This window comes from Hordeum vulgare, chromosome 2H, assembly GCF_904849725.1.
Source record: "Hordeum vulgare subsp. vulgare chromosome 2H, MorexV3_pseudomolecules_assembly, whole genome shotgun sequence".
Lineage (NCBI taxonomy): Eukaryota > Viridiplantae > Streptophyta > Magnoliopsida > Poales > Poaceae > Hordeum > Hordeum vulgare.
In genome coordinates this window covers 366,145,309-366,217,397 of record NC_058519.1, presented here as the reverse complement: position 1 = coordinate 366,217,397, position 72,089 = coordinate 366,145,309, and the positions used below count along the sequence as shown (strand labels likewise).

At 46.8% G+C, this 72,089-nt stretch overlaps 1 protein-coding gene across 2 annotated transcripts; it reads right to left on the bottom strand.

Annotated features, from left to right (window-relative positions):
• Positions 1 to 26,565: 26,565 nt before the first annotated feature.
• LOC123426306 (dnaJ homolog subfamily C member 7-like) lies at positions 26,566 to 52,402 on the bottom strand. 2 transcript variants are annotated; one of them, XM_045110116.1, is made up of 7 exons: positions 51,954 to 52,395; positions 51,680 to 51,721; positions 51,457 to 51,579; positions 50,860 to 51,089; positions 50,439 to 50,475; positions 27,020 to 27,077; positions 26,566 to 26,932 (listed from the first exon to the last, which is right to left on the bottom strand). In XM_045110116.1, exons 1-7 carry the CDS (start codon positions 52,095 to 52,097, stop codon positions 26,853 to 26,855), a joined length of 714 nt encoding a protein of 237 aa, XP_044966051.1. In that variant the 5' UTR covers positions 52,098 to 52,395; the 3' UTR covers positions 26,566 to 26,852. The 2 variants fall into 2 exon arrangements, with proteins under 2 accessions (XP_044966051.1, XP_044966052.1); XM_045110117.1 differs by lacking the exon at positions 26,566 to 26,932 and having other exon boundaries at positions 27,063 to 27,144; positions 51,954 to 52,402.
• Positions 52,403 to 72,089: the final 19,687 nt, after the last annotated feature.

Genomic DNA, 72,089 nt, shown 5'->3' with positions numbered 1-72,089 from the left:
TAGGTCCGAAGCAGGGTTGGATCCGTGTTCAGGATCCGGAATAGTGATCGGCTTTGCGCTCGAAGGGGAATTGGATGTAAGCCCCCTGTTTAGAGCCGGTTCCGGAGAAAGGTCACACTCAAGGTTGCGATCCGTGATGGAGATGGATAGATCGTGTTCAAGGCCAGATCGTTGGAGGTGTTGGCTTTGGGATCGGGGTTGGAGATCGGTTCCTAGGTAAAAGTCGTGGTATACGAAGAATGCTCCTATCAACCCGGGGTCCAACCAGAGAGGGTGAGATCGACACGGGCGTCGGTGGTGTATCCAAGCTCTCAAACATGAGTACTTGATCGGGGGTGAAGTTCTCAACCTGACCGAGATGGACAATGGAGCCTACATGGAGGACCATGCTTGTGAACGTGAAAAGTTGGCTCGGGGCAAAGATGTCGCATGACCCAATGTATGTGTTGATCTCAAGACGAGCCATTGATCTAGATCGACCACACAGCAGGACCTATATGGGCTACCAATGTCGGTGCTAAAACCGATGGATCTTGGGTAGGGGGTCCCGAGATGTGGATTTAAGATCAATGGAAACAGGAAGAGTAGGGAGACAATATTTACATAGGTTCGGGCCCTCTCGAAGAGGTAAAACCTTACATCCTTACTTGGTTATATTCATGATGAGGTATCGAGGACATGTTGATGATCTACCTCGAGATCGTTGTGTAAGCTCTAAACCCTAAGGTGCATAAGTGGTGCCCCCTATGTACTAAACCCTTGGACTTATATATACACCCAAAGGGAGCTAGGTTACATTATTAGGTCGGTTGTAGATATGCCAGGTCTTCGGAGGTTTCCCTTCTTCATACTGGCATGTCTTGATGCTCCTACCGTCCTTCAGGTAGTGGCTTAACGAGCCCTTGGTTCGTCCCACACAGACCGGCCAGCTTGGACTTGTACCCCTAGTCTAGGACACCCTCACCGAGTATCTATCAACTTATCTTATTTACATTGAGCAGGATCCACTATGATGCGGCTTTCCCAACCCAGGTTTATCTTTTTCATGAACATGCCCAACCCATCTTTTGTTTTTTTGGGGATAAATAACCACCAGCCTAGATTTAATTATTTCGTAGAGAATACCTAGCCCGACCCAACATTTTTTTTCTTCACCCAACCAGCTCCAAATCTTTCAAGAAGAGGAGGGGTGGATTTGGACCTTAAAGGAACTTTTAGTCTTATTTTTAACCTACCGAGCAAATGGGTTGTAAACTTAGATGAAAGTTTGCATGTCTGCCACATATTTGGAGGTTTACATTTGGGACATACAAGGTTCAATATCCTACAGAAGACATTTCCAACTTATTCAACAAACTATTATCCATTGGATTGACATCCAACGACGTCCATGCTTCTTCAATCTTTTGTCTTCTTCCTCCAGCCGCTCAAACCAAACCAATGTCAGCTCCTGCCTCTCACAAATGGTTATGTTGTCGTGTACACGCCTTGTCGCCTCATTACCAACAGACAGAGGGGATCAATCTTAGTCCTTTCAATAAGTAAGAGTGTGGAACCCAACGAGGATCAAAAGGAAATGACAAGTTGTTTTCTGCAAGGTAGTCTCTGCAAACACTGAAAGTAGCAGCAATAGATAGTTTTGTAGTAAGGAAATTCATAGAAACTAACAAGTAAAAATTGTAACAAAGGTGAAGCAAGGTGGCTCAATCCTTTTTACAGCAAAGGACAAGCCGGATAGTCCTCTTATAGGAAATAAAGTGCTCTCGAGGGCACATGGGAATTTTTGTCTAGTCACGTTCATCATGTTTAGTTGATTCGTTTTTGGTACTTGGATAATTCTATATGTGGGTGGACCGATGCTAGGGTGATTTTCCTACTTGAATAATCAATCCTCTTATGATTACCCCCTCTCTCAAGAATCCTCAACTATAAAAGAAGAATTAAGATAAACCTATCCATAGCATGAAACATATGGATCCAAATCATCCCCTTACATAATAACGCATAAACTAGGGTTTAAGCTTTTGTCACTCTCGCAATCCATCGTCTACATATTACTCTCAATTTTTTTCTTAGGACCAAATATGGTGAAGTTTCATGTAGTCGACGTTCACATCACACCACTAAAGTAACAGCAACATACACATGATCAAAATATGGAACGAATAGAAATTTCACATGATTGCTTATAACAAGACTTCTTCCATGTCATAAAGAATGAAAGTAACTACTCAAAAATCATTATCATGTTCAACATTATAGGTGTAATGAATATTGTTAAGTATTTGAACATATAATCTTCCACCAATTAATCCAACTAGCATCAACTACAAGATGTAATCAACACTACTAGCAACCCATAGGTACCAATCTAAGGTTTGGAGACAAAGAATGAATACAAGAGATGCACTAGGGTTTGGGATGATATGGTGCTAGTGAATATGTTGATGAAGATTGGTCTACCCACGATGGAGGAAGTGATGACGATGGCTTCAATTTTCCCATCACGGAGGAAAATTTCCTAGGCGGAATCACTCTACCAGAGACCAAAAGTATTCATGCCCACGTTCCAGCTCGATACGGCGGCACTTCATCCCAAAATTAATATCCTAAATTTTTTCTAGGTTAAATGACTTTATATTGGAGAAGATGGTCATCGGAGACATGCTGGGGGGCCCATGAGCTCAGAGGGCGCACCTTGTGGGTAGGGAATGCCCCCATACTTGTGGCCTGCTCATGGGTATCCTTTTGGTATTTATTTATCCAATATTTTTTATATATTCCAAAAAAGTTCTCCATAAATTTTTCACGTCATTTGGAGTTCTAAAGAATGTCCAACTCTTGAGTGGCCTTTTCCGGTCCAGAATTCCAGCTCTCGGAAACTCCCTCTTTGTATGGATCTTGTAAAATAAGAGAGAAAGGGCATTACGATTGCATCATATAGTGAAATAATGACTCAAAATATAATAAATATCAATAGGAAAACATGATGCAAAATGGACGTTTCTACTCCCCGAAACTTAGATATTGCTTGTCCTCAAGGGAAAGATGACCACGATAACCATGACCACATGCTTAGAGATAGAGGTGTCGACAAAATAAAATATGGACATGCAAGCATCATGATTAGTATCATAGCAGCAAATATCATCATAAAACTTCTAATGAACAAGTGGTAATCCATTCACAAGTTGAAGTATGAACCATAAACCTTACTGAAAACTAACAAACTATGTTCTTAGTCATTGAAAGAATTGCGATCCATCATCTTTTCAGAAAGAGTCTATGTTGGAGCTTTGTTTAGCAAGTTCACATACTCAACTATCATTTACTCTTCTATGATACTGAAACTCACGACATATTTGTGAAGCAAAAAAGTTCCACTCAGACACATAGGAAGGTAGGGGTTTATAGTTTTCACCATTGGACTATTATCTCGAGGATAGTGTCAACAATAATAGCTCATGATCACCTACATCCAACTGGAAATATGCCTGGATCTTTCCTTGCCAAATGATGCTTGCCAGGTAGAGAATAAATAAGGATGGAATAGGGATGAACATTAATGACTCTAGCATAAAAGTAAATACAGGAAAGTAAAAATAGGCCCTTCGTAGAGGGAAGCAGAGTTTTTAATGCGCTTTTTATTTGGATGTGTAAGATCCTAATGGAAAGGAATGTCACTTTATATTGCCCCTTATGATAGCAACTTTTACTATGCAGTTTGTCGCTTTTATTTCTTTGCTACCACAAGTTTTTACAAAGCTTATTTTCCCTTACAATTAAAAGGATATGTATTTAGAAGCAATTTTTATTGCTTTTGCATCGATGATAACTTACTTGAAAGAACTTATTCAATCCATAGGTAGATATGGTTGACACTCATGGCAAAAAACTGGGTTCAACGGTTTTGGATGAGCAAGTAGTATCTCTACTTGGTGCAGGGTTTTGGCTAGCAAAAGATTATGAGCAAGCACAACAGGTTAGAGGATCCATGACCATATAACTTTTATGTGAATATAAGCAAACGTAACCCATTATGATGTCTTCCTTGTCCAACATCAACTAGTTGATCATGAATAGATTATTTAATGGGGGCTCAGCATAATAAAAGATGTTCAAGATAGTGTATTCATATGTGAGACCTTTCATAAATTGAATAAATGACTAATGTTATGTTTGTCAACTTCCAACATTTTATTTCAATTATATTATTTTTATGTGAAGTCATCAGTCCCCACGGGATTAGAAAACACTTAGAACTAAATCATACTAAAACTTTATTCTTATAGATCAGCAAATAACCAAGGATCAAACTAGAATAGGTAATGATGGTAAAAGTGATGGTGATACGATACCGGGGAACCTCCCCCAAGCTTGGAGCAAACCAAGGGTGGTTCCCATACCCGTGTACTCAAGTTTCCTTGTTGGGTGATGATGGTGATTAAGTGATAGGCTTCTCCATCTTCCAAGTCATAGGTTCTCCGTTAAAAAGGAAGAATCAGTCTCCGGGATCCTAAAATCTGCAGCTATGCTCATCCTTTTGAACCGGGATTCATACTCTAAGTTTTGGTTTTGTATATCATAGATTTGGGCTTGAAGATCTTGCATGTGGGTGTGGATATTAAAGATCTACCCCACAATCTCCTTAATGTCCATCTTATGCTCACGGATAAAATTCAAGATCATTAAGTGATTAGCACTTAGCCCACGCTCAACCATCCCTTGGCACTTGAAGATGTCCTGCTCCATAGCTCCAAGCCTGGCCTTCTCGCTCCCCTCGTTCTTCGGTCCTTGAACATCATGGATGTTAAGATCCTCATCATGCATATCTATGGTTCTAGGGTGGTTCATCACCTCTGGAGGGTAAGGATTGATGACATTCTTGGAGAATGTGTAATTGGACGACCCTGAGAAGGTGTAGGATCCGAAGTATGTCTAGAGGGGGGTTATTAGACTACTTCAACAAATAAAAACTTACTCTTTTCCCTTTAGTTGTGGGCAAGTTTTAGCAAGTCAAGCACACCCTACACATGCAAGTCTAAGAGTATAGCAGCAGAAAGTAAAGACATGCACAAGTAAGTAGAGGGTAGGGATAGGAAGATCAAACGCAAAGATGACATGTAGATTTTTGGCATGGTTCCGATAGCTGGTGCTATCGTACATTCACGTTGATGGAGACTTCAACCCAAGGAGGGTAACGGCCGTGAGAGTCCACAGAGGGATCCACCCACGAAGGGTCCACGGAGAAGTAACCTTGTCTATTCGATCATGCCTAACGTCCACGAAGGACTAGACTCACTCGGGGTAGATCTTCACTAAGTAGGCAATCTCCTTTCCCTTACAAACTTCTTAGTTCAACTCCACATGAAGTCGGAGGCTCCCAAGCGACTCCTAACCAATCTAGAAGACACCACTCTCCAAAAGGTAATAGATGTGGTAGTATAATGAACGCCTTGCTCTTCTGCTTAAAAAGGATAGTCTCCTCAACACTCAATCACACTCTCATAGATTTGGCTTGGGTAGAAGAGACTGACTAGGTGGAAAGCAACTTGGGGAGGCTAAAATCAAGATTCAATGGTAGGAATGAAATATCTTGATCTCAACACATGAATAGGTGGTTGTGTCTCAGGAAATGGATAGGGAAAGTGTTTGTTCGTTCCAAGTGCTTCCTCTATGAATGAGAGGCTGGTGGAGGGGTATATATAGGCATCTCCAAAATTCCAACCGTTACAACATTATTGCCCAACTTGATGGAACAGGAGTAAAAACTCGGTTGCTCCGACTAATGCTAAATGTGGAAACTTTTGGCATTTCAGTGAGACTGTCGGTGTACTAAAGTTTGGGTCTTTAGTACCCCATACTTATGCATGGGCAGTTGTAGCCATGCCAGCGGCAAGGCGTGTCGGGGGACAGCTGAAGGCAAATACGAAGATGTCAAGAAAACATTCGAGTCAACAACCAGAAGACAGTAGACCAAAGGCTGGGATCCCGGCAAGATCCTTGTCGGGGTAGCTAGCGGAGCCCCGGCAAGACGTGCACCCGGCAAGATCCCACCAACCTGCCACCGCTCCAGGGCAGCAACCAGCTGTCATTCCTCCTAGATGCGTGTCAAGGCACTAGCAATAGAGGGGGTTAAGAGGTGCAGATGGGACGGATTCTTGCCCCGCAGAAATTCAAGGATGCCTGAGGAAGCATTTAATGTGTTTGTCTTGAGACATTAGTAAACACTGTAAACTGTGCATCCCGTGTGTGCCCTGTTCGCCATTGTTGGGGACCCCTTCGAAGTATAAAAGAAGGCCCAAGGCATAGCTATGGGGAGGCGGAGGATCCGGGGGTTAGACTCTCAAAAGGGGGATAGACTCTCAGAAGGAGGGGCTTCTGGATCAGTTAGTGTACGTAGTTGTTGTGTACCACATAACGCTCTTTCAGCCGGAGCCCAAGAACACTCAATACACCTAAAGCAGGAGTAGGGTTTTACGCATCTCATCGGCTCGAACCTGGGTAAAATCCCCTCGCGTTGATTGTTGGTTCTGCTCTTGGTTCACCCCTCTCTCCCTGCCAAACCGTAAAGGGATGCACGTGATCCCATAGGTGTCGTACCCCGACATATTTGGCATGCCAGGTAGGGGGGAAGAGGTTACGCCAACCTGATCTAGCAATCAACGCGTCAGTTTCTTCATCATCTTCATCGCCATGGCTCCCAAGAAGAGGGGTGCCATGGCGGCTGATCCATCCGTGTACGGTATGCCTGTGACTACACAAACGGACGATGGTATGGACGCGGGCAGAGGAGGCAGAGGTCTTGAGCCTCCACGACGTTTTGGTGATCAAGGCCAAGCGAGCGACGTCGTTCTTCATCATCGAGGCAGAGGTTTTGAGCCTCCACGACGTTTGTCACATTCAGTCGGCCAAGAATTGCAACAAGTTGATGCCGAAGTGGGAAGGCCCTTATCGGGTAGTACAAGTCACCGGGCTTGGAGCAGTCCACCTAGAGAACGCAGATGGTGTTTCGGTGAGCAACTCCTGTAATATCGAGCATCCTCGTAAGTTCTATCCATAAGGCACGGTTGTCGGGTCTCTAGGCAACCACCTTTTGCACAAGTCTTGCCGGTAAGGCATGTAATCCTTTGTACAAAGCCAGGCGCAGACCTTGTGCGTAGTTGAATAAACTTAAGTGTTTCACAATTCTTTTCAATTTTCATGTTTATTTATATGCATGTTTGTTTGAGATATTGTATTACGCTTATTTCCAGCAAGTACTAACAAACCTCCAAGGTTCCATATCCCTATTTTCTCTTCTTTCTTTTTCTCAAAGGATAGAAGGTTCCCTCGCGTACGAGTTTGCCGGGGGGTGATGGTATGGACACCAACAGGTAATGATCAAGTGATGTCCAACAAAAAGGAGTACAACAACAAAAGGCTAAGTTGCAAAAACTCTAAGTAAATTTTGAACTATAAAGTTATTTTCCTTGGACGATTTCGACTTATGTATGGAAAACCCACGCGCAAAGGAACCTTGTCATGATCGGTTGGGCCCTTACTTTGTTTCGAGCCCGCTCAACAACTTAAGTGGCTGCACTGATTGCGCCAATGTATCTTGCCGGTAGCGACACCTCCAGCAGGCTGCTAAGGATCCGTTCCTCAAAGCGCTCGTGGCAGGGTTGTGCGCACCAGCAAGACTTTGTTTTGAGCCCGCTCAACAACTTAAGTGGCTGCACTGATTGCGCCAAGATATCTTGCCGGTAGTGACACCTCCAGCAGGCTGCTAAGGATCCGTTCCTCAAAGCGCTCGCGGCAGGGCTATGCGCACCGACAAGTTTCTAGTAAAGTGAAGGGCATGTACCATACAGGAAGAAATCAGAAAAGAAGGATAGCGTGCATTCATTCAAAACACAGCCAATTATATTACATTAATAGTTGTCGTGATTCTAGCTTAAGGTAAAATTGTCTTTGCCATGGAATGGCGGCAGCAAAAATAAGTGAAGAGGGTTTCTCCTTCAGTTGGAACCTCAGCACTTGTCGTTCCTCGTATGCTAATGAACAGGATCTCGCCAACTTCGAGGCATCTTCTTGAAGAGGGGGCTTCGAATGTTGTCGGTTGATCCTCAGCATCCGCCCCACCGGCAACTGAGGGCTCTATGGCCGGCGTAGTGCCTGGTGCTCCTGCGGTAGGAATGCCGTCAGTATGGTCACTGGAATCCTTGTCGGCCCTCTCTGTGGACTCCTTGGCGATTTCTTCCTCTACATCCTTGGCGGCCTCATCAACGGCAACGTTGTCGGCCTCGGTGGCAGCATCCATGGCGGTCTCCTCGATGACGGCATCGACATCCATGTGTTCCATCGGGGGGAGATCTAAAAATCAAAAGAAGGGAAACAAGATGAGAACAAAATAGAAGTTCAAGAAGATAGAATGACGAGTACTCTTGGGCAAACGGTTTACCTGCGCCAAGCTATTGAGAGGTGGTTGCTCCTATCCCGGCAACATCGGTTGCCGATGTAGGACTGTCGGCCCCTGCACTTGCCAGATCATCCTCGACAAGAATGGGTTCGCTGGCGGGAGCCCTTGCCAAAGATCCATCTCTGGTCGGCGTGGTTGCTGGAGGTGGCGCGCAGTAACTGAAATGGTTACAACCGCAGACTCCTGCCACGCGTTCCCGTGCACTGTTTGGGCCTAGCCCAATAAAGCCTCGCACCCGTGTATGGACTAGGCCCGGGGGCTCCTGTCGGTGTACTAAAGTTTGGGTCTTTAGTACCCCATACTTGTGCACGGGAAGTTGTAGCCACGTCAGCGGCAAGGCGTGCCGGGAGACAGTTGAAGGCAAATACGAAGATGTCAAGAAAACGTTCAAGTAAAAAACCAGAAGACAGAGGACCAAAGGCTGGGATCCTGGCAAGATCCTTGTCATGGTAGCTAGCGGAGCCCCGGCAAGACATGTACCCGGCAAGATCCCAGCAACCTACCACCGCTCCAGCGCACGAACCAGCTGTCATTCCTCCTGGATACGTGTCAAGGCACTAGCAATGCAGGGGGTTAAGCGGTGCCGATGGGACAGATTCCTGCCCTGCAGAAGGTCAAGGACGCCTGAGGAACATTTAATGTGTTTGTCTTGAGATGTAAGTAAACAATGTAAACTGTGCATCTCGTGTGTGCCCTCTTCGCCACAATTGGGGACCCCTTCGACGTATAAAAGGAGGCCCAAGGCATAGCTACAGGGAGGCGGAGGATCCGGGGGTTAGACTCTCAGAAGGGGGCAAGACTCTCAGAAGGAGGGGCTTGTGGATCAGTTAGTGTACGTAGCTGTTGTGTACCACATAGCGCTCTTGTAGCCAGAGCCCAAGAACACTCAATACACCTAAAGCAGGAGTAGGGTTTTACGCTTCTCAGCGGCCCGAACCTGGGTAAAATCCCCTCGCGTTGATCGTTGGTTTTGCTCTTGGTGCACCCATCTCTCCCTGCTGAACCGCAAAGGGATCCATGCGATCCCATAGGTGTCGTACCCCGACAGAGAACGATATATAAATCTCGGCTGGTCCAATTTTGGCTGGCCTAGGCAGTTACCCAAACTCGATGGCACCAATTTGCAAAACTCGAAGATTCTGCTTTTAGGAAATGGATAACCAGGGAGTTGGTCGGTGCTTTTTGATCAGGACGAAATCAAATTTGGTGGCATCGAGATGGCTTGAGTTGGTTGTGGATTGTGTCTAGGGTAATACTCGGTAGGGCCAATCTGGAAGTATTGGTGACACCAAATTTGAGTGTTTATCCTTTGCATAGAATATTTGTGGGAGAATTCATGAGTATTTTTGGTGGCTAATCTCTAATCACTTGAGCAACTAGATCATCATAAATACCTCATCCCCTTTTAATAGTATTGTCTTTCCTATGGACTCCATTGTGATTTCTCACATAAAAGAAAAATGTAGAGTCTTGAAGCTTGTTGCAAATAGATGTTCCTTGCATCTAGGGGATCTCCTCACAATCCTTAGGAAACCCATTCATTGAAATTTTTCTAAAATATACTTGGTAGAATCATTAGTCCTATGAAACATATATTGTTATTAATTACCAAAACCACCTAGAGAGAACTTGTGCTTTCAATCTCCCCCTTTGGGGTAATTGAAGACAACATATAGATCAAAGCTTAGACATAAAATATAATCAATGAATAGCATGTCACTTTGAGAAGTATGTGATAGGAAAGAGGTCCCCCTAAATTTTTGCATTATTTTAAATTTGTGTTTGAATGCAAATACATAATCCATCAGGATCATGGGTCACTGTACCATGTCACAAACATCTTGGTGGTGCGCATAAATGATATGAATGGATTACAATGCACATAACACCTATAATGAGTGAATGATCATCACATAGACATCTCAAAGATAGGAAATAGTAGCATCAAACATAAAGTGTATGATCAATCACAACAAGGTTTAAGACATCCGTACGGTAAAGCAAATGTTTTAAAAATGACAAGAGCAACAAAAAGCAACACACACTCTCTCGAAGCCCTATGATCTATAACACTTCTCCCCCCTTTGTCAAAAAGTTACCAAAAAGCTCGAAGGTATAGAGATAAGCGTCGCTCTGGGCATGGTCTCGTCCTATAGCTGTGGAAGGAGTCAAAAGAACAATGTCCGTGAAAACCTCAGCTGATGTACTCTGAGGTGGTGGTGTAGACAGTAGATGTGTAGGAGCTGATGCTGGAGCTGATGAAGATGGTTTCATCTCTGCAACTGGCATGGAAAAATATCTAACCTGTGTCCTGAACTGAGTGTCAGTGTGGAGAGGAGGACTATAATCATCATCACTGGAGCTAGGTAGGGGCACTGCATCCACTTCCCGCTTCAACTGGTTAACCGTGGTGGTCAACTCAGTTACCTTGATAACCATGTCATGAAATTTTGTTTCCACTATCCTCTCAAGGCTCTTCTGGTTCAGTAGAATGTCACCGATGTTATTCTCCATCCTTTGGATAGTGATGATGAGAAAGGCCATTTGATCTCCTTTGGTCTTGAGCACTGGAGCACTAATGGCTCTCGCTGCCTGTGCTTGGGCCTCAGACTCAACCTCGACATGTGTTGTAGCGGAAGTGGGATGACTTGGTTCCATCACCACAACATTATCCTCGAATTCTGGCTTGAGTGGAAGGTGTTAACGATCAAGTAGATAAATTCTCTTTCCGTCCTTGGAGTTGACTAGTATCTGAATATATGGATCATATCTGCATGACCTCTTTTGGTCAGTTTAAGTCCTCTTGATTGTCTCTACATTCAGATACATCACCGTTATCCTGGTGTGAGTGTCTAGATGATGCAACATGTTAATAGAATACCCCCTGATCATCTTGTCATCACCTGATTTGGTCATCAAGGTGTACCTCATAATGGTGTTGGTGGTGGGTAGTCCTGCTTGCAAGAAGTGGACAGATCCAAGCTTGTGGGATATTCCTTGGGAACTGGGTTATACATGTTGGCCATGGAGTTGTGGTTCATCTGGGCCTCGGCATAAACATCCAGATCTCCATCCTGTACCTCTGGGGATCCTAAGATTGTAGCGCACTCATCAACAGAAGATTGGTATCTCGTGCCTTTAGTCATCCATACATTTTTTCCATCTGGATAGAAATGAGCTATAGAGTAAAACTGCATGATCATCTCATCATTCCAAGTTGTCATCTCTGTGCCAACAAAGTTCTCAATGTCTATGGCCCTGAAGTTCTCTTGTACATGTGGAAATCAATCTTCATTCTCCTTAATGTAGTTCCAGTCAACAAATCTCATGTCACTGAGTGTTGGACTCTTGTCTAACAAGACGGTCTCATAGAAATATTGTCGCTCCTTAGTGTGGAAGAGAGCATCAACAACAGTCCTTCTTCTGATAACATAGGTATCAAGAGCTCTCCACTTTTTGAGCCCTTCATGCTTTCTCTCCTTGAGGTTCTCAGCTATAGGATGATCATAATTGTGCTCTCGCAAATGAGGTCTCAGCTTCCTCAAAACAGCAATATCTTCTTCTACGGCAACAGCTTCCCTGGAGGTTGATCCTTTGTTCTTCTTAGCTGCTGGGATATCTTTGGTGGTCTTCTTGGGCTTGGTTGCAGCTGGCTTCTTGAACTTGGGAGCTGAAGGTTTAGCCTTAGATGCAGGCTTGCTTGGCATAGCGTCTTTCATAAGTTTCAGTTGCTTGGAAGGAGGTGGGTTTGCGGCAGGGGCCTCCTCTTCCTCTTCCTCCTCATCAAGATACTCTCGAGTGGAGGGGTGCACAACAACTTTTACAAATCTTGTGCTCTGCCTCTTCTTTCGAGACTTCTTAGCCAAAGGTTGCTTGAAAGAAGTGGGGTTCTCAATACTCTTGGCTGCGTGTGGAGCTTTCATTGCATCTGAACTAGCATACTCCTTTCCGACAGTCTTCCTCTTGGAAGAAACATCATCTGGGATGAAATCTTCATCTTCTTCATCAGAGTTCAACTTCCTCCTGGCCCTGGTGGCTGCCTAGGGCAAGCCATGTGAACTAGGGGTGCGTGGGTCTAAAAAACTAGCTTCTGTACCAGTGCTAGTATCAAGTCAACACTTGGTTCTCTAAAAGCATTCTGACTGTGATCTGATCCTAACATTGCTGAAAACAGACCATGTGAATAGATATAGAAGAGTGGAAAAGATAAGCATCACAAAACATAGTTGTTTTTGCAAATTTTGAACTTACAATCTTAGTTTTAGACTTCTGTTGTATGGGTTTCGGTTACACCGAATGCCAATTTTCAGAGGCTCCGGGACTTACATTCTCCTTAACAAAGACTTGGTCACCACTTTCGGTTTCACCAAAAATAGTGACTCGGTCTCACCGAGAATTTGTCAGAACCCTAAAACCCGAATTGGTGACACTAATTCATTTGGACTCGATGACACCGAGACGCATATAGCGAAACCCTAAACTTAAAATTTATTGTTCGTCTATTCTAATGGAATTTTCTTGTGCATATAAGCATTGCAATTAGTGGAAAGAAGAAGAACATGACCTAATGCGCAAGAATCAGAGTTGGAAGGACAAAAGGGGTCGAGTTCTTACCCTAATGCGGTGAAGAACTCGCTACAGCGGCGACGGTAGGGCGGATTACCATCGACGGCGGCACACTCCGAGGGCGAGATCACACAACAGGTGAGGTTGACGTCCGTAGACACGAGCGACGGCAGTAGAGGGTTGCGGGACGCCGACAGATTAAAGTAATTTTCAATTTCAGGTCTGCATATATATATATATATATATATATATATATATATATATATATATATATATATATATATATATATATATATATATATATATATATATATATATATATGTACACTCTATTTATCACCCGGGGTGCAGAATAGTTTATTCTTCACCCGAGATAATCTTACGATCAATTTACAAATAAATTATATTTGAAATACAAGTAGTTATATTTATATTGAATCACTACGTAAAATTTGACAAAATAAAAACAATAATATAGGTCACAAGGTCAGAAAAAATTAAATTTATTGTATTTTTGCACTATTTTTGTATCTTCATAATTTTACGTGACATAAAATATTTTTATGTTGATTATATTTTTTTACGGTCTCTTTTTATATATAAAATAAGGAAAAATTTACGGAACGTAAAATTACGATGCATTGATGTTAAAATATAGGGGGGTGAAGAATAACTATTCCTCACCTAGGGTGACGAATAGCGCGACCCTATATATATATACACACACTTGTGCTATCAGTAGCACCGATTTCACAATTTTGGTGCCACCGAGTTTATTAACTGCGAGAGGATAGAGAAACTCGATGAGGCCGAGATTTTCATTTCGGTGGTACAGAGGTGCACAAACTAGATAAACCCTAGTGCTTCGGTGAAACCGATTGTTTGGAGTTGGTTACAACGAGTGGGCACATGGGAGGTTTCGGAAGTCACCCCTTGTCGAAACAGAACACTGAGATCTCCTCAAACAGAGGTCCGAAAAGTGCTTGCTCAAATTTTGTGATGAACCCTATATAGAATATGAGACAAGAAAGCATAGATAGATAGAGGGGGGTACTTAGGCACTCTTGTACATCCAATTGGCCAAGGAAAATGAAAGCCAAATAACAACAATTGGATGTCCTCGAATGAGTAAAAATATGCATACCAACATGCTCACACAATAAGATGTCAAATAAAACCTGGCAAACATGCACAACCACTCTAGTATCTACCAAGCACTTTGGCAATGACGAAGTAATCTATATATGAGTATGTTGACTTAGGAGCCAAGTAAGAATACCTGATCATAGGTCATACTCATCGTTTAAGAACAAGTTGGGTTACCACTTTTACATAAAGCTTTTAACGTGTTCACAACTTGTGAGCTGCTTTGAGTCAAGTCTTAGAGTAAACCTCCCCCTTGACATGACATCCCTCCTAAGAGAGACAAACTAACCTTGGGTTTTGTTGTAGAAGGCTTCATGTATGTGTTGTAGCGGTGGATTCTCATAGTTGATGAAAATCATCTTTAGTTGGGAGGTATCCTTGTTGTTTCGTACTCTTCTCACTTACATGGGTTAGTCCCACACAAGGAACAAATACAAGGAATATGGACATGGAGTGAAGAACATATAAGATGATGTTCATTGATACATTAATTACCTTGTCCCTATCTTATGTTTGAGGGAATATATGACTCCTTCAACTAATGCATAAGTGTGACATCCCCAGCTTTTGCTACACTAATGTATGTAATTAAGCTACAGTGATCCCATGCTAATGATGCCACGTCACTGTGATTTCTATAGTTGATCTCGTGTTAGTCGAAATCGAGTCAAATTCAAATTTCAAAAATAAGTCGAACGAGAAAAGTTTTCGAATGTTAAAATAAAAATGTCGGATAAGTTACAAATATTTTATAATAATTTGTAGAATGGAATCGGGCATTTTTGAAGTTATTGAAACCCCATATATATTTAAAACATAAACTATATAAAAAAAATAGAAAGTAAAAAAATAAGCAAACAAATAAAAAAATGGCCTGGCCCAACTGGGCCAAAGTGGCCCAGCCGGCCACCCCACAGCCCACTCCACCCACGGGGTATAAAGGCCCCCCTAGAACCCTAACCTGGCGCCTCTCCTCCCACTCCCACGTGCCCCGCCGCCAGGAACCGAGGGAGACCCCCTCGCTCCCCACCAACCGCGAGCCCCACTCCACCCCACGTCGCTCCACCCACCTGTTCCCATCACCACGTACCCCCACGCTCCCATATCCCATCGAGCGAACCCCTCTTCTCCCATCAACTCCCTCTCTCTCGCTCACCCTCCCCTGACCCCGATCTCCCAGGCCTGTGCTCACCTCGCTCGCCCCGCTCCCTGCTCCACCTCGCCAGGGGCCAGGCTCGCCCGTCCCTCTCCCCCTTCGAGCTCCCCTCTCCCTGGCCTCGCGCTCCCCACACAGCGCCTCCCTCTGCGCCCCACCACCGGCGCTCCCACCACCCCTCACCACCATTGCCACCCACGGCGTCGGCTCCCGCCGTGCCTCGCCAGCCCTCCCTCACCCCGCAGCGCTCGAGCCACTGTCGCCCCCTCCACTCCCCCGCTCGAAGTCGCCCCGCATTGGAACCGTGTCATCTCGCGCCGACAGTGCCGGATCCGCCCCGCTGCCGGCCACCTCGACGCCGACACCGCCCCACGCCACCGGAACCGGTCCCTCGTCGCCCCCTCCACCGGATCCCCCCTCCCGCACCACCTCGTCGGTCGCCTGCTCCACCTCGCCGGATCCACTTCGGCTCTGCACCAACGACCGACGCCCCACACCGAGCCTCGGCATCCCCGGCAACGCCGGTGAGCCTCTGGGCTCCGGCCTCCTCACGTTTTGCCCCTCCGGCTGCGTTTGCATACCCCTGCATGCGGGAAGAACACCCATGATGTTTTGGCAAAATTATATGCATGTGTAAATATGTGTTTATGCACATATATATGTATGTCAAAATGCATGTGTATAAAAGCATATGACAATACGTATGCATGTATAAAAGACTTGTATGTATGTATGTATGCATAGGTGTATATGTGTGTTGTATATGTGTGTGTGTGGCCGGTGGGTCACTACCATGTGGAGCCAACCCCCACTCCCACTGACAAGGGGGCCCCATACCCTCAGTTAAAATAATAATATTATTAATAATATAAAAATAATATTTAATTAATAGTTTAATTAATTAATTAGGTTATTGTAATGATTATGAGTAATTACAATAATTAAGTAAATCTATTGATATAGATAAATAATTATCCTATTAGAATATGACATGTGGGTCCCCCACTAAATTAATCTGATTAATTAATAATTAACTCTAATAAATAAATTGTGTCTATGACACATGGGACCCACCGGTCTGTTTGACCAGTCAACTTCTGATGTGAGCATGACATCAAGTTGATGTCATAATAGCATTTAATAATTAATTGAATCTGTTTTTAATTCCTAAATACTAATAAAACTTTAAAAATTAATATAAAATAAACCGTAAGTCAGATCAAAATAATTTCAACATGAAAGTTGATCACCACAACGAGACAAACCCGGATACATGGTCCATTCGTCTGTCACGCGACCCTAGCATAGCAAACGTGAAACTTTTCCATCGTTTTCAGTCTCACTGGTAGTAGCCACACACCCGGGAAATATCATCTGATATTTTCCCGGCCCGTCTATGACGGATGTTAGTGCGTTAGCTCATGCCTAGCCTGCATATTGCCATGTCATGCTTAGTATTGCACCTGTTCCTATTATTTAGTGTTCCCCCCTCTTCTTACCGGTAGACCCCGAGACTGACGCTGTTGCCGGGTACATCTACCCTCCTAACGACCAGCCTTTTGCCACAGAGCAACAAGGCAAGCAAACCCCCTTGATCATCCCTATGTCCCCTATTCTTTCTCCCTCATGCTTGCATTAGAATTTTGCTATTGTTGTAGTTAGCTCCTATATCTCATGCATAGCCTATTTTTGATGAACTGCTAGTTTCAGTACCGCACTTTAAACCGTTTAGTATAGGTGGAGCAGTCATCCCCTCTGACCTCGTAGTCCAGTTGCCCCGCTTTGGTTTCAAGTCTCAATACCTGATCGACGAGCCAGACCCGGCACAACACTTACACCCCCCTTAGTTGTGCGACGCTACAGAGATACTATCGGGTACCGAGGGTGACACCTCGCGAAGTACTCGTGATGATATCTTTGTAGTACAGCTAGTCGGTCGTGGTTATCGAGGGTGATTCCTCTTTCACCATTCCCGCCAATGCCTCTGTCATGCAACCCCTCAAGTGTGCGACCCTCGAGGGTGATTCCTCTAGGTCCACCCTGACGGATACAACGTTCGGAATCCAACGAGGGTGATACCTCGGATTCCCCCTGATGTTTCAACCACACAGTTACTTGACCATGTTACTGGGATCTTTGATGAATAGATGTTAGGCGCGTGGATTCCCACGTGGATGTGTTGTTGGCTTAATTAAAATGATAATGGATTGGGGTATTTGATCTAGGTTGGTCGGAGACCTTTTTGCACTAACCGGCTACGCGGGAAGAATTATGGGTACTCGACGTCGCGGTATCAGCCGAAGCTCTTCAAACATCAGCAATGGAGCGGTGCGCGCCCAAGTGGTCCTGAGATGCATCGCGCTTGTGATTAAGGGGTGCTAGGACTGACATCGGTCGCCCTTGCATCATGCAGGAGCGCAGAGGGAAAGTGGGCCCATGACCCCTTTATGCTTAGGATTTAGACCGGTGGGCTGGCCTCTCTCTTGAGTTTAGGTGGGGTTGCGACGTGTCGATATTCCGAGGCCGGGCATGACCTAGAAAAGTGTGTCCGGCCAGAGTGTTATCGAGCGTGACGGGAAACTTGGTGCACCCGTGCAGGGATGAAAATTAACTATTCGGATAGTTGTGTCCACGGTTATAGGACGACTTGGAGTTGTGCCCTGATCATATACAACTACAATTGTTACTTAACTGGAATAGTTGCTCCTGGATTGCTTCCTCGCAGGGAGTCTAGGGAGGATCTCTCGGCGTGACCTCATATTATTTTTGCTGCAACAATATGACTATTATTTGTGTTATCTTGTTCTACTCTCGTCTATTGCTGCAAGACCCTTGAAGATGCTAGTCTTCGATAGGACTAGGCCTTCTCCCTCTTTCTCGCATTGCTGCAGTCAGTCCACATATTAAACCCCTCCTTTGATATTGATGCATGCTTAGCATAGTTCTGATGTAAGTCTTGCGAGTACTTTGGATGAGTACTCATCGTTGCTTTGCTCCCCCTTTGTCCCCTTGATCCGTTGATGCGACCAGATGATGGAGCCTAGGAGATTGAGTTTCCTGTCGCCGCCAGCCACCCCGATGGTGACTTCTTCGTGGAGGCCGCTGAAGACCAGGAGTAGTATAGGAGGTTCCCAGGCAGGAGGCCTCGCCTCGTTCGATCATGTTTCTTTTGTGCTAGCCTTCTCTAAGGCACCCCATGTTTAATGTCTGTACTTAGATATTGTTGCTTCCGCTGACCCCGTGTGTTTATCAAGCTTCCGTATTCTAGCCCTCGAGGCCCCTGGCTTGTAATATGAAGCTTGTATGTTTTATTTGTGTCTAGAGTTGTGTTTGTGATATCTTCCCGTGAGTCCTTGAGTTTGATCGTACGCATTTGCGTGTATGTTTATCATACAATTAAATCAAGGGCGCCACAATAAAGTTGGAGTTGATTACAAATACTTCTTGCAAAACTGAATGAGAGTGAATTTTGTTGGCGGAGTCACCCCTCAAGAACTTCTCTAGTTATTCTTCTTGGGGACCCACATCAACATGATGGGGATCCTCACAGTTAAGTTTGCACTAGATGAAGTAGAGATACTGGTGTCCTTGGGAACCAACTTTACCATGGCTTGGGATTCTTCTTCAAATGAGTCAATTTCCTCTTGAAGCTTGTCCTTGTCCTTGAGCTTGTGGTCTTGTGGTGGAGGGTCATCTTGAGCATTTGTTCCCTTGGAAAGAGTAGGATCATACTTCTCCTTTTGGGGAACAAAATTTGTCTTGGGGTATTTTCCCATTCAACTCCATTGGCATTGAAGTAGCCAATGCCTTGTTTCTTCCGCTGCCATCCTTGCTTGCGTACAATCTCCTCAAATTTCTCGCTTCTGGCAAGACTCTTGTAGACACCTTTCTCTATAATTCCTTTCAATAAATTGTTTAATTTCTCAAGTGTAACTTGGCTAATAGAATCATTAGTGGAATCAATAGAGCTACTAGAAACAACATCATTGGATTTAGCATTAGTGTTGTTGTTACTATATGAAGAACCTTTCTTGCCTTTGTTACTAGTTTGCTTAGGTTTAACTTGTGGAACAAAATTAGACAAGAGTAAATGTTTGGCTAGATAAGAAGAACTCTTCTTTCAAATATCGTCATTGATAGCTTTAAGAAACTCACGCTCTTGCTCAAAATTTAGCTTCTCGAAAAACTTCTCACGAGTTCTTACAAGCTCTCTATGATCTTCTAGAGTTGATTCATGAGCTAACTTAAGAGTGTTTAATTCTTTAGTTAGACGCTCAATCTCCTTTTTATCATCATCACACGACTTATCCTGACTAGCCTGATTATTATCAAGTTCATTTTGACTAACATTACTAGTTTTATCAAAGAGAAATTCATTATCTCCAAGTCATCATCATCACTATTAAAGTCAATGTATTTGGGGTGTGATACCTTGGGGCCTTTAGCCATGAAGCAACTTCCACTTCCTTCATTTTGTGAATCAAGTGTGTCATAAGAATTGAAGGATAAGAGTGCTAGTCCGGCAACACCTTCATCTTGACCATAGTCGGAGTTGGAGTGATAGCTCCTCTAGGATTTGTTGTTGGATAAGGAGTCGGATACCCGTTCACCAACATGAGCTTGATGTCTTCTTCTTGTGTATCTCTTGGTGTACTTGTCCTTCTTCTCCGAGTCCTTGCTTCTCCCGGAGGGTCTTCATTCATAGCGATCTTTTCTACTCATTCTCTCTCTACGAGGTGACTCATCTCTTGAGCTTCTTCTTCTAGGTGACTCTTCTCTTATTTTGAGGTGAGTCGTGCACTCATTGGAGTAGTGTACGGGCCTTCCACAATTATAACAATTCTGCTCATGACTAGATGAACGCTTCTCTTCATACCTTGAGTTGGAGCTTCTCTCTTTGGCTCTACTCTTGTAGAACTTGTTGAATTTCTTGACCATGGGGCTTATCTCTTCATTGGTAACAAGGTTGTCACTTGAGGTAGTAATACTATCAATTGAAGCTTTGTACGCACCGCTTGACTTGTTATGAAGCTCTTCTTTGTCTTTGAGTGACATCCCATGAGCAACAATCCTTCCAATGACTTCGGTGGGCTTGAGATATTTGTAGTTTGACATCATTTGGATCAGTGTGCACACGGTGTCGTACTTTCCATCCAAGGCTCTAAGGATCTTTCTGATGATGAATTTGCTGGTAATCTCTTTGCTTCCTAAGTCGGCAAGCTCATTTGTGATGAGAGAGAGCCTAGAGTACATTTCAACGACTCCTTCACCATCCTTCATCTTGAACTTGTCAAGTTGACTTTGTAGCACATCCAACTTAGATTCCCTCATGGATTCGGTACCTTCGTGCATATCAACCAAAGTATCCCAAATTTCATTAGCATTCTCAAGAGGGTTAATCTTGTTGAACTCTTCGGGGCATAGGCATTTGAATAGAATGTCGCATGCTTGAGCATGTATTGCAATAGCTTCAATTCTTACACGGTCGCTTCACAATCCGGTTCCTTTCCATAACCAAAGTATTCACCTTTCCATCCAACATGAGCAACATCCCAAACGACGGGGTTATGACCAAGAATATGCATTTTCATTTTAATGCTTCCAACTAGCAAAGTATGTACCATAAAAATATGGACCTCTACGGTGAAAATTTCCCTCACTAGACGCCATACTCTCCTAGGTTGTGAAAACAATGAAATGAAGACCAAAGATCTAATACCACTTGCAAGATTTGAAGTATGTCTAGAGGGGGTGATTAGACTACTTGACCAAATAAAAACTTAGCATTTTCCCAATTTTAGTTGTGGCAAGTTTTAGCAATTATAGCAAGTCAACCACGCCCTACACATGCAAGTATAAGAGTATAGCAGCACAAAGTAAAGACATGCACATGTAAGTAGAGGGTAGGGATAGGAAGATCAAACGCAAAGATCACACGGAGATTTTTGGCGTTGTTCCATAGGTGGTGCTATCGTACGTCCACGTTGATGGAGACTTCAACCCACGGAGGGTAACGGCCGCGAGAGTCCACAAAGGGTCCACGAAAAAGCAACCTTGTCTAATCCATCATGGCTTACATCAACTAAGGACTAGCCTCACTCGGGGTAGATCTTCACGGAGTAGGCGATCTCCTTGCTCTTACAAACTTCTTTGTTCAACTCCACACGAAGTCGGAGGCTCCCAAGGGACACCTGACCAATCTAGGAGACACCACTCTCCAAAAGGTAATAGATGTGGTAGTATGATGAACTCCTTGCTCTTGTGCTTCAAAAGATAGTCTCCTCAACACTCAATCACTCTCTCACAGATTTGGCTTGGGTAGAAGAGATTGATTGGGTGTAAACTAACTTGGGGAGGCTAGAAATCGAGATTCATATGGTAGGAATGGAATATAGTGATCCCAACACATGAGTAGGTGGCTCTCTCTCAGAAAATGGATGGGGCAATTGTTAGTTCATTCTGAGTGCTTCCTCTATGAATGAGAGCGGGTGGAGGGGTATATATAGGCATCTCCAAAAATCCAAAAGTTACAACATTATTACCCAACTCGGTGGAACCGAAATAAAAACTCGGTTGCACCGACTAGTGCAAAATGTGGCAACTTTTGGAGTTCCGGTGAGACCGATATATAAATCTGTGTGGGTCCGATTTCGGCTGGCTTAGGCGGTAACCCAAACTCGGTGGCACCATTTGCAAAACTCAGAGATTCCGACTTTAGCAAATGTCTAACCCATGGAGTTGGCCACTGTTTTTTGGTCAGGCCGAAATCAAACTTGGTGGTACCGAGATGGTTTGGGTTGGCTCTAGATTCTGTCTAGGTTAAAACTCGGTAGGGCCAATGTGGAAATACTGGTGGCACCAATTTGAGTGTTTAGGATTTTGACAGAATATTTCTAGGAGAATTTTATGAGTATTTTTGGTGCCTAATCTCTAAGCACTCGAGCAATCAGATCATCATAGATACCTCATCCCCCTTAATAATATTGGCTTTCTTATGCACTCAGTTGTGATTTCTCACATAAATTAAAACATAGTCTTGAAGCTTGTTGCCAATAAATGTCACTTGCATCTAGGGGATCTCCTCATAATCCTTAGTCAATCCATTCATTGAAATTTTCGTGAAATATACTTGGTAGAATCATTAGTCCAATGAAATATATGTTCTCATGAATTACCAAAACCACCTAGGGAGAAGTTGTGCTTTCACAGAGCCATGACGATCTAGATCTGCCAGGAAAATACCCTGAAACAAGAACACAGGGAAAACTTGTGATACAATGGTCAAAACACCAACGAACTCGAGGCGCAACCCCCCCCCCCCCCGGCTCGTCGCTTCCTAGTGGGTCCCCTTCTCGTATTTCTTTCGCCAATATTTTTATATATTCCAAAACAATTCACCATAGATTTTTCAGGTCGTTTGGAGTTCCAGAGAATATCCAACTCTTTTGTGGCCTTTTCTGGTCCAGAATTCCAGTTGTCGACAATCTCCCTCTTCGTATGAATCTTGTAAAATAATAGAGAAAAGGCATTAGGATTGCACCATAAAGTGAAATAATGACTCAAAAACATAATAAATACCAATAGGAAAACATGATGAAAAATGGACGTATCACCTCCCCACCCTCGTATTGCCTTCCACCTTTGACTCTATTGACGCGTTTTCCACAGCTCTAATGTGCTCTCTTATGAGGCCTCGTAGTCATCCAACACCTTGGTGCGCTCGTCGTAGTGCCGACATCCGTGGTTGTCAATGTAGTCAACAAATGAGAGCCATCGAAAGGGGATTGTACATGGATAGGGTAACAACAAGGACCCGTTGGGTTCATGTCCGTATGCAAGAAACTGGGTCCTAATTGCTGGCAAAAATAACACAATTGTCCGACTTGGGTGTGAGCTTGTCCGACTAAAGTAATTTTGCATATTCTTTGCAGCCCCAAATCTTTAGAAAAGATATTTTGTGACTCTTCCAATCCATATCTCCTATATTAGCTTATCTATGAACTTCGATTGTACCGTGTTTAGTGTGAAAGTTATAGTTTCTAAAGCATAACCCTAAATGACAAAGGTAAATCTGAGTGACTCATCATTGATCACACCATGTCTTACAGAGTTCGATTCCTTCGCTCCGACACATCATTTCTCGATGGTGTACTTGGAATAGTGAATTGTGGAACTACTCCACGTCTATTTAGATGATCATCAAACTCCTGGCTTATATACTCACTCCTCACAAGGTCGTTAGTACCAAGTATAGATACCCGGAAGTATCGGGGCTAGGAGAAACAAAGGAAGTGCATGGAACGAGCCGGAACATTTGGGGATTTTGGTTAAGGATCTTATCTTCTAGTTAAACCATAGATTTGTGTTTGTTCCCTCTTCATAGTATGGTTGTCTTTAAACTCAATGTGAATCTTAGAATCGTCAAAAACTTATAAATTAAATGCAAGAGCTTGAAGGAATTAACCACTTAAAAGAGATAAAGTAGGGGTCACCTTTGATATTTCCACTCACACATGGCGACTAACCTTGATAAAAATGTTAGTCGTCTCAATTGTCTTGTCATTAATCACAAAATTCAATAGGGGCATATAAGATGCACTTTCGCATCCACATACAACATCAAAAAATACGACTGAGCTCCTGCTAAGCTTCATGTAAACAAAATGGTCTTCTGCGTTCTTGATGAAGCCTCATTCTTTGACTACATAAGGGAGAATATTCCAACTCCGGGATATCTTGTCTTGGTCCATAATAAACTCGGAAGTTTGAGCATCTTATTAGCATTCTTCGTATTAACAAAACTCTCAGATTGTATCATGTGCATGTCCTCATATAATTTTTAATTTACAAAAGTTATTTTGGCATTCATCTACCATATCCTGTAACCGAACGTCGTTGCAATTGCTCGAATGATTTGTACCAATTTAAGAAAACTTGTTAGAAACCCTTTGCAGCATGTGCTTCATAGATGTGCACATTTTCATCCTTATTAATTTCTTCATAAATATTCGCGTGCATTCGTAGTTTTGACAACATCAAACAGACCGACCAAGCTCCAAACCTGGTTGTCATCCATGAACTTTATCTCGCATTTGATGACTTCAAACCATTCCACAAAGTTCGAGCCTTACATTGCTTCCACATAAGTCACATGCTTATTTGTCTAACAATAATATATCTCTGAACCTCTTCAACCTTTGTGGTGTTAAGGGCATCTTCAACGCTAACCCTCAAACCTTTTGAATTCGTCCGAGACATGTTATACGCATGTGTTTTGCCATCCAATGCAGTACCCCATCCGTCTACCGACCTGTCTGGGCGTCCGTTTTTTCCGTCAACTGGAAGTAAACTAGGGGGCTTTGAGGGAGTCTGGACATCGCTACGTAGGACTCCTACACCTCCGGTCCACTTTTCTTCCACTCCCCCATGCTTTGCATCAGCATCCTCCTCGTCCGCCGCCGCTGATGTACCACTCCGATCGCCGCCAAGGCATCGTAGGACGTCTGCAGTCTCCACTAACACGTCTGACCTCCTTGGACTACGACATCGTCTATCCAGGATCCCTCCACACAAGTACCATCCGCCCCTTGCCGATGACATCCATGGTGGACACCACACCCAACACGTGATCGTCAAGTTCGATTGAACTTTTTGTTGTTTTCTAGAGTAAACATAATGGCGGGGTACTCGATGAAGGAGGATGAGTTGTTGTACGGGGCGTGGTTGGTTGTATCTGTGAACTTTGTAAGCAGGAACTCAAGGCGCTCGGCCTTTTGGCGACGCATGCATGGTTCTTTTCGTGCGCAAAAGCACTTTATGCTCTACGACATGCACATCATTCATGAACGCAATGTGAGTTCGATAACACATTGATGGTACACCATTTGCAACTCTATCATGACATTTTGTGACACGGTTGAATGAGTGAAGATAATGTTGACATTGAGTGCGTCAATCATGGAGTTTGCTTCTTCTTGCTCTACATGTTGGTTATTTCGTTTATTCACTCAATGTTGCTCGACACTTCGTATGGGATGCACGCTCTACCGGGATGCACTACATGACCGAGGGCAGGTCATTCACACACATACATTGTTGGATGAACCACAAGGGACAGCTTGTGTGGGACGACATGTGTTGGTCCTAATTATAGTATCATTGCATTTGGAAGCGATGAATTCGAACAAGTTGTTGAACATCCAGTTATCTCTTTTAATCTATTTTAATCTAAACTATTGTAGTACTAGAGATATTTGCATCCTATGTCTGAATGAATTATGACATCTTCTATAATTACTTTGAGGTTGCGGGCTTGGCTTAGTTGAACGACGAAATTTCATCAATTTTATGTAAATTATATCCGAACTTATTTGTATTCCGTCGTGTCTGGTTTTTGGATGACCGGCTTCTGCATCAGTCCATCAACTGGTCCCCACCAATCCGTAGATGGATACCGTGTTGAATTTGAGAGTCAAAGTTAGAAATGCCATGATGCTTCTTCGATCATAGGCTTCCCAACTTGCTCCGCATAAGCATCAATTGTCGAGTCGTCCCGAGGTGGCTTCTCTTGAATTTCTTCGGGTCGCACCGCCTTTCGAGTGAGAGTTGAGAAATTCATTCTCTTTAAGACATTGTTCCAAGCAACAAACACGCACAAGGATAATATAGCTAGTTCCCATCCCAGATATCCATTTCTGAGTCCGAACTAAACTACATTCTATGAACAATAAAAGAAAATACTAAACAAAATTTAAAATTCCAAAAAAAAAATCACAAGGAAGATGTGTCGGTGCGTGCACGCACCGTGCAAAATTTGAGAGCATTTCAACATTTGAGTAGCCCTCACCAAAAAATACAAAATCGGCTCGAACAGTATACTGTTTCATAGTCCTCGCTGTGAGCTACCCAAATGTCAAAATAAGCTGAAATATCTACCATGCAAAAAAATCAGAATTTTTAATTTTTCCAGTATTTTATTTGATTTTACTATTCATGGTGGGTGCAGATGAGCTCAGGAGCCAAATTGCCCCTCTCGCTCCCACCTCCTTAAAAATATTAAACTCGCACTTGGGTTCGTTTTCTCAATAACTTTGGCAAATATGCATATGGAACTATCGATAGGATTGCTTCGTTTTTTGGAGAATTATACAATGCTTGCTCACTTACATGATATGCATAGAGAACAGGAGGCACAAAGGTTGACTAAACTAGTATAAAAACGGATAACTCGAATAGCTGACAAGCCAGTAAACTCCTCGTTTTGTATATCATCAGAATTCGTTATCCTGTCAGCGAGAGCAAAACTCTTCTACGTACTAAACACATTGTCTCCATCAGCTTGTTTTGACCATTACTCAATTAAAAAAACATAGTCAACCGGCAGCTAGAGGATCAGAACCAATAACAAAAAGAGCCATTTGATGCTACATACTAAATCAATAAGGTATAAAATAGGAGGAATTTTTGGACACATTTTATCTTTGTGTCAAACGCCAAGATGCAAGTCCTACATCATGAGTTTGCTCAGCAACTTCCATTTTGCCTTTCTAATTTTATTGCTTCGTAAGAATCCATGACCTCTTTGAATTTTTCCTCAGCAACCGCTGCCACAAACAAAAGGGACAGATCATGGCATTAACACACATACAGTGGACATATTCTAGCTTTATTGAAAAGGGAACTGCATTCACCTTTGTTGTTTTGGTTTTGGTCTGGATGGTATTCCATTGCTTTTCTCCTAAACGCATTCTGGAACGAATGCATATCATTACGGAAGTAAGCAAGACATATATGGCTCCCTAAAAGCTTTACCCATCTTATAGGAAAGGAGACAAAAAATGTAAAACACACATTCAGAGTTACACAGCAGAGAAAATGTGTGATGAAGTTTACATGAAATCATATTGTTTTGCAGCCTGGCTCATTTATCTAGCTTGGTTATCAACCACTTAGGGTGTGCTTGGTAGAGTGGCCCACTCTTCCGCTGTTTGCTAGTGTGTGAGGTCCCTCAGCCATGCCCACCTCACCCCTCAAACCCCTAGCTGACTCTGTACATAGAAGATGTATATTTCTCTGAGATTTTTGTACAGAGAAAATGATTTCTTGTACAAAGAAGATGATGTATATTTTCTTGAGATTTTTGTACAATGTCTTACTTTCAGATGATTTTTCTGAGAAGATGTACATATTTTGTACACTTCCGTATGTTCAGATGATTTTGCTGCACGTTCATATGTTCATTGATTTTGCTACAATTTCACATGATCAGACTTCTGCCTCATAGCAAAATACATAAAAGGTGTGTCCTTGTGTTATTTACAGTGGCAGCTAGTACAAAATAATAAACTAATTTGTGCTAAGCTGGCACGCATGCATAAATTGTTTGTTGTTGTGTAGTTTGGGCAATTAACGTTCCCCTTCAGCACACGTCTATGCGTCCAGTGCCATGCCGTGTGCCACCGATTCACACATGCCCGTGTAAATGGTTGGTTCTGATACCATTTTGTAACACCCCGGCCTCTCATCCAGACCGACAAACTGGCCCCATAGACCAACACTGGTCTTTTCTGCACATTTTGTCCTCACTCATGCGCACCGGAAAAGAACTTCCCGGTTGATTACCCATCCTCAAATTACCTGGCCAAGCACGCTTAACCGGGTACTTCTTTGTAGATTTGCTTCGAGAAAGACGATGCACTGTTGATATGAATAGTCTATCATTCCTTTTAAGCTAGGATGTCAGAAGGGTCTCCTTGAAGATTTGGCTGGGGCTGACGGCCAATGTGTAGGCGGCATAGCACTCATCCCATGCCTCCTTGACAGCTGGGGCTGACGGCCAATGTGTAGGCAGCATAGCACTCATCCCATGCCTCCTTGACAGTGAAGCGGCAAGGAACTGGACATGGGGGCTAGCGTTTCAGCAACATCGGTGATGAGGGCGGGGTCCTAACGTAGCTGTGCTGATCCCAATCCAGCCCGTACCGGGGATCCAACTGATCCACTCCTCATCAGCAAGGAAGGCAGAATCCTCCAGCGCGTCACGGTGATCCCACTCCTCTGCAATGAGGGCAACCGCCTCCTCATCCAGCATCCAGCATCCATTCCTCCTCCAACAGCGGCACCTAGTCTGGCTGCAGGGGAAGCAACATGGTAAAGCGAGGAAGGTGGAGTGGAGCTGTGGGCGGTGTGGAGATGAGCTAGGATGGGAAAGCGCCGGCCTTTTAATAGCCCTGGCCGACCGCGAGAAATAGTGTGCGCGGTGGTAAACGTGGTGGGCGACTAGAAAAGGAGGCAGGAAATAGCACGAGGAGTTGGCCAAGCAGCGGCCTCCATTAGTTGTCCTGTTTCTTGCTGAGATGAGTGGCAGGATTGGTACGGCTATCTGTGCCATTGGCAGGGAGAGAAGAGAGGCTGCATGGGAGGATGAGGAGAGAAGTAGAACTTCCCTCCGGTACGGCCTGTTGGCAATGGAGCACACTCCAAAACAACCCCCCTCCCTCCAAAGCCTCCAAATATGGAGGCTCACGTGTGCGGTCGTGTGTTACGTGCCAGCGTAACAAGACGGAGACATTGCGCCCGGCTGGGCTACTACAGCCCCTGGAGGTGCCCTCTCAGGTCTGGGCCGATATCTGCATGGACTTCATTGAGGGCCTCCCAAAGGTGGGCGGCAAGTCCGTCATCCTCATGGTGGTCGACTGCTTCTCCAAGTACGCTCACTTCATCGCGCTCGGCCATCCCTACACGGCCGCCTCCGTGGCTCGTGCCTTCTTCGATGGCATTGTCCGCCTCCACGGGTTTCCGTCTTCGACCGTCAGCGACCGGGATCCGGTGTTCACGGGGCATGTCTGGCGTGATCTCTTCCGTCTGGCGGGGGTGAAGCTCCGCCTGAGTACGACCTTCCATCCTCAGACGGACGGCCAATCCGAGGTGGTCAACCAAGGTGATCGCCATGTATTTGCGTTGTGTTACAGGTGATCGTCCCCGTGCTTGGGTGGATTGGCTCGCATGGGCGGAGTACTGCTACAACACCTCTTATCACTCCGCCATGCGTGCCACGCCGTTCGAGGTGGTCTATGGCCGACCGCCACCGCCCATCCTGCCGGTTGACCCTGAGACGGCTAGGACCGAGGCGGCGGGCGATCTTCTTTGGAGCAGGGACGAGATGCTTGCGGAGGTGCGCCAATGCCTTCTCCAGGCCCAACAGCTGTCCAAGCGGTACTATGACGACCATCACCGCGAGGCAGAGTTTGCGGTGGGTGATTGGGTGTGGTTGCGCCTCCTTCACCGCTCCACGCAGTCCCTGGACCCGCGCGCTAAGCGCAAGCTGGGCCCTCGCTATGCGGGGCGATTTTCTGTGGTAGAGCGCATCGGCAAGGTGGCCTACCGCCTGCAGCTTCCGGCCGGTGCCCGCATCCATGACGTATTTCATGTGGGATTGCTGAAGCCCTTCCACGGAGCCCCGCCAGCGGCCACACCGGCGCTACCTCCGACGGTTGACTTCTTCCCAGACCGGCCAAGGTGTTGCAGGTCCAGCAGCGTCGCGGAGTGTGGCATTTATTGATCCAGTGGCAAAGCCTTCAGGAGGAGGATGCCACTTGGGAGCAGTGCGAGGAGTTCCGCCGACACTTTCCAGACTTCCAGCTCGAGGACGAGCTGTGTTTGCGCAGGCGGGGAGAGATGTTATGACCGACACCACTTATAGCCGAAGGAGGCCCAATGGGCCCGTTTAGTTAGGGGCTTAGCCCAAGTTATCTTATTTTTATTTAGCAGCAAGGTCATATAAACAGTTGTAAGACACCCTTTTGCAATTAAGCAATAAGACATATTCTATTGCCCGGCTCTGGGAGCCGGAATCAACCCTAGCCGCCGCCTCTCCCATCGCCGCCGCCTCTCCACGGCGCGAGACGGCGCCCTCGCCAGCCTTCCTCCTACCCCTACAGCCTCCGGCCAAGACCCGGTAGGATCCTAGCTCCTACCACCCGAGCCCGGCCCGAACTGCTGCCCGAGCTTGAAAACCACGCCCGAACCGGGACCAAACTGCAAGCCCAGCCCGGCCCGGCCCGGGTCACCGGGCCAGGCTGCCCATGCCCAGATTTAGGTGGCACTAGGACACACTCATCAACCTAACAAGAATGCACTCCAATTTTATTCAAGCTTGCTAAGATATGGATGACAAAATATCTTCTATCTATTAAATTTTTAAGTCTTGAGAAGGTAATGATGCTTCTCTCATTTGTAGTTTTTATAATATTTGTTGCTAGCCCACTATCTTTACATGCTCTACCCAGTTATATTTCTGTAATCATTGGCCATCTATCTCATCCAATCAACCAGATCAGGTAGTAGTTCGAATAGATTAAATAAAATAGCTCTTTTAACCGGTACTAACTTGACTATGATACCTATTGTAGCAGTGTTATTATATATTAGAAGCAGAAATAAACAAAAATTAGAAGATACGCGCCTCTTTCAAAGGCTAGAAGATACAAGTAGGCAAAGGAAGTTTCGGTCTTAGGTGTCGATCCCCTTTTCCCATACTTGCTGGTAGCATTTTTCCTTTTTTTCTCGTATGGCATCTACCTAATATTTCTAACAGCAGTTAGATTGAACTGAAGGTGGAGAACAAACTTGATACAGTATTTTTGGTGATTAGAGAGCTTCGAGACCGTGTCTATCATTCAAGCTTGCAAGCTGCCGACTATACTTCAGGAAGAACTTTTAGTGATTGCCAAAATGTACATATGCATCTGCAGAATATCAACTAATGGAACATGCTCATTTTATTGTTTTGTATTGCGAGAACTATGTAAGTGTCGTGTACATAAATGTGCTCTAGATTGTAACTCACGGTTTTCTTATGACATTGAAAATTTATTCTCATGTGTCTGAATCACCATTTGATTCACTAATAATGCATACATGACACTTCGACGTCAGTACATTATTTGATATCACATGTATACAATACATGTTGGTGTTTACTCACGACATCAGCCATGGGTAGGCTAAACATGAGTGGTGGGAACCGAAATGACACCGGCGGGCTCCAGGAACGGGATTGGTACAAGCGAGAGAGACGCACGATGTACCCAGGTTTAGGGCTCTCCGTAGAGATAACACCCTTAGTCCTGCCGGAATGGTTGATGCACCAAAGGGATTACAGTGTGCTCCTTGAGCTGTTCGACGGAGGAGGAGGAAGGAGCTGCCGGCTCGCGTCTACCTCTCATGTATGGGTGTGTGTGAGCAGTTCACCGACCCTCTGCATGGAGGGGGATCGGGGGGTTTTATAGATGAACCCACTGACCTACAATATGGATAAAAGTACAAAGGAGGGGTCCGCCTGGAAGCCTCGCCGGCTGGCCAGGGGACCCACAGTAGTCTGGTCTTGTCGTTGGAGGGGCCCGCCGGCTGCAAGGTCCCATCTGGCCATGGGACCCGCCGGCCAGCCAATGGAGTTCTCGCGTAAGGCCGACGCAAGACACGTGGTACGTCCGGCGTCGTCTTGCGAGATTCGTCATGGGTCGTTAGTACAGTCGTCTCCACTGTTACCACGCCAAGCTTGGTAATGGAGTGGGTGCTGATGCACCTATACTGTGTTGGTTTGACGGATCGGAGTCGGCCTAGGTCGGCGGCCATGCCGCTGACACTATATCAGCCATGTGCTCCAATCTTGTACTTGTGCTGACGTGTATCCACCTTTATTCGTAGAGCCTAGTCCCAGCCTAGGGTTGGATGTGACTAGGGCTGCCTAGCCGGCTAGCGGCCTCGCTAGCCGGCCTTGAAGTTGCCGTCTCGCTCCTAGACGGCAGGCGCCTCCCAGCCGGCCAGGAGGGATTGTCGTCTCGCTCCTAGACGGCAGGCGCCTCCCAGCCGGCCAGGACGGATTGCCGTCTCGTCCCTAGTCGGCGGGAGCTCTCCAGCCGGCCAGGTAGGATTGCCATCTCACTCCTAGCCGGCAGGAGCTTTCTAGACGGACAAGAAGAGTTGAGCATCTAGAAGAAGTTGATGCTTCCCTTCACTCTTGGATGCAAAGGAGTAGGCTCGATGAGCCTACCCCGGGGTTACCCCCCCGTCAGTAGTCCTCGAAGCAGGGGAGGTCCGCCGCCTCAAAGCGGGAGGCCTCGCCGGCTTGAGTTCCTTGCTGATGCTCTTCATAGATCGCCTGTCCTAGGAGGCGCCGGGTCGGAAGCCGGCTGGCTTCCAACAGACGCCTCGGCTTCGGCGCAAGCAGCGTTGTTACGCCACGTGCCAGGCCCCGGGCCCGACGCTATGATTAACTGTACAGGTGACGGGACGGGGCCTTCGCCCTGGGTCCCGCCACGACGCCTCCTCGGCCCTCGCGCGCGCGGATCCTCTGTGGATTGCTTCTGCGACGGTTAGGCTCCGTGAGGCGTAAATGCCCCCGTAATAATCGGAGGAGGTGGGAGTCATGCGCACCGAATCCCCACCCCACGATCTCTCGTGGGGGTTTAAATGGGATGCGGGGGCGTCGAGGAGGCCATTCGCCCCCTTCTTGCCCCGCATCAACGCACCTTCCTTCCCTGAGCCAGAGAAAGAAGAGCACTGCTTCGCCTTCGCCGCCGCTCGAGCCATCCCCGCCGGCCGCCGCCAGGACCGTCTCAGCCCTCGCCGCCACCCACCATGTCCAGCGGCGCCTACAGGAAGGGGCAGTTCCGAGGCGCTTGGGTGGGCAGCGATGTCAGCATTGAGCACATCGAGGCGCTTCGCCACCGCCGCGTGCCGCCTCCAGCGAACCTTGTGGCGGCGCGGGTGCCCTGCGCCGAAGCAGCCCCGACCCCCGAAAAGGGCGAGGTGGTAGTGTTCTTTGAACACTTCTACCGTGGCTTCGGTCTTCCGGCGAGCGACTTCTTCGCCCGCTTCCTTACTTTCTTCGGCTTGCAGCCGCATCACCTGGCGCCCAACGCCATCCTCCAGCTTGCCGCCTTCGTCGTCCTGTGCGAGGGGTTCATAGGGATTGAACCCTGCTTGGACCTCTGGCGGAAGCTGTTCTTCTTCAAGCAGCAGTCCATGACGACGGACAAGTCCGCTGCAGCAGAGCAGTCGGGCCTTCGGGCCCCAAGCCGATGACCCCTTGCGGCGCCGCGCTGGTGCATCACCGTACAACGTCCGGTTTCCCACAGCTACCGCTGCAGGATTCCGTCAAGATGTGGCAGAAGGGGTTTTTCTATGTGAAGAACGTCGAGCCCTCCCGCGACTACATCAACCTGCCCCCGTTTGCCATCGCTCCGCCGACGGCGAAGCTGAACTGGAAGGCGACGCTTCCAAAGCCAATCAACGAGGTGGCGCAAATATGCGCACACCTCGATAACTTGAAGATTCGGAGCCTTTTGGCCCGCGACCTGCTCGCCACCATGGTATCACGCCAGGTCCTGCCTCTGCAGCGGCGGCCGCATCTGATATGCCAGATGGGCGGACGGCACGACCCTTGCCGGCTCTCCACCAAAAACTTTTGAGCCGGCGCGGTGGCCCGGAACGTGAACCTGATCTCCTCCGCCAACATGGACGAGGGCGGAGAGTGGGAATGGGGCATGGCCCCCTAGAATCAAAGCCATCCGGCTCCGGTGGTAAGCGTCTCCCCCGATCCTCTTTTTATATCTTGAATGCTCCTTTTATTTTCTGAGCCGGATGCCGACTCCGTCCTCCAGCTATTCGAGCGTCTGCAAAACTATCAGCAGCCGGCTGCAGACGTGGAGGCGTCGGACCCGGCTGAGATTGAGGATGAAGGGGTGGTGGAGCCGAGGGTCTCTGCCTCTACGGATGTGGAGGACACAATGGAGTCGGAGGGCTCCCAGCCACCTGGTGAGCATCTTAAGTCTACTCTTCTTGATTGGATGGATGATGACGAAACGCCACCTCCCCTGCACGATGCAGCCTTCGGAGAGGATCAAGAAGACCTGGAGGAGGTCTCCAGCCCCTCCCTTGACTCGAGCTCGTCGAAATGCCGGCGAGATGGTAGCGCAGGGCGAGGCGGCACGGCAGAAGGGCAAGGGAGTCGTCGCTGCCAAGCCGGCCCCCAAGCGTGCTGCAACAGGACCTCCAGCCGGAGGCCGAGGCGGCGGCGGCCGGCAGGAGGCCAGTGCCCGTCGTCACCGGGTAAGGGATCGTCATTCCCCCCTTTTTGGATTCTTGCATGAAGGTCATTTCCTTATTGGTTTGCATTCGGTAGGGATGCCGAAGAAGTGGAGGAAGATACTGCCTCCGCCGCCGAGCTAGCCGCCTGGGCCGCTGCTGACGCTACCAAGAAGGCGTTGGACGAGGAGTCGAACAACCGATGGGAGGAGGCGGCTCGGAAGATGGCCGAAACTCAACCTCAGCCCAGCCGGGCCGAGAAGCCCGCCAAGGAGAAGCGGTCAAAGACGAAGCACGATCCCGCCTCGCGGACGCGCGTGGAGAAGCCGGCTAGCGAGCCGGCTCCGAACCGCACCAAGGGGGCCGGGACAGCCAAGACCGCCGAGCCGGCACCCTCCACGCCAGCGGATCTCGATGTGATCCCCGACGCGCCCGAAGCTGATGTAGACGGCGCGCCGGAGATGACAATGGAGGCGCCGGAGGCGACGATGGAGGAGCCGGAGATGGCAAATCCACCTCCGGCTACGGAGACGGCGCGGCTGAAGCGTCAAGGGAGCCGGCCGCAAGCCCACCGCCTGGAGACGGCATCATAGTCGTGGCCAATCGCGGCCCGTCCGCTCCTGGAGCCGGCCCCAACTTCGAGAGCCGGCCCATGAAGACCTGGCGTGTGGCCAACGCCGAACGTGCGGCCCTGCCCCCAGGCACCGAGCTCAGCGGCATTCCGGTGCTGGTGGCGGAATTCTCCCGCAGCCGTGAGAAGGTGTCGCATGCGGCCCTGATGGCCAAATGCGACTTGGATCGCCTCGAGGGACGAACCGCAATAAGCTTTCAAGCCTTTGCCTTTTATTTGCTTCGACTGGGTTTTTTCTCCTTGTTCTTGCGTCAGTGGGGGCGCGCCAGCGCACCCGCTGGGTGTAGCCCCCGAGAATTGGGCCGGCTGAGAATTAGCCGGGCCGAATCTGACGCACCCACTGGGTGTAGCCCCCGAGAATCGGGCCGGCTGAGAGTTAGCCGGGCCGAATCGCATTCTTTGCTTTGTTTGCATTGTTCGTAGGAACTCCACGACGCCCAGGTGCAGGCGTACAACGCACTGCTGGCCCGGGTCCAGGGGGTCGAAGGCCGAACCGGCGATCTTCAAAGCGGCTGGACGCGACCGTCTCGGAGCGAGATGCCCTGCGCGAGGCGGACAAGCAGCTCCACCTGCAGCTGGATCTTCTTCAGACGGAGAAGAAGGACCGCGAGGCGGCTCACCAAGCAGAGTTGGAGCAGCTGCGCGCCGCAATGCAGGAGAAGGACTCCTCCCACACCGCATATCTGGAGCGCCTGGAGAAGGTCCATCTCGAGGAGGCGAAGCGTAAGGACGCCGCCCTGAAGGAGAAGGACGCCATCTTGACCCAGGTGCAGGCTCATCTGGCGAAGGAGACCGAGGCGGCCCAGGCCCTCCAGGGCGAGCTCACCCGCCTGGCTCAAGAGAGCGCGACACGGGATCGCGAGGCCCTAGAGGAGGCCCGTGAAACCGACATCCACTTCAACCATGAGTCTTCTTCGTCTTGATTTGATATTCATTTTTGCTGGCATTCCCCTCCTTCCCCTTCATATCACACCCCCATCCCCGGGGTTCTTCCCCGGGACACGGGAGGCAGCAGAAGCGGCTGTGGAGACCAGCCGTGAAGAGCGTCGCGCTGCTGGCGAAGAAGTGGACACCGACGCCGGCTGGTCCGTGGAGAAGATAGCTACTGGCGCCAAGGCCCGTCTGCGCGAGTTGGCGCGTTCTCTGGAGTGGCTCCAGAGCGCAGGGTTGGAGATGGTGAGGGCGCTGTGACCTGATGCGGTGGAGCCGGCGTCCATGAGCCGGCTATCCCGCTGGCTTGAGGCCGGCAGCTCTCGCCTCGACGCCTGGCGCGCATCAGCCGCACGCGTTGGAGGATACATGGCACTCCGCCTGGCCAAGTCCTGGTACCGAAACCTGGACTTGGGCAAGCTCGCAGCACAGCGCGCCGGCTCGGAGGGGGAGCTTGTGGCCCTGGAGGACCAGCTACGAGTGAGAGCCAGCAGCATCGCCGCCTTCGCCGCCTGGGACGAGTTTGGCTTGGAGCGCGACGCAAACGGCAACGTGGTCCCTGAGGACCTGTTCCATCTGCAGCCCTACGACGCCGAAGGCAGCTCTGCCGAGGCAGCCTTTGAGGAGGAAGCCGCCGACTCCAGCAGCAAGGCCTACGCGGACTTGACCATGAAGGACGGTGCCGGAGGTGCTTGAGGCAGAGACGGCGCTTCTACCTCCGGCGCAGCCGGCGATGGTGAAGCCACCACTTCAGGAGCTGCTGCTGGGGCCACAGACGGAGCCGCCACCCACTAGCTTGCCCTTTTCGTTTTTTCTCTGCATTTTGTTATCAGTCCAACAGTTCCACCCACTGGGGATGTTTTTATTGTAATGAACTTCGGCCGTGGGCCTTTGAATTCTTTGAATGTGATATATGCTATCTTATTCTGCATTCTATTTGTAAGCGTTGTGCTTGCTGACTCGCATTTTTATCTTTTGATTCCCTTTTGGCTCCTTTTCATCCAGCTCCTTTGTTTTTTCTAGCATCTGCCCCGCCATCCCGACAGCCGGGAGCCGGTCTGTGGCTGGGACGAGGCTTCTGCCTTTAAAAACATTGGACCTAGATTTTTCGAAGCCATCAAGACTCTTAGACTCAAAAGCGAGCCAGCAGAGGCCGGCTAGGAAGTAAGATCAAAAGCGATCAAACCGACCCGAGGCGGCAACCTTCTTTGTAGTCGAACTTTTCGTGTAGCATGCCTTCCCTACCACGGTCTCGTTAGCCGGACTGTAGCTTGTGCGAGGCGGCAAGGGTTCGACCTGGCATACACTATACGTTCGCCTACAACTAAGGAAGTTGTTCGGGCCGGCTAGCGAGCCCCCGAGCCCGTGGAGCCAGACCGGGGAACTCACAAATGAGTAACTAACTCCTGCCATGAATCTGAAAGAGGTGTGCCTCAAGCACCGGCTTGAAACAATTGCATTCATTAAAAGTCCCGAAAAGGGAAGAAGATACATACGTACATACTTTTTTCTCTTGCATTCTAGCAATAGAACGAGCGAAGCAAAGCCGCGTTCCATGGACGCTCCGTTTCCTGGCCGGAGTCATCTCTCTTGCGCTTCCTTGGCTTCTGGGCGTCTATCAGATAGTATGCATTATTATGCAACGCCCTGCTGATGATGAAAGGTCCTTCCCACGGGGAGGAGAGCTTGTGCTGGCCGGTTGTTCGCTGGATTCTTCTGAGCACCAAGTCCCCCTCTCTGAAAGAGAGGGGTTTGATCTTCTTGTTGTGGTAGGACCTTAGCTTCTGTTGATATATAGTCGTCCGGCTCAAAGCTAGCTCCCGTGCCTCTTCGAGTAGATCGACGCCGTCTTCTCTTGCCTACTTCGCTTCCGTCTCCGTGTATAGGGTGACCCGAGGAGAGTCGAACTCAACATCCGTGGGGATGATTGCCTCGGGCCCATAAACCAGAAAGAATGGTGTGAAGCCAGTTGACCGGTTCGGCGTGGTGCGGAGGCTCCACAACACAGCCGGCAGCTCTTCGATCCAGCAGCCGGCTGACCTGACAAGTGGCGCCACCAGTCTTGACTTGATACCGGCCAGGATCAGGCCATTTGCCCTTTCCACCTGGCCGTTGGATTGCGGGTGCGCCACCGACGCCAAGTCGAGCCGGATGCCCTCATTGGCACAGAAGAGCGCCAATGCACCCTTGGCAAAATTGATGTCGTTGTCGGTGATGATGTTGTGGGGGACGCGTCTGTTAGAGTTATAATATAAGTCATGTACCCCTTTGTATTTATCCCGTTGTATAAGGGGTTTCCTGCATATGTTCCACACCTGTACATGTATATATATCGGCATATGGCCTCATGGGAATACAAGTTGCATATTCCTAACATGGTATTAGAGCTAGGTCAATTTTTTGCACGTTGCAATTCGTGCGATTGATCCGTCTCCTCTCCCCGATCGAAGCATGTTCTCGATCTCCTCCTCCTGCCCCGTTCCGCTCACAGCCTCTCCTCTCCCGCTCGAAGTTGCTCGTCCCGTCCGATCTGCTCGTCGGCCTGGTGTGTCTCGCGCGATCTGCTCGACCCGCTCCCGATCTGCTCGACCCGCTCAGCCTACAGATCGAGCCACTCGGGATCCAACGTCCCTGCTCGTCCCGATCTGCTCGCCCGCTCAGCCTCCAGATCGAGCTGCTCGTGGAATCCTGCTGCCGTTCGTGGATCTGCTTCAGACCAAGCCACTTGTCCCTGCTCCTGAAGCTGCTCGTGGGATCCAGCGTCCCTGCTCGTGGGATCCAGCTGCCGCTCGTGGATCTGCTTCAGATCGAGCCACTCATCCCTGCTCGTCCTGATCTGCTCGCCGGCTCAGCTTCTAGATCGATCCACGAGGGATCCAGCGCCCTGCTCGTGGGATCCGGCTCGCGGCGGCTCCAGGTCAACGCGGCTCCTGATCCAGGTCGAGGCGCCGCCCCATCCCACCCCATCTCGCCAGATCGAGGCGCCTCCAATCCCGCTGTCGACGCAGACGCGGTTTCAGACGCGGACGCTATTCATTGACTACGATTCCAACAAAAAAATGGTCTATACCAGCACGCAACGTTGCAGTCCCTTGCTTCCCGTGACTCCTGACGGCTGTGCTGGTAGTTCTTCTGTTGCTCCTGCGAGCTCTACATATGGTGATTGTCGCTCTACACCGACTCCTCTCGCGACTTTCATCGGTGCATGACGCTCTTTCCCGACACCTCTCGCGACTTTCACTGGTTGTCCTGGTGCCTATGCCTCCATGGACTGCTCTTCGTCCACGCGTCTTCCCTTGGTGCTTGGTGCTTGCCTGCACACGGCCTCGTCTTCTACACCGGTCTTTGCAGACGATACTGGACATGCTACACCGCCATATTTAGCGGCTTCCACAGGTGGTGGTGGTCGCTTCTCTCCTTGTGCCATTACGCCGCCTACTTCAGCTGTGTACTTCACCGAGGACGAGATTGCGCGACTTCGCGCCCTGCTGCTTGCCTTCGACTCTCTGTTGTCGGGTGTGTCTACATCGACATCTTCAGTTGCGCCCCTGACTGAGCAGGAGATTGGACGATTTCGATGTCTGCTAGCTCCATCTTTTGTTTCTTCATCGACAGGTTCTGTTGGTTCTGCTACGGACTCTTCTGGCATTGAGAGACCACCTTCTACACACGTAGGTACATCTACGTGGGTTCTTGATACTGGAGCATCTTTTCATATGACCCATGATTCATCCACTCTGTCATCTACTCGACCTCTTGATTCTCCTGTTCATGTTCTTACTGCTGATGGTACTTCTCTCCCGGTTACTGGCCAAGGCACTCTTAGCACTTCATCTTTTCATGTTCCCGATGTTGCTCATGTTCCTCGGCTTACCATGCAGCTCCTTTCTGGTGGCCAGATTGTTGACTCTGCTTGTCGGGTCATTCTTGACTTTGACTCGTGTTCGGTTCTGGACCATCACACTGGTGCTCTTCTTGGTGCTGGCCCCTGGCGCCCTGACAGTCTAAAGACACACCTTATCCTCATAGCGAGACTGTGTCTCAGCGTCCTTTTGACCTTGTTCACTCGGATGTTTGGGGTCCAGCTCCCTTTTCCTCGAAGGGAGGCCATCGCTACTATATTATCTTTATAGATGATTTCTCTCGATACACGTGGATCTATTTTATGTCTTCTCGTAGTGAGGTATTATCTATATATAAGAGTTTTGCTGCCATGGTTCACACTCAGTTCTCTACACCTATTCGTGTGTTCCGTGCTGACTCTGCTGGAGAGTATATCTCCAAGATGTTGCGTGGATTTCTCGCTGAGCAGGGTACACTTGCTCAGTTCTCTTGTCCTGGTGCTCATGCTCAGAATGGTGTGGCTGAGCGCAAGCATCGTCATCTTCTTGAGACGGCTCGTGCGATGATGATTGCTGCCTCTCTCCCGCCTCATTTCTGGGCTAAGGCCGTCTCCACCTCCACCTATCTCATCAATCTACAATCTTCTGCTGCTCTACAGGGTGGTGTTCCTTTTGAGTGTCTTTTTGATCGTTCTCCTGATTATTCGATGCTTCGCCTGTTTGGTTGTGTTTGCTATGTTCTTCTTGCCCCTCGCGAACGCACCAAACTGACCGCTCAGTCTGTTGAGTGTGTCTTCTTAGGCTATAGTGATGAGCATAAGGGCTATCGTTGTTGGGATCCTATCGGTCGTCGGATGCGTATCTCTCGGGATGTGACTTTTGACGAGTCTCGTCCCTTCTACCCACGCCCATCTTCCTCGACCTTTTCAGTGAAGGATATCTCTTTCCTCACTTTTCCTGATACACCTCTCACCCCCATCGAACCTTTGCCTATTCGTTCCGCTCCCTCTGCTTCTCCACCTCTTGTCGATTTGCTACCACCATCTCCCACGGTTTCCTCTCCTGGCATGTCACGTGATTCTGCACCTTCATCTCCGGTGACTTCTACGTCTTCACCCCCCGATTCAACCTTGGCGATCCCCCCTTGCATTGTTCCATCTTTTCCTCAGTGTTACACTCGTCGTTCACGTCATGTGGATGCCTCTGCGGATGTGTCGTCATCCTCATCTGAGCCTCCCTATGCATTGCGTTCTCGCCCTCGTCCGCATATTGATCGCCTTGGATTTCCCACCGTTGGTGCTGCTGTTCTTGAGCCGACTTCCTATCGTCAGGCTGTTGTTCATCCTGAATGGCAGTTTGCGATGGCAGAGGAGATTGCTGCTCTTGAACGCACTAGTACGTGGGATCTTGTTTCCCTTCCTCCCGGAGTCCGTCCCATCACTTGTAAGTGGATTTACAAGGTTAAGACTCGCTCCGATGGTTCTCTTGAGCGTCACAAAGCTCGTCTTGTGGCTCGTGGTTTTCAGCAGGAGCATGGTCGTGATTATGACGAGACTTTTGCTCATGTGGCCCATATGACCACTGTTCGTACACTTCTTGCCGTGGCCTCTGCACGCCACTGGTCTATATCTCAGCTAGATGTTAAGAATGCCTTTCTTAATGGTGAGCTGTGTGAGGAGGTGTACATGCAGCCACCACCTGGGTATTCTGTTCCTGATGGCATGGTATGTCGTCTTCGTCGCTCTCTCTATGGCCTTAAGCAAGCCCCTTGCGCCTGGTTTGAGCGTTTTGCCTCCGTGGTGACTGCCGCTGGTTTTTCAGCGAGTTCTCATGATCCAACATTGTTTATTCACCTTTCTCCTCGTGGTCGGACTCTTCTTCTTCTCTATGTTGATGACATGATCATCACTGGGGATGACCCCGAGTATATTGCCTTTGTAAAGGCCCATCATAGTGAGCAGTTTCTTATGTCTGATCTTGGACCTCTTCGCTACTTTCTTGGGATTGAAGTCTCTTCTACCTCTGCTGGCTTTTTTATATCCCAGGAAAAGTATATCCAGGATCTTCTTGCTCGTGCTGCTCTTACTGACGACCGCATTGTTGAAACTCCTATGGAGCTCAATGTTCACCTTCGTGCTACTGACGGTGATCCCCTGCCTAACCCGATGCGTTATCGTCATCTTGTTGGCAGTCTTGTCTATCTAGCTGTCACTCGTCCGGATATCTCTTATCCGGTTCATATTCTGAGTCAGTTTGTCTCCGCTTCCACATCGGTTCACTATAGTCATCTCCTTCGTGTTCTCCGATATCTTCGGGGCACGATCTCTCACCGTCTATTCTTTCCTCGCTCCAGGTCTTTACAGCTTCAAGCCTATTCGGATGCTACGTGGGCTAGTGATCCTTCAGATCGTCGTTCACTTTCTGCTTACTGTGTTTTTCTTGGTGGTTCTCTCATTGCCTGGAAGACGAAGAAACAGATTGCAGTTTCCCGTTCGAGTGCAGAGGCTGAGTTGCGAGCGATGGCTCTTTTGACGGCAGAGGTGACTTGGTTACGGTGGTTACTTCAGGATTTTGGTGTTTCTGTCACTACACCGACTCTGCTCTTATCTAACAGTACAGGTGCTATTAGCATTGCGCGTGATCCTGTGAAGCATGAGCTCACCAAGCATATTGGTGTTGATGCTTTCTATGTGCGTGCTGGTGTGCAGGATCAGGTTATTGCTCTTCAGTATGTGCCTTCCGAGTTACAGTTGGCGGATTTCCTGACGAAGGCCCAGAGCACAACATGGCGTTTATCTCTCCAAACTCAGTGTTATTCATCCACCATGAGTTTGAGGGGGGGGGGGGTGTTAGAGTTATAATATAAGTCATATACCCCTTTGTATTTATCCCGTTGTATAAGGGATTTCCTGCATATGTTCCACACCTGTACATGTATATATATCGGCCTATGGCCTCATGGGAATACAAGTTGCATATTCCTAACAGCGTCATCCGCCTCGGGCAGTCTTGAGTGGCCCCACCATATCCAACCCCCAGACGGCAAACGACCATGACAAGGGGATGGTTTTGAGGGCTGAAGCCGGCATGTGGCTCTGCGTGCTGAAACGCTGGCAGCCTTCGCACTTGTTGACCATGTCTACGGCCTCCTCAACGGCCGTGGGCCAGTAAAATCCATGGCGAAACGCCTTGGCCACCAGGGTTCTAGAGGCGGCATGATGCCCACACTCCCCTTGATGTATGTCTCTGAGGATTTCCTGCCCCCTTTCTGACTCAACGCAGCGCTGGAACACGCCAGTCACGCTACGCCGAACCAGCTCGCGGTTGATGATGGCATATGCCGATGATCGACGGTGGATCTGCCTTGCCTCCGCCTCGTCTTGGGGAAGCTCGCCGCGAAGAAGGAAGGCCAGGATGGGTTGAGCCCACGAGGGAGCCGACACAGAAGCCGACTCCGCCTCGACCTGAAGATCAGGAGTTTCTGCAGCCGCCGCACTTGTTGATGTGGTCACAGGCTCGAGATTTTCTGCAGCCGGCACGCCGTCTACCTCCATGACGGCCATCCACTGGGTGTCGAGCCGACAGGATTCGAGGCTTGGCGTGGCCAGTGTTGTAGCCGGCGAAGCAGTTGTAGCCGGCAACTCCGTTGGAGCCGTCGAAGCAGTTGTAGCCGGCAACTCCGCTGGAGCCGGCGCAGCAGTTGTAGCCGGCAGAGCCAGCGTAGCCGGCACAGTGGCTGTAGCCGGCGGAGCTAGCATAGCCGATGTTGTTGGCACGAAAGGGTCTACCGGCACAAAGATTGATGCCGACTCCGGAGACGGCTTGATGGATGGCTTGTATAGTTGCTCGAGGGAGACGCCGGCTGGGATTGCTTGCCTCGTGGAGCCAATTTTGGCCAAGGTGTCGGCCGCCTTGTTGTCCACCCTGGGGACGTGATGGAACTCGCAGCCCTCGAAAGGACCACTGAGCTGCTGAATGACGAAGCGGTAGCTCGCCATATTGGCGTCACTGGCGTCCCATTCGCCAGAGACCTGCTGCACCACCAGGTCCGAGTCACCGAAGCAAAGGATCCGCCGGATGCCGATCTCTCTGGCAAGCCGGAGGCCGTGAGCGAGCGCTTCGTACTCAGCGACGTTGTTGGAGGCGGCGAAGTGTATCTGGAGAGCATACTTGAGTTGGTCTCCTTTCGGAGACGTCAAGACGATGCCGGCTCCCAGACCAGTTCGAACCATCGAAATGCATCCGCCAATGACTGGAGTCCGGAGGCGGTGACAGAAATTGGGTTTCAGCCCAATCGACGAGGAAGTCGGCCACCACCTGAGATTTGATGGCGGTGCGCGGCTCGTAGCGGAAATTGTGGTCGGCCATGGAGATGGACTACTTGGCAATCCGGCCCGTGGCATCACGGTTGCCCATGATTTCTGAGAGTGGAGCAGTGCTCACCACAATGATGACATGCTCTTGGAAGTATTGCTTCAACTTCTTGGCGACAAAGTAAACACCATACAACATCTTTTGATAGTGGGGGTAGTTTTGTTTGGAGGCGGACAAGACCTCACTGAGGTAGTAAATAGGGCGTTGCACTAGCAGTACCTTGCCCTCCTCCTTGCGCTCCACTACCAGAACCACATTGACCACGCGAGTGGTTGCCGCGATGTAGATGAGGATGGGCTCTCTTTCAGCCGGCGCCGCCAAGATTGGCAGGCTCGAGATGACACGCTTGAGGTCGCGGAAGGCTTCGTCCGCCTGGTCGTTCCACTCGAACTTGGTCGTCTTCTTCATCAGTTGGTAGAGTGGAAGCGCCTTCTCGCCCAGCCGGCTGACGAACCGGCTAAGGGATGCCAGACAGCCAGCGAACTTCTGGACGTCGAGGATTCGAGCCGGCTTCACCATCCGCTCGATGGTTCCGATCTTCTCAGGGTTTGCTTCAATGCCACGGGCGGACACGAAGAAACCCAAGAGTTTGCCGCCTGGAACTCCAAAGACGCACTTCTCCGGGTTGAGCCGGATATTGTATTCGCTCAGATTGGCAAATGTCTCTCGCAAGTCTTCAAGGAGACTAAAATGTTGCTTGGTCTTGACGACGATGTTATCCACATAGACGTGGATGTTCCTTCCGATCTGCGGCAAGAGGCATTGTTGCATGCAGCGCTGAAAGGTGGCACCAGCGTTCTTTAGACCGAACGTCATGGTGGTGTAGCGGTAGGTCCCGAAGAGCGTGATGAAGGAGGACTTCAGCCGGTCAGCCGAATCTAGCTTGATCCGGTGATAGCCCGAATAGGCGTCTAGAAAGGACAGCAATTCGCAGCCGGCTGTGGAGTCGATCACTTGATCTATCCGGGGCAAAGCGAAAGGGTCTTTCGAACACGCCTTATTCAAGCTTGTGTAATCAATACACATTCGCCATGTCTTGTTCTTCTTCAGCACCACGACTAGGTTGGCCAACCAGTCCGGGTGGAAAACCTCTATTATGAAGTCGGCTGCGAGCAGCCGGGCGATTTCTTCTCCTATTGTGCGTCGTTTCCCCTCAGCGAAGCGGCGCAGGGGTTGTTTCACCGGCTTGGCATCCGGCCGCACATGAAGCTTGTGCTCGGCATACTTCCTCGAAACTCCTGGCATGTCCTTTGGAGACCATGCAAAGATGTCCAGATTCTCACGGAGGAAGTCGACGAGCTCGCCTTCCTATTTGGCGCTGAGATTAGCACCAATGGTGACGCACTGCTTGGGGTTCGCAGGGTCGAGTGGCACCTGCTTAGTTTCCATGGCCGGCTCGAATGAGCCCTCGCCGGCCAACTGGGATGGTGGAGTAGAGATCGTCGGCTGCTCGGTAGCCTGAGCCACGAGCCGGTCAATCTGCCTCTTCTCCTCAGCAATCACCAAGGCGTCGGCCAGACGGTTGTTGTCGCGTGCGCACTCGAGCGACTTCTTGTAGTCGCCAGCGATGGTGATGACGCCTTTGGGACCCGGCATTTTCATCTTGAGGTAGGCGTAGTGAGGGATGGCCATGAACTTGGCCAAAGCCGGTCTACCCAGCAGCGCGTGGTAGAGGCTGTTGAGATCCACCACCTCGAACCAAATTGGTTCACCGCGGAAATGCGCCTTGTCGCCAAAGAGGACATTCAGCTAGATTTTGCCTATAGGCGAGCAGGACTGTCCTGGCACGATGCCATGGAAGACATTGTTGGTCGGTTGGAGATCCTTCTCCTTCAACCCGAGCTTGAGCATGGTGTCGCGGTAGAGGATGTTTATGCTGCTGCCGCCGTCGACCAACACCCGGGAGAACCGACAAGTGAGCGTCTTGTAGGCGAAGGTGGGGTCGAGGACGAGCGCGTATGAGCCAGGGTTTGGCATCACCGCAGGATGGTCAGCCCGGCTCCACGTAATTGGCTTTTCAGACCAATGCATGAACTGGGGAACCGGGGGACCGTGACGTTCACCTCACGCCTGGGTTGTCGCTGGTTGTGCTTGTCGTCGCCTTCGCTGGTGAAGACGACGTAAGCCCCATCTTGCGCAGGGTACTCGTCATGGAGACGGACATCATTATGAGGCGGCGGTGGTGGAGCCGGAGCCGGCCCTGGAGCCGGAGCACAAGGTGCAGCAGCAACCGCCGGGGGAGCCGGCAGACCCTCACCTCGCGACAGTCGTTGTGCGAAGCTGCACTGCCGAAGGGTATGGGTGGCCGGCTTCGCCCCAATGTGCATCTTGCATGGCACGTCGAGCATTTGCTCGAAGGGGAGCTTGGGCTGCCAGGTGTTCTTGCCGGTCCGCTGCCGCTGGGAGCCGGCGCATCTTCCTCCACGTTAGCCACCTGCTTGCTTGTAGAGCGCGAACCAAGTTGATCCGCCTTGCGCTTGTTGTTCTGGCCGCCTCGGTTGTCGCTAGCCGGCTTGGGAGTCGACGGCGTGGGGACAATTTTGTCCGAGGCGGTGACCTTGACCCACATGGCGGAGTCGGCCGAAGCGTATTTGTCCGCCTTGGCCATGAGCACCGCCAAAGAGGTGGGCTCAGAGCACATGAGCTTGTGCTTGAGTAGTGTGCCGTCTCGGCAGCCGTCAATGAAGTATTGAATGGCTTGTACCTCATGCACTCCTTCGCAGGAGTTGCGCAGCTCTGTCCAACGCGTGACGTAGTCGCGAAGGGGTTCGTCAAGCTTCTGGACGCACATGGCCAGCTCACGAGGCCGACCAGGACGTTTGTAGGTGTCGGTGAAGTTGCGGACGAACGCCTCCTCGAAGTCAACCCAAGAGTTGACGCTGCCGGCTGGCAGGCTATTGAGCCATGTCCTGGCCGAGCCAGTCAGCATGAGAGGCACGTAGCGAACTGCTACGCGCTTGTTGCCCCGAGCAATGCCGACTGCGGTGGTGTAGTCGATCAGCCAATCCTCTGGCTTGGCCGTGCCGCTGTACTTGGGGGTGTCCCGAGGGAGAGTGAAGCTTTTGGGGAACGGCTCCCCTCGGATCCGGGGACGAAGCATGCCGGACCAATGGGACCCTCCTCCTTCAGGAGGGTCGACTACGCCAGAAGGTTGAGGCACCTGCGAGCATCGTTGTCGCTGCGGGGAACGCGAGGACCGATCCGGGCTGAGATCGGAGTGGTGTCCTGGGACCCGGCCGCCCTGGCCTGTTCCCGCCGCCTCGGAGGGGGAACCTCATGCACCGAATCATCCTCATCACCAGCCTCCCTGCGGAACGTCTGTCTTGGCTGCCCTCGCCCTTCCGGCCAGAAGTGCGGTGCATGGAGGAGCCTTCGGCATGGTGACGGCCGTTGGGGTTGCGGTGAGCCTCCAATGGGGCTCCCGGAGACATCGACTGCGCGACGCCGGGGTAGAAATGAGCCTGCTGCTCGCTAGCGGCGTCCAGGAGATCCTGGACCCGCTTCTCTTGAAGGGCACGCTCCTCGCCCTCCAAACCAGACATCTCCGCCATACCCGCCTGGGCAGCCCGCATGTTGGCCACCGGAGTTTTATAGATAGGCTGCCTGCCATCCAAGATTTCGGCTATGACCCGGCCGCGGCCGCGGACCTCGCCGCGCCGACTGGGGCCATCAGCAGCCGGAGTGAGGCCGTAAGCGGAGTTATACTCGCGCTGCGCGGCCTCCATCTGACGCTTGGCGGCGGCGATAGCGATGCCCTCTTCCAGGATCTGCTAGCGGGCCTCCTCCAGTGAGGCCCTAGCATCAGCTGGGTTTGCGGTGGTGGCGATGGGCGTCTTCAGGCCGGCAAGGGCGGCATGAACCGGGTCTGCAGAGCCCGCAGCGGGGTCAGCTGCCTCCGCTGATGCCTTGCCGTGAGGCTTACTGGTGCCGGTGCCAATAACCATCACCTCCATGAGGTTGGAGACGACAGCGACGTGGTGTGGGGCAAGACACCCCGCAGATGACGGTGGGTCGTCACAGACGAGCACCTCGCTAGGGTACTCATCAGGCGCACGCGCATCCTCGAGGGAGAGCCTGCTGAAGCTTGTGCATAGCGCGTCGATGTCGATGCCCTCGCCGAGGTAGCGAGGCTCATCCTCGAGGCGCAGGTCGCTGAAGAGAACGCCGAGGTTCGCAACAACAGCGATGACGTCGCTGGATAGCGACTCGTCGGCGAACTCCTCGTCAGAGTCCGTGAGACGGCGTGGATCATCGACCAGCATCGCAAAAACCTCCACAAGGGCAGGCTCCACGGGCATGCTGAACGATCCGGACGCGAGGCATCCGGTGGTGTTGGCGAAGGGTCCCGCCCAGAGCATAACTCCTACCGATGCCGCGGACGGCCCCATGGTGGGCGCCAAATGTCGGTGTTTACTCACGACATCAGCCATGGGTAGGCTAAACATGAGTGGCGGGAACCGAAAGGACACCGGCGGGCTCCGGGAACGGGATTGGTACAAGCGAGAGAGAGGCACGATGTACCCAGGTTCAGGGCTCTCCATAGAGATAACACCCCTAGTCCTGCCGGAATGGTTGATGCACCAAAGGGATTACAGTGTGCTCCTTGAGTTGTTCGACGAAGGAGGAAGAAGGAGCTGTTGGCTCGCGTCTACCTCTCCTGTATGGGTGTGTGTGAGCATTTCACCGACACTCTGCATGGAGGGGGATCGGGGGGGTTTATAGATGAACCTACCGACCTACAATATGGATAAAAGTACAAAGGAGGGGTCCGCCTGGAAGCCTCGCCGGCTGGCCAGGGGACCCACAGTAGACTGGTCTTGTCGTTGGAGGGGCCCGCCGGCTGCAACCGGCCAGCCAATGGAGTTCTCGCGTAAGGCCGACGCAGGACACGTGTGGTACGTCCGGCGTCGTCTTGCGAGATTCGTCATGGGTCGTTAGTATAGTCGTCTCCACTGTTACCACGCCAAGCTTGGTAATGGAGTCGGTGCTGATGGACCTATACTGTGTTGGTTTGACGGATCGGAGTCGGCCTAGGTCAGCGGCATTGCCGCTGACACTATATCAGCCGTGCGCTCCAATCTTGTACATGTGCTGACGTGTATCCACCTTTATTCGTAGGCCCTAGTCCCAGCCTAGGGTTGGATGTGACTACGGCTGCCTAGCCAGCTAGCGGCCTCGCTAGCCGGCCTTGAAGTTGTCGTCTCGCTCCTAGACGACAGGCGCCTCCCAGCCGGCCAGGAGGGATTGCCGTCTCATCCCTAGCCGGCGGGAGCTCTCCAGCCGGCCAGGAAGGATTGCCATCTCACTCCTAGCCGGCAGGAGCTTTCTAGACGGACAAGAAGAGTTGACCGTCTAGAAGAAGCTGATGCTTCCCTTCACTCTTGGATGCAAAGGAGTAGGCTCGATGATCCTACCCCCGGGGTTATCCCCCCATCAATATAGTTGCCATTTTTTACTTCCTTACAAATTATTTGCTCAAAATTTCCGCTGCATTGCGCAGGGTATCTTCTAGTATATGTAGGTCATGTTACACATCTTTGTCATGTAGGATTCACATGGTTTATTGTTTTTCAAATATAACAATCCAATAGTTTTCCCTTTTTATGTAACATTTATGACATGATTCACATGCTTTATTGTTTTTCAAATATAAACTGAGAGCAATCTTCAATATGAATATTTTCAGTTTTTAGCATCTATTTATGCATCTATTTTGTCAAGGTTCCCGCAGCAACGCACGGGGCATCATCTAGTATCACCAAAGAACTAGCCATGGATATGGGTGCGTGGAAGTTAGCTATCCCCATGCCAGAACCATGACTTGGGTTCAAGACCTTATGAGTTTCAACTCTAGCCTACCCCAACTTGTTTGGGACTGAATCCTCCAGCTCATATCAACCACTTCAGAATTGTAGCGAGTACAAAGGAAAGTGCAGTGAGATTAGTAAGAACGAAAACGTTTTAGTTACTTTGTCTTCACCTACAAGATTAAAGTGCAAGTGCTACAGAATACTCTCTCCGTTCCTAAATATTTGTCTTTTTAGAGATTTCACTACGAACTACATATGGATGTATATAGACATAATTTAAAGTGTACATTCATTCATTTTGCTTCGTATGTAGTCCGTAGTTGAATCTTTAAAAAGACAAATATTTAGAAACGGAGGGAGTATATCAGAAAATAATGGCAGTCTTTCAGCTGAGAATTCTATGTCACGAAATGAAAAGTACAAGAAGACACACCTTAATCTCAGCATCTGAAAATGGTTCTGCTCTTGACCTATGTAACAAAAAGTAGAAATCATAGTGATAAGAAAATTATGAGTATAACATATGTCTGTATCAGTATAAATTTCCAGGCAAGAGAAATTTATCCAAAATGTGCGGCAATAATTCAGGATTCTATGAAGGCAGATTCAGTATAAGAGAGTCAGATAGCAGCTACTAAACTAAACCTAAGGAGTATGGGGCAATCTAAGAACAACAGCCTGTAGAATAAACCTAAGGAGAAGGACACAGTTACATGTAACCTATGTCTGTAACATGTTCCACACCTAACGAGAAAACGTGGGCCAAAGGACCAATGTAGTATGAAAGTGGCTCGTACAAGCTCAACTATCATCAAACACAACTAGAAAGTACACGAAGAGATTTTATGACATACCTGTTTAGGCCCAAGACAGAATAGTGATGCGACATACTGTACTGCATAGCTTCCCTGGGCCTTGATCTGAAATTTGCTCTTTGATTAGCATAAAATGTTTCTGCATCTTCATACCAGTCTTCTCTTCGACTATGCTGATTATAGGTTGGATTATGGCCATTGCGAGTCCGATAATCCCGGCATTTACTTCTCTCCTTCTTGAACATATCTTGCATGTGCATGATGCGTTCCTACAAAAAGCGCTAATGTTGGTTGATGATTAGTTGAAACATATCAGCACATAAATATGAGACTAACATAGTGGATCTATAAATAAGAAAATGGTGGGTTGTTTCACCAATATTTTCGTAAGATCCAACAATTTCAACTTGAGGGGGTAAAAGATTCAGCTGGTTTATAACACCATTATATTAACCTTTAAAGCCGTTCATGTGCTATGAAGTTAATCTTAATAAGTCAGAAGCAAGCTTTGTGACATTCACAACACTACAGTTTTTAGCACCTATACAGTGAAATGAAAGCATAAATTTTGAAATTTAAATGTCCATAAAAACATTAAAACAATCCTAGTCTCCTATATGCAAGTAAGGAACCGACCACTCTCTTCCTCTGATCCTCGTTCGTCTCACGAGTCCTCCGGTAATATCGCCACGCATCACCACACCTATTCGGCCCACGAGGCATGTCTTCCCAGTAGACATATGGTTGTGATCTGCTAAGCTTCAGTGAACGAAAACAATTTTAACTATCTCTCCTAAATTCTGCTTACAATTTGGTTAATGTTGAATTTCAGAATCACAAGATGAGCATTTCCATATACCTGAGTGTAAAACCAGCCAAAGGTGCGGCGCAGTTGACCAACCTGCAAACTCCCAGAAAGAGATGCACAATCACATTACCAAAATGCATCGTTAACACAGAAGTGAAGTAACTGTTAAGTGAATGATCATTTCATGAATTTGCTTCAGTCCAACGTTGTCCATATACGCTAAAGCAACAATAAATCCGCGCCGCACACCCTACAAAGTAATACAGACTACTGTCGCGTCTCGAATTAGAGTTTGAGAACGCGGCCGGGAAGGGGGGAGACGTACAGCGGCGGTGGTGACAGTGGCGCCGATGAGGGCAAAGAGGAGGATGGCAGCCGGGGAGGAGGAGCCGGAGTCCCTCTCACGCGCCTCCTCACGACCAGTATGCCAACGGTTCACCTCCCGCTCGCCTCTTCGGCGGCCGTCCATCAAGTCGGATGCGGCGAATTGGGGATCTGTTTGACTGTTTCGCAACGTTTGCGCAGAACGCAGGGGGTGGCCGGGCTCCTCTGTGATTGGTTGTCAAGGTCACCGCCGGGTGTTGTGCGCTCGAGACAATCGACTCGGTGGCGCGACGGAGGCGATGGAGGGCGATGTGGCTGCAGGTGGCCGGCCGGTCGCTAGGAGAGAGGGGAGGCGCGCTGGAGAAGGACGTGCCGGGCTGAAGCCGGGCCTGTGTCCTACCACTACGACCCAGAGGCTGCAGACGGCAGGCAACTCCGACGGGCCGATTCATTTCATCCTTTGTTTTTTAGGGTGAGGGCATGTACAACCGTTCCGACGCTGGATGTCTGTAAAACATCTCCACGTCACGTATAGACACACTAAGGGACAGCCTATACAGCAGGGAGTCTATTTGACTGTCGATAATCACCCAATTTCACGGGACAGGAGAGAAGTGGTTTGCGTGGGAGAGGAGATCCCATCCGACGAGGCTATGGGTACAACGGGAATAGATTGTCTGTAATCAGCGATTTTTACGCTAATAGACTGTCGTTATTTCTACCGACGGACTGTGTCGTTTTTTTCTTCTCTCTCCCACGTCATCTAATTTCCTACGTGGATTGTGCTGCAGACGGCTGATTAGATACTGTTGTACATGCCCTGACTCATTTCATCCGGGAGGCGCATAACGCGCTGCGGATGAAGCGAGCGCGCAACCCCCGGGACCTACAGCGCCTTCAGCGCCAGTTACTGTAACGGGCGCTCAAGCGCCAAGCTGCTGGGCCGGGCCAACAATCAGAGGAAGCTGCTCTAAAACATAGCAAAAAAAAAGTAAAAAAGTTCTTTCATCGTGTAGATAATCTGAGAATAGCCCTGATGGCTGTAGCTCCTAACCACCAGATTAAACTAATTTTTGTTGACGACAAGCAGGACACAGTACTATTTGACCCTCCTTTAGTTAAAATATATACTCAATATATATTATTTTCAAAAGAAAGTATAAATTAAGAAAATAATTCTAAAAAATAATGAAATCAGCCAAGAATTTGAAAAAATACATAAAATTCGAAAAACGTTCATTGCATTTGAAAACTTTCATCAAATTCCAAAAAAAATCATCAAAATTGAAGAAAAAAGGTTCATCAAATTTGCAAAACGTTAATAAAATTGCAAATGTTCTTCTGGTTCGAAAAAAAGGTTCATCGAATTGGAAAGAGTTCATCTATTTTTAAATAAAGATCACCAAGAAAAGTTCATTGATTTCAAAGAAGTTAATTGAATTAGAAAAAAGTTCATCAAAATTGAAAAACAGTTCATCATATCTGAAAAACAGTTAATGGAATTTCAAAATAGTTCATCGCTTTTGCAAAAAAAATCATCAAAATTGAAAATAGTCCATCAAATTTTAAAAACAAATCATCATATATTCAAAAAATTCATCCAAACTGAAAAAAGAAACCAGCAAATTCAAAAAATGTTCATCAAATTGAAAACAGGTTCATGCATTTTTTAAAGGAACAAAAGTTCATATATTTTAAACTAAAAATTCCCAAATTAGAAAAAAAAGGGGGCAGCGAAAAAAAGAAAAAGAGAAAGGGAAAAAAGAAAACAGAAAAAGAAAGAAAAAGGAAAAGGAAAAAAATAAAAGAAGAATAAACACTCGATTCATAGCAAACTTGAGACAGAATAAAAAGAAAAAAGAGGATATTAACCATGTTGGTCAATGTTTACTTTTTTCCTTTTACTATTTTCATTCTCTGTTTATTTTATTTTATTTTCGATTGTTTTTTATTTCCTTTTCTTACTATTTTTTAATATGAAGCAAAAAAAAAATCGAATTTGAATAACATTTTTTTTAAACGTGAACAAATTCGGAAGCAGGGACAATTTTTTAAATCATGACATTTTTTAATTGTGAGAACAAAATTTTGTAAAGGAGAATAAATTGAAAACCCCGAACAAATTTGAAAGTGCAAACAAATTTTGAAATCACAAACATTTTTTAAATCTTGAGAACAAATCTTGAAATTGAGAATAATTTAAAAAATACGTGAACAAATTTGACAACACAAACAATGTTTGAATCTTGAGAATAAAATATTGCAAAGTAGAAGAATTTTGAAAATCCCCGAACAAATTTGAAAGTGCGAACAAAATTTCAAAGCACGAACATTTTTTGAATTTTGAGAACAAATTTTGAAAACAAGAATAATTTTTAAAAAACTTGAAAAACTTGGAAGCGTGAATAACTTTTTAAAGTATGAACATTTTTTGAATCTTGAGATTAAAATTTTGAAAAGCAGAACAATTTTGAAAAACTTTGAACAAAAATGAAAGAGCGAACAAATTTTCAAAGCACGAACATTATTTGAATTTTGAGAACAAATTTTCAAACCGAGAACAATTTTTAAAAACTTGAACAGATTTGGAAGCATAGACAATTTATTAAAGCACGGACATTTTTTCAATCTTGAGAATCAAATTTTGAAAAGGAGAACAATTTTGAAACCCCCCCCCCCCCAAAAAAAAAATTGGAAGCGCGGATAAATTTTTAAAGCACAAACTTTTTTTTATATTTGATATCAAATTTTGAAACCGATAACAATATTGAAAAATTCTTAACAATTATGGAAGTGCAAACTATTTTAAAAATACAAATATTTTTTGAATCTTGAAAATAAAATTTAAAAACAATTTTGAATCTTGAAACCCAGAACAATTTTTGGAAAATGGAAAATAGTTTTATAAAATCAAGAAATTTTTCGAAAATTCAAAAAAAAATCAGAACATTTTTTACAAGAAAACAGAAAAGAAAAGAAAATAATAAAGAAAAATGAAAAGGAAAGAAAACCGGTATGGGAACCTTTTATAAGTTTCACAAAACCAGAAAAAAAAAACAGCCAGGTACTGCAACCCGCTAACTGGCCAGCCCGATCGCTCTCCCGCTCTGTGCGAAGCCCCGACACGGCTTCGCACAGAGCGTCAAATAGCATTTTCCACCGGCGCCTGTGGCGCTTAATAAGCATTGCCCAACCCCCGCTCATCTAGGCCGGCCAATGTGCGAGCCAGGACGTCACCTTTTTTTCTTCTTTTCTTTTTTGTTTTTGGTTTTCAACAGTCCGGGATATCAAAAAGTTCTAAATTTCAGAAAAAAAATTGCGAATTTTAAATAAAATAATCATGAATCCAGAAAAATAATCCTGATTTCCAAAAAATGTTCGGGAATTCAAAACGTTCACAGTTCAAAGAATGTTCATGAATTTGCAAAAAAACAAATGTTCACGAATTTCAGAAATGTTCTTGATTTCAAACAAATATTCGCAACTTAAAAAATGTTCGTGAATTGGAAAAATGTTCAGGAATTTGTAAAAAAGTTCATGAATTTAGAAATTTACATGATTTCAAAAACATTGGTCGTGATTTAAAAATGTTAAGATTTCATAAAAATGTTCGCGAATTCAAAAACATGTTCATGATTTAAGAAGAAAGCCCCGGTTCATGGAAGGTTCTTGAACCTTCTCAAAACCAGTTGGGGGGTGAAACCCCAAATTGGGCCGGCCCAGAATCCGCACCGCGCGAGAGGGTCCGCGCTAGGTCGATTAGCAGCGACCTACACGCTTTGTAGGAAGCGCCATTTCATCCGTCCACATCCTGTTTCACGAGCAACTAGTTAGCAAACATTATTTCGGGAGTCTTCCAACGAGCACTCCCACATACCGTCACTTGGCACATTTTCAGTGGTCGATACGTGTTGTGCTCTGACCGTTTCCTCCAGATTTTATTTTTTTTATTTCTTCACACGCATTTTTGACTTTTTAGATTGGTTTTTTCCCAATTTTTTGGGTATTTTGATTTTTCACCGGTTTTTTAGCTTTTTGAATGAAAAAAATCAACAAAATGGGTGAATAAATATGTTTTTGCGAGAGACACGTTTTTGCCTTCGCGCGAGGCTGTCTTTCAAAAACGGGGAAAACATATTTTCTTTTTTTTACGAGAGACATGGTTTTGCTTTTTTGAGAGATACGTTTTTTGCTTCCGTGAGAGGCATGGCCGTGCCTCTTGCAAAAGAAAAAAAATGCGTTTCTGTTTTTTTGTGAGAGGTATGGTTTTGCTTCACCGAGAGGCACGCCCGTGCTTCTCGAAAACAAACGTATTTTCTTTTTTTATGAAAGACACGGTTTTTTTCTTTCACAAGATGCACGGTTTTGTCTTTGTGTGAGACACAACCATATCTCTCAGAAACGAAAAAAACGTGTTTTCTGTTTTTTTTTGTATTGCAAGAGACACGGTTTTCTTTTCGGTTTTTTCATGAAGAAAAGTTCGTTAAAATCTATCAACATGGAATCTAGTTTAAGGATCTCGACGCGATAAATTCAACGATGAAAATAGTTGAAGAATTGGACGTGCGGTTTAAGAGATAACACATTTTTAAAATATGGATCTATGAAAAAGATTAAAAAAAAACTCTCAGGTTACGACAAATAATACACATTCAATGCGTCACTTGTCGCAACCTGAGAAGGTGAAAGTAATCTTTAAAAATTACTTCTCAATTAGTGATTTTGTCCCGCTTCTCTCCACGTGCAAAAAATTCATGGGCTGCAATGCGGCATTTCCTAAATGGCGGCTTATATGTTCATGCAATCGGGTGCACACCCCCTTCTCCGTACTAGGCCGGTCCACCTAACCTTTTTACTGTTTATAACGCACAAAAGTTCCATGGGTGATTACATTGGAACAAACAATCTACTGGTTCAATTCAATGTGAGCTACACTAACCAATCAATCTCACTCCATGGATGTGATTAGTTACATCTTTTTCCTTATTTTCTTTTCTTTTATTCTTTTGGAAACAGTTTTTTTGGTTTTTACATTTTACTCTTTTTTATCTTTTCTTTTAATTTTTTATTTTTCATTTTTATGATTTTTAAAAAAAATCAATGAACTTTTTTCATGTTCCACAACTTTTTTTCCAAAATCAAAGGGCTTTTTTTCTAAACTGATACACCTTTAAAAAAAAGTCTTCAAATCAATGAACTCTTTCTCAAAACTTTGATGAAACGTTTTTCTAATTTGTCAGCTTTTTCAAACGTGTGAAAAAAAATATTTCACAAAAAGAAATACTAAATAAATGTTTTGATTTTTTCTCCGTGGACCAAGTTTCATGTGCTCAATCGGATGATAGTCTGAGCTCGGGCTGGGCGAGCGAGAGCTGGGGCTGGGAAGCAAGCAAGCGTGTTGGGAGTAGCTGGACCGGCCCATAGCGCACGCACATGAGCACCACATGTGGTTGGTTGCTGGCGCCACAAATGTTGATTAGGGGCTCCCTCCCCATGCTACAGCACAAATGGACCGTTGTCCATTTTGTTCTCTGCTTTGGTCAATTTTTAGCTCAAATTTGGGTTGGGTAAGCGTCCGTGCGGATATGTCTCGGACGTTTGTGTTCTTCCGGCCTGTCTCTCGGCATCACACATGATATTCCCTCATCCCGCCGAGTTCAACCTTCCTGGCCTCTTCGCCTTCGTCGCCGCTACCAAGCTTTTGGACTCTTCACCACCCCTGCCGCCCCCACCCAGTCGCACCGACGTCGCCACCAACACATCTACCGATTCCCACAACAACATATATACTTATAAGAACATGATTGCATAATCAAAAAAGAACACACTGCCATTTCAAACATTGTATCACAAATACCAGAAATGTTACAAGGTTCAAATTTCAGCATTAAAAGGCCCAAATTCACAGATCAAACTGATATTAGAAATCAAATTCATCTTCTTGAGAATCTGAGACATGTAGTATTTCTATGAAAGTATCAGCCACCCAGAAGTCATATATATCAGCTTGATACATTGACTTCCGAATAATTTGTCATATGAAGTTCCAAACTGAAATTCAGCTTCTGTAGAGCCTTCTCCATTCACGTGTAGACGCCTACACTGATCAGCAAACCATTCGTTTCGGCACACTAAATATAGGTCAAACCTGATTACCGTGAGCACCCGAACTGAATCTCTCGCTTGGTGCTTCGGTACTCGTTCAAATAATTTTTGTGAGATGGAAATCATGGCATTCCATGGGATTGTTATATTGCACCACATTTTTCACTTTCGGGCATTGCTTTTATTTGCAAACGAAGACAACATATCAGTGCTTAGGTGTTGTTTTGAACACTACGGGCCTCTTTGATTTCGAGGAGTTCTAAAATACACTAATAGAGTGACAAGCCATCTTCAATCGTTCGTTATTAACATCTCAATAAATATTGAAATCCTTCAAATTTCCTTTAGAAATCATAGTACATTTGTCATTGTAATCATGGGTAAAATTACCAACAAATTGAACTCTGTTGTGGTTAACAATTAACATGAAAGGAGCATCACCTCGATGTATAGCTTCTCCGCTCACAAAAAGCATCTAGGTAATCTATCAACTTCATCCAGATTAGGGCCGATAGATTGTAGTGCCAAGATCTTCAATGTGCGCAGAGTCAGGATGAAGCATGTGGGAATCATTTTCTAGATGACAGCCGAACAAAAGATAACAAAAATTTGATAAAATTTGATGTACACAAAAAAGGAGGAGAAGAAGAAAACTATTCGCACCTGAATGGATATTTATACATTAACAAGTTCGCAGAATTTAGCACATGAATAGCCCCAACACTATCAATTTCGGTGCGTCAATGACCCTGATTCTTGTTGCACCTTATTTATCAAGTACAAACAATCTCTAAAGGAAAGGTGCATTCTGAATGACCATATCTTCAGACACCTCAACTGGCCGCATGTTGCGGCACCAGCCATGCACATAAATCGTACGAACATTCATCGAAGATATGTGGAGGCTATTGAACCCACACATCACCTGAAGATGAAGATACTCGAGCGATGTACAGCCGCAGAGCAGATGCTTCAAATCCTCCTTGTAGATGCTGACACCACTGAGCTCAAGGTCCTTCGACTTAGAGAGATGAAGAGTGTGTGCACCATTAATCATCTGCTTGGGTGCTATTAGTGGATGTTGGCATGCCCTCGTTAGTTTGGAAGTGTACTTGTATGCGTTCTTCAACATTAGTACATTTGTTTGCCCCCGGAGCGAAATCATCTATTTCTATGATTAACACAAACTATGCCATCATGAATTGGAACTTGCGTGGGCAGAACTCACCCGCAAGTGACGCTACAATCTGCGAGGTACTTGACGCCCCTAGGCTCACCCTGCTCTGCATACAGGAGACCAAGACGGAATCATGATTGGTCGCAATGGTTAAGTATGTAGGAGGCGAGCGCTTTGACGCTTGCATCGTGCTACCTGAAGAGGGCATGCGAGGTGCCCCTGATATGTCCATTTGCATCATGTTTTGTTACTGTTATTTATAGTGTTTTTATGCATTTTGCCACTTGATGGAGTACTTCTAATGCCTTTCCTCTCATAATATGCAAGGTTTACATCAAATGGGAGAATGCTGACAGATGGAATTCTAGACCTGGAAAAGCTACGTCAGAGATACCTATTATGCACATCTCCAATTGGGCTAAAAATTTATGGAGATTTATTTTATAATAAATAAATAAATAATGGAGCGAAGGAGTACCGGAGGGTGGCTACGAGGCGCCCACTAGACACCAGGGCGCGCCAGACCCCCAGTGTGGCCTGATGTCTAGTGGGCCACCGGGCCCACCACTGGCGATCATCTTTTGGTATAAAATCTCGTTTACCCCGAAAAAATTAAGGAGAGGACTTTCGGGAGGAAGCGCCACCATCTCGAGGCGGAACCTGGGCAGGAGCACTTTTGCCCTCAATAGAGCGATTCCGTTGGAGGAACTTCCCTCCCGGAGGGGGAAATCAAGGCCATTGTCATCACCAACAACCCTCTCATCTTGGGGAGGCCAATCTTCATCAACATCTTCACTAGCACCATCTCATCTCAAAACCCTAGTTCATCTCTTGTACGCAATCTTTTATCGGAACCTCGGATTGGTACCTGAGGTGTCACTAGTAGTGTTGATTACATCTTGTAGTTGATGCTTTATGGTTTATTTGGTGGAAGATCATATGTTCAGATCCATTATGCTACTTAATACCTCTCTGATCATGAACATTCTTATCACTTGTGAGTACTTACTTTTGTTCTTGAGGCCACGTGAGAAATCATGTTGCAAGTAGTCATGTGAAGTTGATATTCGTTTGATATTTTGATGATATGAACATTGTGATCCCCTTAGTGATGTTATGTGAACGTCGACTACATAGCACTTCACCATATTTTGGCCTAAGGGAATTCATTGTGGAGTAGTAATTAGAGGGTGGTTGCGATAGTGACAAAAACTTAAACCCCAGTCTATGCACTACTTTGTAAGGGGCTGATTTGGATCCCTATGTTTAATGTTATGGTTAGGATTTATTCTTAATACTTTTCTCGTAGTTGTGGATACTTGAGGGAGGGTTAATCATAGTGGGACGTTTGTTCAAGTAAGAACATCACCCAAGCACCGGTCCACCCACATATCAAATTATCAAAATATCGAACGCGAATTAACCCAACATGACGAAAGTGACTAGATGAAATCCCGTGTGCCCTCAGGAATGCTTTGCCTATTATAAGAAATTGTTTTGGCCTGTCCTTTGCCACAAAAGGATTGGGCTACCTTGTTGGAGCTATTTTTACTATTGCTACTGATCACTTGTTACAATTTTCGTGCTATAAATCAACTTGTTAGCGCTATTTTAGTGCTTGCGGAAATTACCTTGCTGAAAACTGCTTATCATTTCCTTTCGCTCCCCGTTAGGTTCCATACTCTTATCGAAAGGACTATGATTGACCCCCCCTATACTTGTGGGTCATCAATATTCTTTTCTGGCGTTGTTGCCGGGGAGTGATGCGCCTTTGGTAAGCAGAATTTGGTAAGGGGAAATTTATATTACGTGTTGAAATTTACTGTTACTCGTCGCTATGGAAAGTAATCATTTGAGGGGCTTGTTTGGGGTATCTTCACCTCGACCGGAAACACCAAGAATTTTCCCTCAACCTACTGAACCTACTGAAAATGTTTATTATGAAATTCCTTTGGGTAATATAGAGAAACTGTTAGCTAATCTTTATGCAGGAGATGGAACAAAACATCCCGATATGCACCTAATCTATGTGGATGAAGTTTGTGGATTATTTAAGCTTGCGGGTTTATCTGGAGATGAAGTCAAGAAGAAGGTTTTCCCTTTATCTTTGGGGAGAAAGGCATTGACAAGGTATAGGCTATGTGATGATACAATATCTTGGAACTAGAATCGATTGCAATTGGAGTTTCACCAAAAAAAACATCCTATGGCTCTTGTTCATCGTGATCGGAATTTTATCTATATTTTTTGGCCTCGTGAAGGAGAAAGTAACACTCTAGCTTGGGGGAGGATGAAATCAATGTTATATTCAAGACCCAATCACGAGCTCTCGAGAGAAATTATTATTCAGAACTTTTATGCTCGACTTTCTCGTAATGATGAAACCGTGCTCGATACTTCTTGCCGTGGTTCTTTTATGAAGAAAACTATCGAATTCGGGTGGGATCTTTTCGAACTAATTAAATGGAACTCTGATGATCGGGAGCTCGATGAAAGTAAAGAGTCAGGTACAGAACTTAAGTTTAATTGTGTTAAATCTTTTATGAATACCAATGCTTTCAATGATTTTAGCACGAAGTATGGACTTGACTCTGCGATAGTAGCCTCATTTTGTGAGACTTTTGCTGCTCATGTTGATCTCACTAAAGAGAAATGGTTTAAATATCATCCACCTATTAAATAAAAAATTGAAGAACCAATTAAAGTTGAGACTGAAACTATCATTTACAATGTTGACCCAGTTGTGCCTATTGCTTATATTGAGAAATAAGCTTTCCCATGTTAGGATAAAGGAACATGCTAAAGCTTCAACTGTGGTTAATAAAAGTTATGTTAGAACAACCAAACTCACTTAGAAAATCAAGGTAGAACCTAGTACTACTATGGTTAAGGATCTCATGGTAGAAAATATTGATGGGCATGTTATTTATTTCTGTAATGAAGCTGCTAGAATTGCCAAACCTGATACTAAAGATAAGCATAGAACTGTTGTTGGCATGCCTATCGTTTCAGTCAAAATAGGAGATCATTTCTATCATGGTTTATGTGATATTGGCGCTAGTGTTACAAAAGCACAATTGCTCCCTAGGGTGGTTTTGATAATGTATCACAACATATGCATCATTGGACTAATATGTTCTCCAAGTATATTTCAGAAAAAAAGTTCAAAAGATGCCATGGCTTAAGGTTTATGTGCAGATGCCCTTGGATGCAAGAAAGGAATAATGTTGGCTCAAGCTTCAAGATAAAAGGCTCTTCATTTATATTTGTGATAAATCACTTTTAAGTCCATAGGTAGTAAAATGAACCAATTGCTCAAATGCTCAAAGTTAGCCACCGAAACACTCAGTAATTTTTCCCACATATCCACTCTGTCAAGATCCGCATTCACAAATTCGGCGTCACCAACATTTTCATATCGAACCCATCGAGTTTGACCTCAAACAGAAACCCTAGCCATTCCCACCAAATTGATGCAACCGAAACCAAGTCGGTGCTGCCGAGTTCAGTGTGACCAACATTCTGTTGCCAAGATACACAAAATCAGAATTTCCGAGTTTGAGTATCGGTGCCACCGAGTTTGACCATCTGACCATTAGTCACCTTTTTGATGCCACCGAGTTTCATATATCGGTCTCACCGAGATTCAAAAGTTCACACCTTTGTGCTAATCGGTACCACCGAGTTTTCAACTTTGGTGTCACCGAATTTGCCCTTTTCTGTGTAATGGTTGGATTTTGGCTGCTTCCTATATATACCCCTTCACCCACCTCTCATTTGTGGGAGAAGCAATCAGAACGCACACTTCACTTCCAGATCCGCTTTCTGAGAGAGAACCACCTACTCATGTGTTGAGACCAAGATATTCCAATCCTATCATTTGAAACTTGATCTCTAGCCTCCCCAAACTTCTTTACACCAAATCAACCTCTCCTACCCATGCATATTCTATGAGAGAATGATTTGTGTTGAGGAGACTATCTTTAGAAGCACAAGATCAAGGAGTTCATTGATCTACCGCATCTATTACCTTTTGGAGGGTGGTGTCTCCTAGATTGGTTAGGTGTCGCTTGGGAGCCTCCTACTTCGTGTTGTGGAGTTGAACCAAGATGTTTGTAAGGGCAAGGAGATCGCCTACTTCGTGAAGATCTACCGTGAGTAACGCTAGTCCTCCGTGAACGGAAGTTGTGGTGGAATAGACAAGGCCGTTTCTTTGTGGACCCTCCGTGGGTGGAGCCCTCTGTGGACTCTCACAGCCGTTACCCTTCGTGGGTTGAAGTCTCCACTAACATGGATGTACGATAGCGCCACCTATCAGAACCATGCCAAAAATCTTCGTGTCAACCTCATGCGTTTGATCTCCCTACCTTACTCCTCTACTTTACTCTTGCATGTTTTACTTTCCACTGCTATACTATTAGAATTGCATGTGTAGGGTGTACTTGACCCGCTATAACCGTCATAGCTGTTTCTCAAGTAGAATTTGGAAAAGGCAAAAAAAAATATGTTGTCAAGTAGTCTAATCACCCCCCCTCTAGACATACTTTCGATCCTACAAGTGGTATCAGAGTTTTGTCTACATTTCATTGGTTTAACAACCTAGGAGAGTATGGCATCTAGTGAGGGAAATTATCATCGTAGAGGTCCATATTTCGATGGCACTAATTTTTCTAGTTGGAAGCATGAAATGAAAATGCATATTCTTGGATTTAATCCTCATGTTTGGGCTCTTATTCGTGTTGGTGTGCAAGGTAACTTCTTTGGAGAAGGGAATGAATTAGATCGTGATGCAACAACTGATGAACTGAAGATGTTGCAACTTAATGCTCAACCCTGCAACATCATCTTCAACTGCCTATGCCCCTAAGAATTCAACAAAATGAGCCATCTTGAGAATGCAAAATAAATTTGGGATACTTTGGTTGACATGCACGAAGGTACTGATTTTGTCAAAGAATCTAAGTTGGATGGGCTTCAAAGTCAGCTTGACAAGTCCAAGATGAAGGATGGTGAAGGTGTCGATGAAATGTACTCTAGGCTAGCTCTCATCACCAATGAGATTGTTGTATTAGGAAGCGAATAGATGTCCGACAAATTCATCATCAAGAAGATACTTAGAGCTCCGGATGGATAGTATGACACAGTGTGCACATTGATCCAAATGATGCCAAATTACAAAGATCTCAAGCCAACTGAAGTCATTGGTAGGATTGTTGCTCATGAGATGTTGCTCAAGGACAAAGATGAGCTGCACAACAAGTCAAGCGGTGCTTATAAAGCTTCATGTGATGCTCCTGCTACTTCAAAGGACAATCTTGTCACTGATGAATAGATAAGCCTCATGGTTAGAAAATTCAACAAGTTCTATAAGATTAGTGGCAAAGAGCGAAGCTCAAGCTCGAGACATGAAGAGAAGCGTTCTTCCAGTCGTGACCGAAATTGCTACAATTGTGGGAAGCCCGGACACTACTAAAATGAGTGCTCGGCTCCCTACAAAAGAAGGGAAGAGTCACCTCAAAGACGAAGCTCAAGAGATGAGTCACCTCGCAGAGAGAGAAGGAGTAGAGAAGGTCACTATGAATGAAGACACTCACGGAGAGGTAAGGAATCAGAGAAGGACAAATACACCAAGAACAGTTCAAGAAGAAGACATCAAGCTCATGTTGATTAATGGGTGTCTCGCGCCGAGTCTGATCACCACTTTGAGAGAAGCTATCACTCCCTCTCCGGCTATAGTCAAGATGAAGGTGTTGCCGGGATTGCACTTGTTTCCACCAACTCCTATGACTTATTTGATTCACCAAATGAGGGAGTCGGAAACTGCTTCATGGCTAAAGGCCCCAAGGTATCACATCCCGGGTATCTTGACTTTAATAGTGATGAGGATGACTTGTTAGGACAAGATGACTTGCTTCTTGATAAAACTAGTAATTGCACTAAAAATGAGCTTGCTAATTATTATGCTAGTCAAGAGAAATCGAATGATGATGATAAGAAAGAAATTGAACGACTAACTCAAGAATTAAAAACTCTTAATATAGCTCATGAGACTACTCTAGAAGATCATAGAGAGCTTGCAAGAACCCATGAGAAGCTACACTTCGAGAAGCTCAACTTGGAGCAAGAGCATGAGTTATTAAAAGTGATCAACGATGATCTTCGAAAGAAGAGTTCTTCTTATCTAGCCAAACGATTACTCTTGTCCAACTTCGTTCCACAAGTTAAACATAGGAACACTAGTAATAAAGGCAAGAAGGTTTCTTAATCTAGTAACAACCATGCTAAGGCTAAAACCAATAATGTTGTTGCTAGTAGCTCTATTGATTCCACTAACGATTCTCTTAGCCAAGTTACACTTGAGCAAGAAAATGATGTATTGAAGGGATTATAGAGAAAGGTGTCTTCAAGAGCCTTGCCGGAAGTAAACAATTCGAGGAAATTGTGCACAAGCAAGGAGGACATCGGAAGAAACAAGGTGTTGGCTACTTCAACCTCAACAGAGATGTTTGGGAAGGAGGTCCATATCCCACTCCTAAGTTTGTTCCCCAAAAGGAGAAATTTGATCCCACTCCTCCCGAAGGAACAAACTCACAAGATGGCCTTCTACCACAAGACCACAAAGGCAAGGGAAAGCTTCAAGATGACATTGACCTATTTGAAGAAGAACCCCAAGCCAAGGTCAAGTGGGTTCCCAAGGACACTACTAGATCTACCTCAACAAGTGCTACCACAACTCCAAGGATTCCCATCAATTTGATGTGGATCCCCAAGAGGAAGAACTAGGGAAGTTCTTGAGGGGTGACTCCGCCAATGAAATTCACTCTTATTCATTTTGGCAAGAACTATTTGCAATCAACCTCAATCATATGCATTAGTTCAAGGAGTCACACATTCCCTCAAAGGTAAGCAAGGAACAAGGTAATTAATGCATCTTTGGACATCATCCCATTTGTGTTTCACTCCATGTACATATATATTCTTCCATATGTTCCTCGTGCTTTGGGACTAATCCATGTAGGTGAGAAGAGTATGAAAACAACAAGGATTGCTCCCAACTCAAGATGATCTTCATCAACATTGAGCATCCACCACTACTTCACCTACTTGAAGTCTTCTACGAAAAAACCCAAGGTTAGTTGATCCCTATTAGTGGGGATGTCATATCAAGGGGGAGCTTTACTCTAAGACTTGAGTATAAGCATCTCCTAAGGATATGAACACATTAATGCTTATATAAAAGTGGTAAGCCCACTTGTGCTTAACGATGAGTATGACCTATGATCAGGTAATCTTATTTGGCTCCTATGTTAATATACTCATATATAGATGATCTTGTCATCGCCCAAGTGCTGGATAGATGCTAGGATGTTTGTGCATGTTCACCATGTTTTTCTCTATCATTCTTATTGTGTGAGCATGTTGGTATGCATGTGTTTGATCATTCGAGGACATCGAATTGTTGTTATTTGGCTCTTGATTTATCTTTTGCCAATTGGATGGACAAGAATGCCTATGACCCTTCTCTATCTATCTATGATATCTCATATCAAGTTCTATTCATGCTTCATCACAAAACTTGAACAAGCACTTGTCGATCCCTCTGTGTGAAGGAGCACTCAGAGTTCCGTATCGTCAATGGCTGACCTTCAAAACCTCTGTGTGAATGAACTCGGTGAAACCAACTTCACAAACTCGGTTCCACCGAATTCCATAGTTGATCTAGGTTTTTGTGGGGACCCCGACTTACGAGTCAAGATCGCCATGCTCAGTGATCCCAGGGATCAATGCTCACCGAACACAGGTATCGAATAAAAGAGTCTTATATCCAAGTACCGATTATTACATCACATGACCACATAGTCAAGTTCACAAAGCAGGGCCTAAGGCCAAATCACTCTGATACAACTAGTAGCGGAAATCATAGGGGCTACGCGGGTGCCCATGCCATCAAGCCTACACCAGCAGGCATTCTGACTCGGAAGCGTCCTAGATCGCACGGGCGTCTCCGGAGACGTACTCATCTCCAAATTCCGATCCTTCCATGTCTGGTCAATAACATAACCAGTGGCAAGCCAATGAGTACTTTGAATGTACTCGCAAACAGCCCATGATACGAACAATGAAAGTGAAGGATAACAATATCATGCATCTTTGGTGTAACTCATCTTGGTGGAATGATCATGATTATGCATCAAGTTAAAGAATTACTTTTGAAGAACAGGTTACAGATGTCAATATATCTGCCGAGGGCTGAGCCATCTGGGCTCACCCTATACGACAAGTCTCCAAACTTGGTCATATTACTTTCATAACAACACCTTTTTCATCACCTCACACACGCGCACTTGGTTTATGCGGAAATAGCTGGACGTAGTTTAAGCAGGATTACCCAACTGTCCTTGACCGTGGACACGACTATTCGAATACTTTTACACTCTGCAGAGGTAGTACGCTGGACCCACAAGATCCGGGAAACTTCCGTGTCATCCATGACTCGCGGTATATAACATACCCGAGGTAAGTACCCGATCAATGCCTTTCCCTTGATGATACTAGACAAAGAGGTCCACTCGATTGGTACGCAACCCACATGTTGTATGTCTTACGAGCACCAACTCTGGACAGTACCAACCATGCGGGGACCAACGGTGTGACTGGAACTCACAAAAATGGCATAGTCGTCCTACCTGGCACGACCCCATCACGAGAGTGACCACACATCACTCCCGCCACTCGTAATGTGGCTCTTTGCTAGCACCGACCAGAGTAATTAACATAGCCCCGTACCATAAGGGATAACGTGGTCGTACTGGTAAGGTTGGGACGGTCGACACATCATAAATCTAATCCCCTTTCCGAAACCATACTCACACAAATACCGGGTGCATCACTTCACCAAAAGTGACTACCTAACTCATCATCACCCTCGGGCATTAGTGGCACCCGACGGGGTTTTCATAAACTCTTGATTTGTCTCATCAACAAGCTCATGATAATACTACTGCTATCTATACTTGTCAACATGATATTAGTATGACCCTCAGGGGGTAGGGTCAAGCTCAATGCATGTGCTCCGGGGGAGCCATCGTTAAATTCATATCAAATGATTACCGACACTTATGATCATATGCAACAGAAATACGGGCTATTTTAATCATGCAAAGTAACATATGCTCAGTCATGGTCAAAGGGTTGCTTGCCTTGGTCAGCTAGGTATCCGGGGTCTTCGAGGTCTTCCGCTCCGATTCCCTCGTCACACGGGTTTTCTATTGTCGATAAAGCAATAAATAAGAAATAGCTCACACAGAAACAGTTCACAAAGTCAACTTAAAAATGTTCTTTATTATTGATAAATCTAAGTTATCATTTTGAAAAATATTTGCCTTAATTTCCCTTGAAGGAACATTTTTGAAATGAACCAAACAGAAGTAAAACTATTCCAATTTGGTACTTTTATTATTGTAAAATAGAATAGTTGTAGAAAAATCCATCCAATCATATTATTAAATACTATATATTTTTAAAAGAATAATAGTGGAAAAATTATATTTTTACACTCGTTAAATGTTTTTATGAAAATCTTAGAAACCAGGTGTTAAAAAATAAAAAGAAAATCGGCTAAACTACTGGCCTAGCTCGGCCTCGAGCTGGGCTGGCCCATGGCCAGCCGACAGCCTGCCCAGGCGCGCGCGCCGTCAGGTTTGAACCTGACGTGTGGGGCCGTGCGGTCAGTGGCTGTGGACAACGCGGGGGAGGAGGCTGGGCCACCGATAGGTGGGGCACACCTGTCGGGGTCGTCTCCTACCTCTCGCCAGAGAGGAGGAGGAGCACGCCGGCGACGTTGCCGACGCTCTCAAGCCCCAATGAGGACTGGAATGGGTTCGCCTTGCTGTCTCCTACCTGTTGGTGGTCGGAACAAGGTCGGAGAGGCAGGGGTTCGCCGGTGACGAGGAGGCCGTGGCGGAGGAGTTTCGGGAGGTGGTCGAGGAGGTAGCTAGAGACACGGAAATGCTCGGGCGAGTTGGGGGAAAGCTTCCTGGGGTTGAGAGGATCAGTTTGGGGTGTCGAGGGCGCAAGAGCTGTCGTGTAGCTGGAGATCGACCGAAGCTCCGAGGCAGAGGGGCCTCGGTCGATCTCGAGCACCGGGGCTCTGCTGGGTTGCTGGGGTGGTTAGGGAGGTACTAGTGATCGTGGTGAAGCTTTTTGAGGGGTGCTGGAGTGAGGGGGAGGGCTATCTATAGGCCCACGACGGTGAGCCGATTCGGGAGCGCCGGTGACTCACCGTGGCGCGCATGGGGGGTGCAAGGAGAGGCTGGGGTCGAAACCACGGTCTCAGGACATGGTTTTGGACTACCAGAGCCATCTGCTGCAGAGGGAGAGAGGGAGAAGTCGAGCATCCGCGCCACGCAACCTTGGTCGGTTCTGGTGCGTGCGGGCACGCTTTGCACGAGCTCTAGCACGGGAGAGGAGGGGCCCTGAGGGTTGCTCGGTGTAGAGAGGTTGTCGGGGAAGAGGTTGGACACCTCGGGGGAGGCTGGAACTGGCCGAGAGCGCCGTCCCCACCTTGGTGGCTTCCTGTAGCGCGCCCAAAGTGCAGTTTTGGAATGCCACGACATGCTGGTGTGCTCTGAGGCACTTTGGACGTTTCTAGCATGTCCTGGCACTGGCTGGAGTGTGGCTAGCCGTTTGGGTCTTGTGGGAACTTTGACTGGTCAAGGGATACAAGAAATACGGTGCTGTCAGCCTTGAACAGAAATCTAAATTGGGGTTTTTGTCCTTTCCTCTTTGAACCAGTGAAGGGTCAGTTGGTTGGGTTTAGACACACATACTGGCCACCTAATATGTGAGTTTGGAGCAAAGGGGTTGGGTTTAGCTGTGGCTAAGGTGGCTTTTCCCTATATGTCAGAAGGTGCTCGATAGTGGTTTGAGGGGGTTGTACCCCACGAGTGGTGCTGCAACTTAACAGGTTTGGGTTTGGTGGTAAATCATGGGGTTTCACCAAGTTTGAGCTCCATTGGACAAGTTTAGCTTTGTAAACTTGAAAACACTCCAATATGACCAAATCTGTCCCTTCCAAAGAGAGTGTGGGCAAACTAAGTCCCACAAATCCCATTTTTTGTGTGGAACCCTCATTTGAGGTATTAGGCACTCCTGCAAAGTTTCAGCATCATTGGACAAACTTTGCTATGTAGAGTGGCTCTAACTTGATTCTGGACACAAGGGTTTTTGGGTTATTTGGGGTCCTTAATCACCTTTGATCAAGGTGAAACTTTATGTGGATGCCAAATATGGCTTAGGGATATCACTAGAATTTTCTAGGAATTTATTGAGAATATTTCCTTTGGAAATATTTCAAAAGGTCAAAACAAACATAAATAGCTTTCATGGTTTTATTCAATAATGATCATATAAAATAGGGTTTAAAATCTAATTAATAGAAAATATATGTCCTTCTGATCATCTCCAAATTTAATCAGAATTTTCTAAGGCAGAAAAGTAATTTTCCATCTAGGAATACCAATTCTGGCCTCAGAAATGGACATGTAATTTAATTAGGAAATTAATTATAAAAATAATTATTTTTGTGGTCTTGAAATATAAAGATAGGTTAAAATTATATCACCAACTTTGAGTAGAAGCACTGCTTGCTATCGAGGGCATGTAGTGCAACTCAAGGTAGGGTTTTACCTTGATCAGAAATAAGTAAAGGTTTTTGGAAATCAATGTTATGAAGTAGGGTTTTTGTCATCACATGATCACACACACAAGCATACAATGACAATCATGGCACTCACAACATTAGTCTTGAAAAAGTTTTAACAAGCTCAGATTTTCACAATACAAATAAGTGATAGTGAAAACAGGGTGTGACAGACCTATCCCCCTTACAAGAATCTCGTCCCCGAAATTCCTAAGCTAGGTGCTAAAAAGGTGTGGAAACTCAGATCGGAGATAGTCTTCACGCTCCCATGTTGCCTCGGCTTCGGTGTGGTTGCTCCATTGAACCTTGAAATACTTGATGGTGCGGCTTCTAGTGCAACGCTCAGCTTCGTCCAGAATGCGGATCGGCCTCTCGCGGTAGGTGAGATCAGGCTTAAGGTCAATGGCCTGGTGGTCAATGTCCTTGTAAAGATCGGGACAATTTGGTGCTTGAAGACACTTCCTAAGTTGTGACACGTGGAATACGTTGTGCACACCCGAAAGTTCCGGAGGTAGCTCCAACTGATAAGCAACTTCTCCACGCCATGTCGTGATCTTAAAAGGTCCAATGAACCTTGGAGCGAGTTTCCCTTTAATGTGGAAACACTTGGTTACCTTGAGAGGTGTGACACAGAGGTACACCAGATCTCCGGGAAGGAACTCCACATCCATGCGGCGCGAATCCGCATAACTCTTTTGTCGAGACTTGGCTGCTTTTAGATTCTCTCGGACCAGTTGCACCTTCTCTTCTCCCTTGTGCAAAACTTCCGGCCCGAAAATCAGTCCTTCACCAGTTTCAGACCAGTTGAGCGGGGTGCGGCACTTTCATCCATACAATACTTCGAACGGGGCCATCTGGAGACTGGACTAGTAGCTGTTGCTGTATGAAAACTCAGCAAACGACAGACAGTCTTCCCATTTGGCTCCATGCGCCAAGACGCATGCGCAGAGCATATCTTCGAGTATTTGATTCACTCTTTCCGTTTGTCCGCCCGTTTGCGGGTGGAAAGCGGTGCTGAAAGAGAGCTTGGTTCCGAGGGCTTCTTGGAACTTTTTCCAAAACCTTGAGGTAAACTTGTAAGTGCATCTAGTGCCCCTTAGTGATTTTGGTGGTTTGAAGACTTATAAGCTAAGTATCTAATGTGTTCATGAGTG

What these genes read in the sequence shown, in the direction of transcription:
- LOC123426306 (XM_045110116.1), bottom strand. Translation starts at nt 52,097, where the DNA reads ATGGACGGCCGCCGAAGAGGCGAGCGGGAGGTGAACCGTTGGCATACT. An exon ending in CCACTGTCACCACCGCCGCT is followed by an intron (nt 51,722 to 51,953) that starts GTACGTCTCCCC and finishes GGGAGTTTGCAG; the next exon opens with GTTGGTCAACTGCGCCGCAC. An exon ending in TTGGCTGGTTTTACACTCAG is followed by an intron (nt 51,580 to 51,679) that starts GTATATGGAAAT and finishes CGTTCACTGAAG; the next exon opens with CTTAGCAGATCACAACCATA.